Below are 72089 nucleotides of genomic sequence, written 5' to 3' on the forward strand. Positions count from 1 at the left end.
AAATACACTGCTGAGGGGAGCAGCGGGCAAGACAGGAGAGGTCTGCCGCGCCATGTGGGACCCTCGCCGCCGGCAGGGATCGAACCAGCACTGCAGAGACTGTGGACAGCTTCACAGCGCTGCGCTCAACCACTGCACCACCAGGGGAGACCCTCTCAGTAGCTTTTTTGAGGCGAGGACTCAACTTTAAGGTCTAAATTCTTATGGCCTATTTAATGAAAGAGGAAATATTCTTATATTGTGTGTGTTCATGCGTGTGTATATCTAGGCTCCTCCAGATAGTGTAAAACAAGCAGCAACTTAATCCAGAAAGTTTCTAAGTTAACATTAATTATAACATTAAATAGGTCAGAAATGATATACTGAATCAAAATAAACAAAAAATGTATTTTTTAAATTTATTTATTTATTTAGTAAATAAATTTTATTTTTATATTCCCCATACAATTGCAATCCCCTTATTTTGACCCCAATCCCTCCCCTCCCCACCCCCCATAGAGTGTCTCTTGTTCATAGTTGTTGATTTTGATATTTTCTTTCTTATGTATTTTTAATTACTATAGGGTAAGGAAAAAGTATCAGGCTTTTGTGCCTCCCGCCATTAGGATAGATGAGGGAACCCTGTGGTCCTGGATGCATGCCTGATGGCGGCACCTGAAGTGGGTACACCTGGGCTGAGAGACTGAGTTTATAAGGGCGGCGTCATGGAGACGCCAGCAGAAGCCAAGAACAAACGGAAGCGGAGAGAAGAGAAGCAGAGAGAATGCTAGAGAGCCCAGATAGAGCGAGGATTTGCTGGGGGCTGGGCAGACTGCCAGCCTCCTGGCCCCCCAGCCCCTCTGCCTGCCATATGCCTGGTAAATCTAAATAAAAGACCTGCAAAAGCCGTTGAGGGCTCCAGGACTCCTCCTTTACCCGGTCTGCCGGATCAGAAAACCTACTCCGTGGCCTGTCCTGCCCCTACAATTACCTCATTCCATAGGTAAGTAGAATATGGGATCAGCTATGGAGGGTGTAAGGATGTTTAGGAGGAGAGTTCAAAATTTTTTATATACAATTGAGAAACTTTACCCAAATAATAGATTCGTGTGAATTAGACCAGGGCACTGGCTCATGGGTCTCTCCCGCGTGGTTCCTTCCTTCATAGCTAATGTGTCAGGCACTGAGGGCACAAAATCAAATGAACCCTCACCACCCTCAAGGTGTTCACAATTCCCACATTCTCTATCTTGAGCTGGTCCTTCTCACTTTCTAGCCCCAATTTCTTTATAGGAGTTTCAGCTAGAAGTAGCACAACCACCACAGGGGTTGACAAGTCAAGACTATCACTTATTTAAGTGAATTGAAACTATGGCCACACCTGCAACAGCACCATGCCAGGTTTTGGTTTTGCTTTAATTTGTGTTTTGTTTGAGGAGAGCAAACAAAATCAAGAAACATGAAACCACCTTGAGTGTTTACACTCGAATGAGAGAATTAGACAATAAGAAGAGGTCAGGAGACTACAAGTTACATATAAAGCACAGTGGGAACAAAAAGCAAGTAACTGCTTAGGGAAGCTGAGGAGGATTACAGGTAAGTCTGGGTCTTAAAGAAACGAGAATTTAACAGTAGCATTATGTAAGATCAGTGCAGAGCATCACACAAATACGCAATACTCATCTGTGATCAAAGCATAAAGGGGAACAGTGCAGTAAAAACTAGAAAAAGGATTTTGGTTCTGAAGAACATGCTTACAATTCACCTAGGGAGTCTGCAATACACAAAGGTTCCTTAGAACATTCTTTGCTTTGGGGTTATAAAACTCAAACAGCAAAGCACATGATAAAAAAAAAAAAAGACAAAGGAGTCAATCAGAATTTGCCTAGTTGTAACAAATTATCTGGCCTTTTTCCTACTCAATAATTCAAATAATGTGAGATTTGCAAAATTCCCCACACTATAAAATTTGCACTAAAACTATAGCAGTGTCACCCACTGTGTGTGTGAAGGCGTGCGCACATGTGCTGTCTGTGCAACAGATCGTTTATTAAGTGTCCTTTCTATGCCAAACACTAGGAACATAATGATAAGCAAAACCAGATATGACCCTACCTTCAAGTTCATAGACTGGCATGGGAAACAGAATTTCAAGGGGGTGGTGTATGAGTGGAGAGTCTGATGGGTGTTAGGCTATCAGGCCTTGAAGAAGGAACACTTGAGTATCAAAAATATGGAGAAACCAGAAGAGCATTCACATATTTCTTTCAGCTACCAAAGAAAGAGGGCTCATAGATGGTAAAAGCGGCAAGGACTGGGTGCAGCAAACAATTCCTGTCTTGCTCACTGCTCCCCTCAGCAGTGTATTTCAGTACATCTGCCTGTTCTGCTCCCCACTCTCTCCGGTGAACCCCCTCACGCCTCCCCCGCCACCTCTGGCCCATACCCCAGCTCTTGTATGCATACATAAATCTTTTTAAAAAAAAGAGGCAAGGACTTAAAGAGCCAATGTTCTAATTGCATTTACAACTTCTTTAAACTGAGTGATCTTGGGGAATTAATTTAATCCCCCTTGATAGGATCCCTTTTCCTCACATGGTTGCTGAGAACGGAGGGAGGACGGATGTGAAAGTCCCTGGAGCATAGTGCTTCCTGAGAGCAGGTATTAAAAATGTTCCTTTAACTTTCTTCACCCTTCAAAATCAGACTAAGAAGTACTCATTTTCATAAAAATGAATGATTTTTTCCCAGTTTTCCTAAATCAAATGCCAGGGATCTAGTAAAAGTTTTTGGCAGCTGAAAATTTGGCCTATTCTCACACAATTCTGGAATAAAAACTTAAAAATCTAATTTATGAGGCAGATTTTTTTGAAGATACTTTTTAATCTTCTCCAAGTGCTTCTAACATCCATCAGTTTTGCTACCACAGAAAAAAAGGTATATATTTTTTTAACTAGGGAAAATACATAAAGCAGAAAACCTAGATTTTAAAAATTAAATAATACAGAACTACAGAAGTGGGTAGTGTTTTCTTCTAATGCCCATGAGTAACACAAACTAAGCCACACATAAAGACCCCTGGAGGAAAAAGAAAGGAAAATTAAATGGAATATAAGTTTCAAACTTGAGGCGAGGACCCCCCCGTTGGTGCATGGGGTTGAGCGCAGCGCTGTGAAGTTGTCTGCAGCCTCTGCAGTGCCGGTTCCATCCCGGCCAGCCAGGGAGAAACCCACATGGCACAGCAGACCTCTCCTGTCTCGCCTGCTGCTCCCTTCAGCAGTGTCTTTGGTCAGTCTGCCTGTTCTGCTCCCCACTCTGTCTCTGGTGAATTCTCTCACCCTCCAGCGCCTCTGACCTCTACCCCAGTTCTTACATAAATAAATCTTAAAAAAAAAAAAAAGAGGCGACACCTACTATCCAGTAAATTCAGCAATTTTTGAAAAAGATGTCTTAAAATAGTATTAAAATAGAATATAGTTTCTGTGGATAGAAGAAACTAGGCTGAGACAAATTAACCATTTATGGATAGAATTTAATAGGATTTTAATTCTGTATTCATATTTTAATTGTTCATAACAAATGTACTTTTCTATATTTAGTTATCTAAATTCAGAGCCTGAATTTAATACTATTAATTGGTGGTTAATATATTTCAATCTTTAATTTTTAAAACAAGCCAAATTACAAACTCTGAGATTTAGCAGATCATTTTAACAACCATCTTGGCTCAGGTTTACATAAGTATCTGAAACTTTTTTAATATAGCTCTTAGGTAAGAGCTATTTATTATTCTATAATTTTTATGATGAATTGAAGTAATACCAGATAACTTTACTGCATCATTTTCTCCCAATTCCTAAAGCAGTTCTTATTCCCCATGATTGTTTCAAAATAGCTATAACGCATCAATTCTTTGACATTTCAACTGATTTGCACACAAATCCAACAGGAAATATTATAAAGGAATATAAATAATAGTGTAAAGTAATGTAAGAAAAAGTATAAAAAGTTTTTAAAATACTTAAGTAGTTGCTCTCAGTTGGAAATAGAAATAAACATATCACATTTTTAAAGTAATCTTAAGCTCGAACACCAATATTGATAGGCAGTCAGCTACTTTCTTATCCAACCTTGTATAAATCATTCAGCTTTTCTGATATTCAGAATTTAGTGAAAGTCGTTGTATGAGTATCTCCCTCACACGCACATGAAGCTACTGCCCTCCTGACTCATTGTTCTCCATTACAATACTATTGTGTGTGATGCATAAAATAAGGAAGACCAATTTCAAGAATAAAAGGTATAGCTTAATAACTATCAAAATTCCCAAACTTGGGTTCTAACTGGCATTATTTCAATTCAGTTCAAGAACAATATATTGTGTCCCCTTATGTCTATGTGAGTGAGAAGATACCACAGGCAGAGAATCACAGGACCTTCTCCCCAAAACAGTAAGGAATCATTAAAAGGCTTAAGCAATGTTATGGCGTGATTAAGTTTTGAATTTTAAAACTCAGTAAGCTACAGTGCAGCACAGATAGCAAGTAGGCAAGACTGAGGAAAGGAGACCTCTTAAGAAGGCATTTTGAGACGAAGAAGACCTGAATTAAAAGGCAGCACAACAGTAATTAAAAGCAAGACCTCTGAAGAAATTTGCTTGCATTCAAGTCCTAAATTTCCCATGAACCAAATTGTTCATTCTCTCTACACTTGTTTTTGTTCCCATAATCCCACTGGATCGTTGCCAAAGAATATATACAATAATAGCTATCCAACAGCTAATATACTGACACACAGAGTAAGAATGCAGATGTTTATATCACTATTAATGTAATGTTAATGGAATAGAAAAATGAGAGCTTAACTGAGGAAATTTAGGAGATACTGATAGATAAGATATAGGCTAAAATAGGAAGGGATGAGTTTCTGTTCCACACAGTGGTGCTATTAGATGAGAAACACAGAAGGCTTGATAAGTTTGAAAGGTTTGAAGAAGGAAAGAGTTTTACTTAAAAATATATATTTTGTGAGAGAGACATTCCAGCAGGCAGGTGGATACATAGCTCTAAAGTGAGGGAAACAGATCGAGGCTGGCGGTCTGAGGATCCACGAGATAGATGGTAATTAAGCCGATGGAGGTTGAAGAGAAGAAATGCAATGGTTAAGTAGAACCTATGCAATACAAAGGATGGGCAGGGAAGGAAAGCCCACAAAGGACACTGAGAAAGGCAGCCAAGAAGTAAGAAGTAAACTGTGAACAACTTAGAAATATTTGGCACACATACACCATGTGTGATAACACAAAAGCAAAAAAAATATTTCAAACAAAAGAGAGTACTCAACAATGTAAATTCTGCAAGTGAAATAACTTGAGAGTTTTCACTGGATTTAGCAACAAAGTTAATCATCCACATAATAAATGTATCAAGCATTGTGTGAAGCTTTGGAGACAAAAAAAAAAATAACAAGACAAGTAAGAGTGCTACACACAGACATTGTTGTGAAGATACAGTAACTAGTGAATAAGATACTTATAAATTGTGATAAGGCCAATACTAGAGATAGTGATGTGATTGAGTATAAAAGGTAGAAGCCAGGCCTCCTCGTGGCACAGCGGGTTGAGAGCCACGCTGTGAAGCTGTCTGCAGCCTCTGCAGTGCCGGTTCGATTCCCGGCCAGCCAGGGAGCAACCCCCATGGCATGGCAGACCTCTCCTGTCTCACTCCACTTCTCCCCTCAGCAGTGTCTTCAGTCCGTCTGCCTGTTCTGCTCCCTGCTCTGTCTCTGGTGAATTCTCTCACCCTCCCATGCCTCTGACTGCACCCCAGTTCTTGCATAAATAAATCTTTTAAAAAAAAAAAAAAAAGGCAGAAGCCACCATGCAATAGGGAATCTGGGAGGTCCTCTAAGGAGGAAAAATTTAAACTGAAACTTAAGGCAAGAAAGGACTCAGCATGGTGAGAGAACCAGAGGCCCAGGAAGCTATAGCTCAACAATGGGGAGAAAGGAGAGACAAAAGCCAGATCATGCTTGTGGATCATGCTGAGGACATACTAAGAACAGTTTAGATGATGACCTGTTGAGCATTAATAGTAGGGAAGTTAAGATCACACTGGGCATGGTCTTAATAGCTTGCTTTTCTTCATTTATACTAGTCTTAATAATTAGAAATGGGGCATTTTACACTCTTTCAACCATTAACTTTATTACAGTATCAGAATAAATATTTCTATTTTACAGTTACAGCAAATTACCAGTTGCATTAATTTCACTTTAACCTTCTTATTTTTTCCAAAGATATTTTTCTTTTCTTTTTCTTTTTTTTAAAGATTGGGTACAGTCAGAAGCGTAGGAGGGTGAGAGGATTCACCAGAGCCAGAGCGGGGAACAGAACAGGCAGACCGACGAAATACACTGCTGAAGGGAGCAGCGGGAGGCAGGAGAGGTCTGCAGGCCATGTGGGACCCTCACAGGCGGCCGGGTATCAAACCGGCGCTGCAGAGGCTGCAGGCAGCTTTGTAGCCCAGCGCTCAACCGCTGCGCCACCCGGGAGGCCCCCAAAGATATTTTTCATAATATCTACGTGATATTATCATTAAATTCTATTTCTTGAGATAGTTCTCATTTTCAAGCAACATATATCATAAAGTGAAAGTTTTAGAGAAGACTTTGCAAGGTATTAATAGAAAGTTAATGGGTCAATAACACAAAAAAACATAGTGGAACTCATCAAAAATAAAACATATTCCATAGTTTCAGTTTCCTACTTTATCTCAAAATGATTTAATCTACATATTTATACACACATACATGATAGAGAAAAGTGGATACAAAAAGCTTTGACTTGATTCTGAGCAGCTGAATACATGTTCATATATATTTTTAAAATTTCCTTATTTGCAAAAGGAAAGATTCATGGCCCTTCCATACTTCAGAAGGATATATTATATACAGATATATAAAATGCTATTATTTACTTAATATCCACATCACATAAAATCTCGATCATCTCCATATGCCCCAGAAAATATTCTTCCCACATTATGGATAGAAAAACAGTCTCAGGTGAGAAAGGTGACTTGGCCAATATAGCAGTGCTTGAACTTAAACCCAATTCCAAAATCGTGAACACTGTGGTCCCATATCATGACACCTCAGACTATTAACAGATTGAATTCCTTAAAAATATCTATCAGACTATAAGATATTAAATGATAAAGATGGCTTTTTAAATGATAACAAATATTATTTTATTAATTTTTTAGTAAACTGTGTACAACTTAGAAGTATTTGTCACATACACCATTCCTACATATTCCTCCCTTTGGCATAATTTATTTTTTAATAGAGGAGTAGAGTGATCAAAGGAAGCTAGAAAACATAGCCACACTGTAATTAAGTCTAATTACCATTACGGGTAATTTTTTTCCTCAGTTAATCCTTTATACACATATTAAATCCAAGAAACAACCAGTAAGTAACTCATTGCCTCTTTTCACAAAATTTGTCCTCACAATCCCTGAATTTGAAAAGCAACAAGTCTGAATAAAAGCATTATAACACACGAATCTATAGATTTATTTACTGTATTATCAGTTCTTCCTACTTGGATTTTTCAGGTAGCCAAGTCATCCACCAAAATACTGTTTTGAAGAAGTCTAGATAGTTAACAGAAATAAACTGCCAGATCATCTGTATTTTCCTTAACAAAAAAAACATACAAGAGCACAAAATTCACGTATGTATCATTATTTTACAAGTATAAATAATGTTCAGAATTCAAGTACAGTCAAGTGCAGAGATGTTTCCTATATGTAAATATGTAAACATAAGCTAATTATATACATCATGTGCCTTTGGCCCAGCTGCAAAATAATAGACATCAAAAAGAAACACTGCACTTGACTGTTGAATAGCATTCTTACTGAAAATTCGTACCAACTATGTAGTTACGGTTAAAACTTCTACACCACTAAATGTAAATGCTTAAATAGATATCCCCCCAGAAAATGTCCAAAAAGTTAAAATTCTATCCATTTTTAATGTTGACATTAAAAATCTCAGTTGTGTTTCATTCCTCAAAACAAACACTATTAGAACTTAACCAAAGTTCTTCCTATGTTAAAATGGATATTATTTACAGGTCACACATAGGAAACAAGGATGCTATCATGTTTGTTTACTTTTAGAATGAAAAAAATCTAAAAGCTATCTCAACAGTATGGGTCTTTGTACATCCTTTGTACAAAAGGATCTTACTTTACTGACATCACTTGCTTTTAATTTTAACTCCCAGTAGATATATAACTTTGACATATTGAAATAGGTAGCAAATCTGAAGTCAAATGATTTCAAGCATTTCCTCAGAGGTGGAAAAATATAGAAAGAACCACCTAAAAAGCAACAAACTGACATCAACAAGACTACAAATATCCAGTTGAAGGCACGTGGAAGCATTTACTACATTGTCATTAAAGATTCTTCACTTAGTTCAGGGTTAGGACTAGAATCAGCTATGGAAACTGTTGACTTGTCTTCATTCACTGAAGTTTCCTCACTCTTGTTCTCTTCTTGTTTCTCCTCTGATTCTTCTGTGACAGATGCTTTTTCAATCACTTGGTCCATCTGCTCTGTATCTGATATTTTGTCATCTGTCTGCTCTTCACTGTTATCAAGAACATCTGGTTCTTCTAAAGATTCTGAAAAGATAAAGAATCAAGACTTTAGGAATACCCAAATGTCAAAACCACTACATAAGGTAAGCAAAAGATAAATACACACATATATGAACTAAGCGAATAATAGCCTATTATCCTTAAAATATTTTAAAAGATGTATTTAATTCCTAATAACATACCACATATGAACTGGAATAAATGAAGAAAGGAACACAATTTGGGGTAAACAAACCTTTTATACAAAGTCCTATATTTTCATAAAATTAAGCTCCTAAAATGTATTTGAAAGTTGAATGTCCAAATATAACAAAGTCCCAACAGAATTGGGTGCTATAAGACAACCACCCAGCAAACAAAGCAAGTGCACTATTACCTCCCTTTTACCCAGTCTCCCTTTTCCTCTGTGTGCAAGGGTCAGGGTGTAGGGGGGGTGCTATTTCCCATACTAATTTGTACCTCTATTATTCAAACACTGAGGAAGTCAAGATCTACCTTTTCCAAAGACACAATATTTTATTTGATAAAATGTTGAATTATATATTAAAGGATTTGAATTTAATGAAACTCTGAAGAGAGTATAAAGGAAGTAAATTTTAAGGGAGAGATCAAGACCTCTGCTTAGCTTCTGGTGCGTGATGGGAAAAGGCCCTCCTTTTTCTCGCCCAAGCATTGTGGTTCTAGGTATGTAGCATTTTCAGACCTAGAGGTTTAAATCTTGAGGGATGAGAGACCAGTTAGGGATATCCAAGTTAACAAGGTTTTACTGTATAAAAATTTCACATGATCACAAAAAGTAGTGGGGAATACTCACAATGATATTTGTGACCTAATTTCTTAAAGGGAACTTAAAAATGGCATTACTTGCAATCTTAGAAAAAAATCCAAAATGGAGAAGGAGTAGGCAATATGAGTTTTGTCATTTGAATGTCGCAGTGCACAAAGGAGAAGCAGAAAGTGCAAATGAAACCTTGTGAGCATGTACAGATCCTACAGGGCAGGCAAGTTCTGCAGTGGAAAACTTTAGGAGCTGCCAACTATTTGTAATTCTACCCTCAAAGAATTTATCCAGAGTTGAATTTTAAGAGTCACGGTTTTCCACAATTCTCTGGCCTTAGAGCAATATTTACTTGCCAAGAACTTTAAAATGTTGTAATTTAGTAAGTCTCTGAAACAAACCAGAAAAGCCATATGACATGAAAAAATCAAAAACTCAAAATCCAGAACTCACACACAAAAAAGTCTCAATACTGAACTTATACATGAGGTATCAAAGTTCAAGATTTATCATATTAAAGCTGTGTGATATCACTATTTCCAGAAACAGGTTACTAGTCACATCCAATTTATTTTTTAAATTCTGGAGTCTTACATAAGAAGTTAGTATAAAAAGAAAAACTATAATCCTGAAAATTTTAAATGTTTATAAACATGAATTCAAAGAAATGCCATGTAACTGTCATAAGAAGACAATAACATCAGTTACAAAGCATGTGGTCAATGCTGTATTGTATTTCAGAGAATATATGAAGACTAAAATATGGTGAAATGGTGAACAGGGCTTGAAAATAATTAGATTACAGATTAATGACTATATTTCTTCCCCAGGTTAATTTTAATAGCAGTAACGAAATAAAAAATTGATGTGTCGTGATGCCTACAATGCAGGCATCAGCTAGTTACTAAATGAAATAGATATTCAATGTTTGGATGCCTGTGCTATTTTGTGAGAAGTGATTGAAATGAGATTTAAGTGAACTAGGTGTGTAAGATTAAGAGGGTATTACATATTAGTTTAATAATGAATTAACAATCACTTAATTACTTTATAATAAGATGATTAAATATTCCAAAAGTATTTTATTTCTATGGGAGAGAATCATTTGTCTATTCTAAAAAAAAAAAGTACATTTTTTTCTGTGAGGTTATACTTTAAGTAGCTTAGTGGTATAAAACATAGAAGATGTTAACATTTTAGACATAAAGTACTCAAAGAGAAACCAGTCTTTGCATTCATACTAATTCAGCAGGCCTACTCTCCCCCCATTTAGTACCAGTTTAATATTAAATTTGAAAGTTATCTGAATGACCTGATTCCAGAGTTAGGAAATTTTTGACAATCAACTATGGCATCAGTAGTGCCAGGAAAACAATATACCACAATGTGATAAAATACAAATGACCCTTTGCCCATTCCAGCCCCTGCCCCACTCCTATTCCAATATTCTTGAGAGAAAAGCTTTTCCTACCACAGTGTAACAATTGCTTCCAGTTGTTTGGGCAAATTCAAACTAGACAAAGCTAGACAACTCAAACTTATAAAACTGAGCATAAATGTATAATGAATACCACTACTCCCCAATAAATACACGCATGCAAAAACATGAGTATCACCTTACCTTTAGATATTTATTCTAGCTCTTAAAAGAAAATATCTCTAAGAAAACTAAAGAATCATCTAGTAAAACAATTTTACTTCCAAAGGAAATATTTAATTTCCACAGGAAAATATATGATTCTATTTAAGTTATACTTTCAAAAAAGCCCATTTATTTTGGTGAATTAATTTAGATTTTTTCCTTTTAATTCCTTTTTAACAATGAAAGGTTTTTTCTTTTGCCTTGCTAACATCAGTACCCATTATATTTGTATATTATAAAACATATCCAAAAGAAATGTTAAAATGTACAAGTTGTCTTTGAACTCAATGGTTTTAAACAAAATGATTTTTACAAGATTTTTCTGCCTTAAAGAAAATGGCCAGCTTCTATTTAAGGAACAGACATGAATTTCTTCCCAACTCAACCCAATGACTCAATGAATAAAATCCAATTACATAACCAACAACTTTGAGAAAAATCTTGTATTCAAATGCACAGAACACCATTTATTTACTATTAGTAAACCAATACATTGGTAAGTAAGAATTTCATTATTAAGTAATGCTATAAAACTACTAGTAAAGATAATTTAGAAAAGGGAATCACAAGGCCAAAACATCTCTATGTCAATACTAAAATGAAACACCATACTACAGGCAAATTACATCCTGAGTAAGCTATACATAATTAAATATATATAAAGGTAAAGCTTTTTGAATCTGGTAATACACAGAATTCAATAAAACAAAAATTACATTATCAAATAATTCAAGTTAAGCATCATAACAACACTAAAAAGAGAATTTTTCCTAGTTCAACTTAATAGTAACAGTATATTACTTAAAATAAAGAGCAGAGGGCCTCCCTGGTGGTGCAAGGGGTTAAGCACCGCACTATGAAGCAATCCACAGCCTCTGCAGCAGGAGTTCAATCCCCAGCCGGCCAGAGAGAAATCCACATGGTGAGGCAGACCTCTCCTGTCTCACCCGCTGCTCCCTCAGTAGTGTATTTCAGTCAATCTGCCTGTTCTGTTTCCCACTCTGTCTCTGGTGGATCCTCTTTCACCCCCCACATCTCTGGCCTGTGCCCCTGCTCTTGTATGCATAAATAAATCTTTTAAAATAAAGAAAGCAGAAATCAGATTATCAGGGCAAATTTTACTTGCTCTTTTAGTTTTGTTTAGAAGCCATTATTTTTAATATTTCCAAATGAATAAAAGCTATTTTCTAATAAAATAGTGACGTGAGATCTACACAAATACAACTGAGCAATGAAAGCAACATTAAAGTTTTCAAACATGGTAGGCCAAAATCACTCTGTAAGTATATAAACAATGTAGGAACCATGTACTCTATCCACAATTTATCCATAAAGTACTCCAGTTATCTAAACAGAAAGCTCTTTATCAGGTATTTTTGGAAATACACTTTTTTTAAAAAAGTAAAATTTATAGACCACTTCAGTGTGGCTTCTCAGAGATTCAAGAATTATTGTCCTGTTCTTTTAACCATAAGAGAAACTGAGAAACCTAAAAGCAGTTCATTAGTTTGATATATCTAGTATCTGTTAGATAAAAAGATAACCCATAATCCTAATTTCTTATTTCTCTAATACTCTATTTCCAAAGCATCTGTATTCACAGTTCTAGAAAAAAATTCTAGGAACTCAAATGAACAATCATTGGGAGAAATTTCTTCTAGGTCTCCTTCTTTGTTGAAAACTTTCCAAGATTCCATATTAGTGCAGAAGATATGTTCTAAAGAGTGGTTGAAAAATTATAAGGGTCTTGTGCCTCATCCTAAATGTAAAGTCTTCCAGGAGCAGAACCAAGACAAAATTTAATTTCAAAGTCTTGCATCATAGAATAGAAAAATAAAAAAGGCTTCCTCTATTAATTCTAGGTTATTCTTCTATTAATTCTAGGTTACAAATGGTTCCATCTATAACTTCAATAACCTATAGTACATTAGTGCAGAAGATATGCTGCATATCTTCTTCTGTTGCTTCAATTTCTAGTACTAAGCATGTACATATACTATATGTACATATATATTAAAGCAGGAAAGATTTTTTCCAGATCTAAATTTCTTCAAGAATGTAGAAATCAGAAATCTAATCTTTCAATTACATGGGCTGTCAGCATGGAGAGGAGATGAGTAAGATGATACAGTCTTAATAGTTCAATTTAATCATAAAGGTATGCCACTGGTGTTCAAAACCATCGCAGCTTCATCTGTTCATCAGAAATACTTCCAGTCAGGGCCTCCCCCGTGGTGCAGCGGTTGAGCGCTGGGTTGTGAAGCTGCCCGCAGCCTCTACAGTGCCGGTTCGATCCCCGGCTGCTCCCTGGCCACAGGAGGAGGGTCCCACATGGCCTGCAGAGGGAGGGTCCCACGTGGCGCGCAGACCTCTTCTGCCACCTGCTGCTCCCCTCAGCAGTGTACTTCGGTCCTTCTGCCTGTTCTGCTCCCCACTCTCACCCTCCCGTGCTTCTGACTGTACCCAGTGCTTAAATAAATAAATAAATCTTAAAAAAAAAAAAAAAGGAAATACTTCCAGTCATTTACTAAAGAAATCCAGCTTGAAATTTATAACTGTTTATCATAATGTTGAGACCATAGTCTTGGAGAAAAGTTTCAATCTTCTGGAAAGCCAAAGAAGTAAAAGGTGCTTTATTGCCATTTTGATGAATCCAAAGAGAAGTATGAACAGTTTACTATTCTAAAGACTACCTTAACTACATGGAATTGTTACTTCAATTTCTAGTACTAAGGAGTATCAGAATCTGATAGAAATTTTGTCTTCACCTATTAACATTACCTTATCAGGACTGAGTTTGAGGCAGTTAGACTTCATTCCAGGGGTTTCATACAGAAAATAAGACATCTGGGGTATTGCTCCTCCTAGATTAGATGAGAAGGAAAGGTATAGCCGGTGTTGTTTGCTAACTATCCATCTAGACCTTAGAGGAAGACATAAAGAATGGGATTCTTGTCAAGATTTTTGTTTTGTTGGCTGATTTTTCCATTATTTTCCCCAACTATTGGCTTGCAAATATCCACAGTAGCTTTCACAAGCTAAGTTATTCATGGAAATGACTTCAATTATTCCTCTAGGCATCTTCAGCATGAAGTCCTTTAATTTTCAGTTCCAAGAGGTTGCATGGCAAGACAGATGATTTGTATGTGACAGCATGCAGCTCGGAGCATGACTTAAGCATAAGAAAAAAATTTTATATTGGATTTGGAGTTGATGTTGCAGACTTGGAGAAGACAATTGTATTGATTCAGTATTGGAAGTAGGATACAAGCCTCCTGTAATGGCTATCTGTATTCAAATTCATTTTGACATTTGTTAGCCAAAAGCCAACCCCAAGTTAGCATATGCATTTTAAGTTCACTCTGCAAAATTTTTTTAAAAAGGTACTTAAATCTTCACACTAAACTTCTGATATCTGAAAATTCACTGCTTCAATATTGTTCTGTTAAAGCAATTTTTTCAATTCTCAAAGCTTTGATAAATAAATATATGCAAATAATAAATCTTAGAATTAAAAGAATACTGACTGCTAAATAAATTATATGAATTATACAAAATCATACATATTTTACTTTAATATAAAAATATGTACATTAAATTATATGAATTTCAAATAAGGCTTTTTTCCTATACCAGTCATAACACCAGTATCATTGTCTGTGTCATAATTTTAGCAATCTTCATAACTCAGAGTTGCTAAACAAATAGCTCCTAACAAAAAAAATAGTTGCAATAGTCAAATTTTCCATCTTATGTTTTCCATTATTTTTCATGAAACCACGCAAGAATTCTTAAAACAGAACTTGAAGTTGAGTTTTAAAATGCAGTGAAGGGCCTCCCCGGTGGTGCCACGGTTGAGTGCTGGGTTGCGAAGCTGCCCGCAGCCTCTGCAGCGCCAGTTCGATCCCCAGCTACAGGAGGAGGGTCCCACATGGCGCGCAGACCTCTCCTGCCGCCCGCTGCTCCCCTCAGCAGTGTACTTTGGTCTTTCTGCCTGCTCTGCTCCCCGCTCTGGCTCTGGTGAATTCACTCACCCTCCCGTGCTTCTGACTGTACCCAGTGCTTGTATAAATAAATAAATAAATCTTAAAAAAAAAAAAAAAAAAAAAACCTGGAAACTTTCCCTTTAAGAAAAAAAATAAAAAAATAAAATGCAGTGAAGTCTGATAAATTCTGTTTCTCTATTATAAGGTTGTTCTATATCAAGGACATGCATCAACGATGTTAACCTCTACAAACCATTTCAAAGGTATGCCAGTCCTATCAACACTGTCATGCAAGAATGCAAAGAAGGGCCTCCCTGGTGGCATAAGGGGTTAAGCACAGCACTGTGAAGCTGTCCGCAGCCTCTGCAGCATGAGTTCCATCCCCCAGCCAGCCAAGGAGCTACCCACATGGTTCAGCAGACCTCTCCTGTTTTGCCTGCTGCTCCCCTCAGCAGTGTATTTCAGTCAGTCTGCCTGTTCTGTTCCCCACTCTATCTCTGGTGAATCCTCTCACCCTCTGCACCTCTTGCCTGTACCTCAATTCTTGTATGCATAAATAAATAAATCTTAACAAAAAAAAAAAATGCAAAGAAACTTTCAAAGTTTCCTGCTTTCTAGTAATGTCTACCAATTCAAGTGGTAGGGACAAACTTATTTCATTAATATTAACTAAAATTTTATAAGAATTTAACCCTTATTAAGTAGTTTCATAATTCATTCAAATAAAGAAAAATAAAATGATTCAACAAGAACATATCAATCAGATCTCACAAGTTATTGGACAAGGTCACGCCATGTTTACCTAGCTGTTGCTAGATGCTGCTTAACACAATACTACTTGCATTTTAAAAATGAAACACATCGAGGGCCTCCCCTGGTGGCGCAGCGGTTGGGCGCTGGGCTGCAAGGCTGCCCGCAGCCTCTGCAGCGCCAGTTCATTCCTCAGCCGCCGGCAAGGGTCCCACCAAAAAAAAAAAAAAAAAAAGGAACACATCATACCAATCATACAGAAAGCTATGATCAGGGCAATAGCTGATATATGCATACAGCAAAATATGATCTATTAATGCATTATTATCTAAAAGCATTATGCCTTTATTGTTAAACAGCAAAATTTTTATTTTTCAAATAAAAATTTAAACATATTCATACCTTCACTAAATTGGTTCTCTGATGAAATCACACTTCCTGAGGGCAACGGACCAACTAAAGTTGAGCCTTCCATTGCCTGCCGCTTCTCAAAACTAAACTCTGGAAGTCTTGGCGCCTGGGGTCTGGTTTTTCTTGCAGGATTCAAGAAAAAACAGTAGGCACATCGAAAAGCTGCAGAGAATTTAAAAAATAAAATCACAAACCAAAGAAAATTCAAGGACACTCAAGATTACTTTTACAAAAAGGCAAAGAACCCTTCAAAAGTTATTTATCATTTCTGAAATTTATCTGTGATTTTAATATTATGATGGTAGGTGTTCTAATCAAAGTTAATTTTAAAGCATGCTTTCTACTTTATAGAATTACAACATTAACTTTAAAGCAGAAAACAGTAAGTTATACATCAAGTTAACTAATGGCAAAGCAGTACTAATAATAATCTAAATATATTACAGTAAAAAAAATCACATTTCTAATAATCAGAATCATGTTATTTTAAAATACAAAATCTCACTGATCTGCCCAAGAAAATGTTGTCTGTCCTAGCTGAAAAGCATAATTAACTGAGTTCGGTGGTTTTAAAATAATGGCTACATATGAGAATTATCTGAGTAGCTTAAAATAAAAAGGTACTGATCCATGGACCCCAGGCCAAATCAATTAAGGTCTTTATAGCTGGGTGCTGGGCATCATAATTTTTAAAAGCTTGTCAGGTGATTGTGATAGTGAAATTTGAGAACAACTAGCTGAGAGGTTGCACATTGTTTAAGTAAGAAACCTGCATTCTCTATCTGCCTTGTGTTCTAAAGTAAGAACAATGTGCCTGAGCAATATATACAAAGACAGTACCTAAAATAAATGCCATTGCATAGGAATTGGCATAAAATATTTAAATCTAATTGCTAATAATTCTTACCAATGTATTCAAATTCTTCTTTCAAAGCCATGCCATTATGAGAAAAACACTGCTGACATATAAGGGCATACCTACACCCCAAAAAAGAGCAGACAAGTTATTTTTCTGTTCTTTTTCTCCTTAATAATTTTTTTCTTTCTCTAAGCAAAAAAAAAAAAAAAAGAAGAAAGAAAAAAGAAAAAGTAGACAAGTTATAAATGGAGACAAAACTCATGAGAGGATATTTTAGTTATTACAGCTAACTTATATTTTAACATAGTTACTTATGTTTTAACAGATTAGATGCAACTTAGTTAACAATAAACAACATTCTTTAAAAGCAAGAGCCAAATTTCAAACATTCCAAAGTATAATTTATACATCAAACTAAAAATAAACTAAGCAGCAGTCAAATTACTGTATCATTACTAAGTTAGCAGAAAGTCTTGATAACAACATTAACGTTTCAGTGTCTTTCAACATATATTCTTGGGATCCCAAATTTGTGGTCTGACAGGATTGGAAAAGATGGAATCACTTAGAGATTCACAGTGAATATTATTATCAAAAAGTCTTGTAGTAAGGAAATGGATTTAATTTTCTCTAGCCCAAAGGTTATTTTTGTACATCATTATTCCTGTATCTATCCCAGTTATACTTAAATATCTTCCTTATTTTCTATTTAAATATTTTCTTTCTCTGTTCTCTGTGTATGCATTTATCAAAACCTGACCATATCTAACAATAATCTATTTTGAGTAATACATAATTATATTAACATTAAATTCTATTCTTCTATAATAATTAGAAGACATTTTGAGAATTATAAGTTCCAAATACATGCAAATTGTCTTTATTTTTATTAAAATTATCACCCTCAGGCCTCCCCAGTGGTGCAGCGGTTGAGCGCTGGGTTGCGAAGCTGCCCGTAGCTTCTGCAGCGCTAGTTCGATCCCCAGCAACTGGTGAGGGTCCCACATGGCGCACAGACCTCTCCTGCCGCCCGCTGCTCCCCTCAGCAGTGTACTTCATCTGTCTGCCTGCTCTGCTCTCCCCTTCGGCTCTGATGAATTCTCTCACCCTCCCACACTTCTGACTGTACCCAGTGCTTGTATAAATAAATAATATTTAAAAAAAATAAATAAAATTATCACCCTCACCAAGTATAGTACTGACACATATAAACTCCATTTCTGATAACCTACCAAGCTTTCATTATTTTTGTGCTCTTCAAGTGTAAATTTCAATGCAATGATTTAATTTCTCTAAAAACAATCATTTGGTAGGGTTATAATAGTTATATTTTTCTATTATATGTTATACATTTTTCTACAGTTTATCTTGACTACTTTATCCAAACTCCTACTGAAAAACTATTGAACATGTATTTTTTGCTGGGCTACAAAGTATTCCATTATGATCTATAATCACTAGAATATCTAGTACATGGATACACACAGCCTAGCCAATAACTTTTTCTTCTTTTTTATTTATCTACTACTCTAGCGAACATTACCTGTTTTGTGGTCCATCACCAACTAAATATTCAACAATTCTATCCAGAGCACCTCGTTCTCGGGGAAGAATGGGCCTTGCCAAAGGTGGACCCGGAGGATGAAGACCTAGTAAATAAATACATGTAAAATTTATAGGTATAAAGTACATTTAAATTTTAATTCACTTACCAAGAACTATCTAGGCTTATCAGAACCTGTATAAGACTTTAACAAAACAAAAATATTATTGGTTCTTAAAAATCTCCATAGAACATTCAAATTTTCATTAAAAATACTGCACTACAAGAAGTAGTGCTATATCAGAACTACCAACATAATATATTAGGTAATGACAGCATGTTTCTGTACAGACTAATTTTTAAAAATACCCAAACTTTTAAAGTTCACATACTAATAAATGAGGGGACTTCTACTTTGGACCATAATAAAGTTATGGGTCAGATTTACCTTCCCAACTGAAATAATAACACACCATGCAAAATTTGTGATGCAGCAGTTTTAAAGACACTGATGACCAACTAGGCAATGTAGAATAAAAAGCAAATAAGATGAAGATTACAAATGCTTTGACTTGTTGGTTGGGAGTTTCAAGGCTGCAGCTCAGAGAGAAAAAACCCAGGTAAAATGCCTCAGTCTCCCTGAGTTGAAGAGAGAAAGCTGGAACTCTGGGAAGGTCAAGGTAGCTTGAGTTCACAAGAAGGAGTGCCAGATAGGAGAGAATAAGCAAAGCAAGAATACCAACGATCTGTAGAGGTCTCCCAAGGGTATTTAGCAGAGTACTGAATTGGCTCATGCATGTGAGGATACTACCCACAAGCAGAGAAAGAGCCACCCAAAAATATTCAAGGAAACAGTGCTCATGGGGAGCTAAACTTGTGCATGTCCCCACTAGCCAGAGTGAAACTTCATAATTCACAGGTCACTGGGTAAGTATTCAGAGTTTTGTACAGGAATATAAAAATATACAGCATCCAGTAAGGTAAAATTCACAACGTCTGGCATCAAACCAAAAATCATGAGACATACAAATAAAATAAAATCCATAATGAGAAAAATCAATCAAAAGTGAGCCAGGAATGACAGATAATAAAATTAGTAAACAAAAACATCTAAACATTTATTATAACTAAATTAAACATGCTTGAGAATCTAGAGGAAAGATTCAACATAGAAAAAGTTGAACTTCTATAGATGAAAACCACATCTAGAATGAAATATCTACAGACAGATGAATAGCAGTTTGGACATCAGAGAAAAAATTATTAGTAAACATGAAAGTGTAGCAGTAGGAACCATATAAAACAAAACACAGAGCAAAGACTAGAACATTTATAAGATATACAAATTATCAGGAAGGTATGGTGCAACCTCATCCTGCCTAATACACATATAATTGGAGTCCATAAAGAAAGGAGGAAAAGTGGGCCTCCCCTGGTGGCGCGGCGGTTGAGCGCTGGGTTGCAAGGCAGCAACCCAGTTCGATCCCCGGCCACCGGCGAGGGTCCCACAAAAAAAAAAAAGAAAGGAGGAAAAGAAAGAATATTGAAGAAATAATGCATAAAAATTTTCCTCATCTGATGAAAACTAGAAATTCCCAGTTTCAAAATTATCAACAAATCTCAAACACAAAAAACATAACTTTGTACCAAGACATGAATAAAACTGCTTAAAACAAGAGATACAGAGAAAACCTTAAAACAGAAAAAGATGCATTATGTACAGAGAAACAAAGGTAGAATAACAACAGATTCCCCATTAGAAAACAAGCAAGCCAGAAAACAACATTAAGGAGGGGGGTCTCATATAAGAAGGAGGAGATGCCTTCATGTGACAAAACATTGCTCATAGATGTTTGCCCTGCCTTAAGGTAGCTTTCTGTGATAAAAAGGTTATTTATTTCCTCCTACTTTTTCTTTCATACTTCTCTAGGGATGACCCTAAATCTGGGTAATCTGGATTCTTTAAGTAATATAACAATTATTTCTGAGAGCCAAGGTGAAACACTGGAAAAAGTTTATTCTTGATATCTTGGAACATTTTTTATTTTATATTTTTAATGACATATCACTATTTTATATCCTGATTTGTTTTTTCACAATTAGGATTTCTCCCCTCAAGTGTTGTCAGCATAGTTTTCCAACCACCAAAGCACTCATAGTCCCCCACCATTGTCCACTGTGTGCTCCTTCCTCTCTGGTTTCTCCCCTCCCCCACTTCTTCCACCTTCCCTTAACCTCCTGGGTGCCTCAGATCTATGGTCAGTTTTCAAGGGTTAGTTTTAAAATTTGTAAATAATCACAAACCTAAAGGCTGTTACCATCTAAAAAAGGGCAATTAGGGCCTCCCTGGTGGCACAGGGGTTAAAGTCTTAGTGCTACCGAGCTAACTAGCCACTGCAACATGAGTTTGATTCCTGGTTAGGAAGCTAACCCACAAGGTGCAACAGACCTCTCTTGTCTCACCCACTGCTCCCCTCAGCAGTGTATTTCAGTCAATGTGCCTGTTCTGCTCCCCACTCTGTCTCTGGTGAATCCTCTCACACATATCCTGCAGAACCTCCCTTCCCTTGCACCTCTGGCCTGGACCCCAGTTCTTATATGCATAAATTTAAAAAAAATATTTTTTTTAAATAAAATAAAACAGTGTAGTTGATGTCAAAATTACAACTACTAGTAAATAAACTTCAGATTCCAGAGTAACTTAACATTAAATATAATTCTTAATATAAGAATATAAGATAAATATATATTTATGTAAGAATATATTTTATATTATTTTTAATATAAATAAAATACATTTCTCAGATTTCATCAGAGAAGTTATTGGCTTACTTGCCTAACAACATTTACTCACTATCACAAAAAAATAAACAAGTGCAAATCTTAAATATCATCCATCAGGATTATGTTCAGTGAAATAAGCCAGAAGGAAAAAGACAAATACAGGATAATTTCAATCACATGTGGAATACAAAGAGAGAAAACAGAGCAATAGACAAAACTAAACCAAAACAAACTCTAGAAACCTGACTATAGAAATGAAGGTAGCAGTGGGGTGCAGACTGGGGAACAAAAGAGAGAGGAGGCCCAATGGACTGTGGTGGAGGATGCTATGCTATGACTGTGGTGGGTATGGTGTGTTAACACATATCTGAAGAGTTGTAAACCTATACCTCTGAATTGTTATAAACCACTTTACCTCAATAAAGAAGTCATCCCTCATTATAAATTTTCAGCTTGAATAAGCATGCCAAATTGAATTTTGAAAGCATATAAGCCAACTTAACCTTTACTGGAATATTTTCCTTCCACAAATTTAAAATGAAAAGTTCCATAAAAGAATATAAATACATGAAACAACAGGTTTTATATTTTAAGCTCCTTGCATAGTAAACAACTTTAAAAATAATGCATCTTCATATTCATGCTGTTATGGATAACAGTAATTAATACAAACAACAAGGGTAATCATTATAGGAATACTGGTCATTCTCACACAGCTTGGCAAATTATCAAGTACCTGCTGGTTATTAATTTTCAAACATATGGAAGCCCTGTTGTAATACACATTAAACTGAATCACTTCCATAAATATGGCATAATGAAAAAATGAATTATTAATCTTCTCTATAAGAAATCACTTAACTCACATTTTTGGCAATGTACAAGTGTCTTTTACACTTTTAAAATCTTCAATAAACTTATATTTTCATGATCACAAAATTTAGGCCACTGTGCCTCCTATAACCTTAACCCTGTATGTACAATATCATTTTTATTACTATCTGTAAGTTGCTAATTAGGTACACAAATATATGTATTGTATGCATATTCCCTCCAAAAAGTTCTTTCATTAGACAACTAAGAACTTTACTTTAAAAATCCTGGGTATCTCAAATCAACCAGATTACTGAAAAATGTCTCATTTTCAAACAATTTAATTTTCCTAAATTTCAAAAACATGTCAGATTTAAAAGTATTTTTTCAGTAACTATTTCAAAAGTTATGATTTGTATATATTTGTAGCCAGCTTTCTTTATAAATTATTTTCTAAAATCTATACTGTTTTTTTAAGAAAAGCAAGACAAAAATCTACTGTAATAACATTTAGAATGCTGGCTGATTTTATTACATAAATGTCCTGAATACCTGGTATCACCTACTTCATAGTCTCAAAATCATTAAAAGTTACATATTAGTAATTAGTAATGAAATACCAAAGTAATCTAAATTATAATTAAATGTCCCTACATAAGATAATTTACTATCATATTCAAGAATTGACATGGAAATTTACATGAAATATTGTTATCTGCTGAAGCTACAGTTTCCATGTCTAAATCACACTCCAAAAGAGGTTAATATAATCTATTGTAAACCAAAATGGTATCTTTCCCTAGAACTCTACCATTCAAATTCTCAAAGGGGTGAGATAGTAGTAAAGGCAGCTATGCTAAAATATGTCAGGATATATTATGATTCCATGACTTAAAAGAAAAATCTACCATCCCTTGTTAACAAAAGTAGAATTGCATATCACTATGCAGGAATATTCTTCCTGAAATAATTGTCATGTTTAAAAATATATGTAGAGGATTCAGCAAAAAACATAAACATATTCCAAAAGGGTCCTCTTCCTCCTCCATTTTATATAAATCTGGAGCAATTCTAAAGCTGAATATAAAGACATACTATATTGTTGACTACAGAATACTACAAAGTTTTATTGCCATTTAAACAAAGAAGCCATAACAGTTAAATGAGCTCAAGAAATAGGTTTCTGTATCACAAGGTGCCAGCTGTAAAGAGTTATGGCTAATTGAATATGGAACTCCCGCTTAATCAGATAACTGCTCTGCTATTTCCAAATGAAATGCCATTTCCATACCGTCTGAAAATGGCCCGTTTTATTGGTAACCAGAGGAAACAATATAAACTGTAAATAACATTAAGTGCTCTGTTTACCCATTCCAGGCACTGAAGTAGCAGGGGATCCAAGACGTCTTGGTAACACATTTGACGATAAGGCTGGAGCAACAGTTCTTTCTGGGGGTCCACCAGGGGCTGAAGAGTCCTTTGGTGATCCAGGAGACACTGGACCTTTCGGAGGAGGTCCCTGACTAGGGCTTGCTGGTGTTGGAGAAAGGTTTCTTTGAGCTGCAGTTCGCTGACGAATCTCTGGAAGTAATAAAAAGCCTGTATTAGATTTAATATACAACATACCATATTAACCAATACCAAAAATAACTTACATTTAATAAAGCTTTGTGGCACCACAGGCATTTGTAGGGTTAAACCTGCTTGTAATAAGGAATCTATAAAATATTGAAAACTCACTATACCATAGTACTAATTCTGAATCTACAAAATTCAACAGTATACACAATAAATCTTGATCTAAGTCAATCTATGACTTTTCAAAATAAATTCAAATAAAATAATCACCCAATTATATGTCATCTTTTATAGTAATTCTTCCTAATTTATGATAAAGCTTGTCAGAATTTGCAGTGAAAACCTCTAAACTGAATTTTTTTCAAGATAAAAAACTGGTATCTAAGAAATGAGTAAGTAAAGTATATCCTGGTCCTTTTAACACGAGCCACCATCTTCCAGTAAATCACCAAAATGACCAACACAAAGGGAAAGTAGAGGCACTAGCTACATGTTCTCTAGCTCTTTTAGAAAATATGGAGTTCTGGGGCCTTCCTGGTGGCATAAGGGGTTAAGTCTCAGCACTAAACCTATCTATAGCCATTGCAGCACCAGTTCAATCCCCTGCCAGGGAGGTGACCCACATGGTGCAGCAGACCTCTCCTGTCTCTCCTGCTGCTCCCCTCAGCAGTGTGTTTCTGTTCTGCTCCCAACTCAGTCTCTGGTGAATTCTCTCACCCACCCGACCCCCCATCTCTGGCCTGCACCCCAGCTCTTATATGCATAAATAAATAAATCTTTGAAAAAAGAAAAATATGAAGTTGTTCCGTTGACCACATATGTGAATCTACAAGTAGACATCAAGAGAATAGGCACTATTCAAAAAGATATGCCCCACAAAGGTTACCACAGCAAAACTGGAAGTGTCTATAATGTGGACCAGCATTCACTTGGCATTGTTGTAAACAAACAAAGGCAAGATTATTGCTAAGAGAATTACAGTTCATATTGAGCATAGCAAGCACTATAAGAGCCAGGATAGTTTCCTGAAACCTATGAAAAAAAAAAAAATCATCAGAAAAATAAGGAAGTCAAAAAGGTAAACTTGGGTTCCAGTGAAACACCAGCCTACTCCAACCAAAGAAGGACACTTTGTGAGAACCAATGGAAAGGATTACGAGCTGCTACAATCCATCCTCTATGAATTCAAGCCATGATAGGTAATGGGGGAAAAAAACAAAAGACCTCTGGACTATAAAAACGTTTCTCTTAATTGAGTAGAAATGTTGTGTCCCCTCCTCCAACTAACAAACATTTAAAGCAAACTTTAAAAAATAAAAGTATATCTAGAATTATCAAATAATTTATTAGGTAATTAATCTAGGCAGCCAGAGACATGCTGAAAAGAAGTGTTCTTTATGCCAATAAATTTCAGTAAGGGAAAATATCCACTCTGCAAAAACAACGTATCATCAAAAATAAATCTTATCTATCATTTGTATAAATTAAAAGATTCTCTGTAACCAGGTTGGCAAATGTTCCATATTCTGGCTACCTGCTTTTGCAGCTTAACTGAAAGACAGTAACACACTTTTGTTTATATATATATCTATGGCTACTTTAGAAAAGTAAGTAGTTCCAACAGAGACCAAATGGCTTTCAAAGCCATTTGCTATATTTACTGTCTGGCCCTTTAACAGAAAGTTTCATGCTCTCCTACATGATAACATAAAATTAGATTCTATCATTTCCCCATTTCCACCAATATCGTCCTCAAATGTCAGTGTTAAGATCTGATGCAAAGAAGCATTATAGCTTTTTAATTCTATACATTGTATTAAATTGTCACAACTCCTGAAATAGTAAAGAAGCTATATTTTTATTGGCCTGATTGGTAAAAATGCATACTTCCAGAAGCAAAATACTATGGAGATGAATTCTATTTGACAGTTAAAGATTTTTATTAAAGTTCACTGCAATCAAAAGTACAGCTCTGGTATCAGATCTCAGTTAAGAACGGGTCTAGTTAAGAATCAGGTCCTATAGTCAGAAAGGTTTGGTTAGAATCCTAGTTGTAGCTACATGACCTCAGATGGGTTAAACCTAGTTCTTTAATCTGTAAAATTAAGGTAATAATAATCTTAACTCATGGGCCTCCCCAGTGGCGCAGCGGTTGAGCACTAGGTTGCGAAGCTGCCCGCGGCCTCTGCGGTGCCGGTTCGATCCCCGGATGCTCCCCGGCCACCGGAGGAGGGTCCCGCATGGCGCGCAGACCTCTCCTGCCGCCCGCTGCTCCCCTCAGCAGTGTGCTTCAGTCCTTCTGCCTGCTCTGCTCCCTGCTCTGGCTCTGGTGAATTCTCTCACCCTCCCGCGCTTCTGACTGTACCCAGTGCATGTATAAACAAACAAATAAAATAAATAAATAAAAGCATGCCTCTATTAAAAAAAAAAATCAGTGTTTAAAAAAAAAATCTTAACTCAGAGAATTGTTATGAGGATTAAATAAGCTAATGTCTATAAAGTGAGAGTTGACATTTGCAAAGTATAAGTTTCAGATGACAGTGTTTTCACACAATTAAGTATTTTCAAATGGCCACTTAACTATAATTACTGGGGCCAACTAAATTTTCCACTGGTTCTTAATTTAGTATCTAAGTTACTGAAATAATAAATTAGAAGCATGTCACCATTATATAAATGGAGTTGTCTTTATATTTTGCTACTTTCCAAACAATTTATACACAAAATTTCAGATTTTGCCTGGACTAATCATATCCTAACTAGTCCTAAGGAGATCCTGCAAATTAGTTGGTCAACTAATTTTTACTCACAACTAATTTTTACTCACAAAGAACAGGTGGCTGGCTACACATTAGAAAAATCATTAAATGCTACAAAAGGTACTAACATCAATGAAATCACATTAAGACTTGATCATTTAGGGCCTCCCCAGTGGCGCAGCAGTTGAGCGCTAGGTTGTGAAGCTGCCTGCAGTCCGCAGCACCGGTTCAATCCCCAGCTGCTCCCCAGCCACCAGAGGAGGGTCCCACATGGCGCGCAGACCTCCCCTGCCACCCGCTGCTCCCCTCAGCAGTGTGCTTCGGTCCTGCCTGCTCTGCTCCCCACTCTGGTGAATTCTCTTACCCTCCCGCGCTTCTGACTGTACCCAGTGCTTTTATAAATAAATAAAAATAAATCTTTAAAAAAAAAAGACTCGATCTTTTAAATTGTTAATGAGATAAAAACAAGGCATCAAATATTGTAAATTATTTTTGATCCAACTTTGGGGTAAACCGTAACTCAACAGTATGACAGTTTTCTCCCAGATAAATAAAGGTTTAACACGTGTAAGACTGTATTAGAAGGTTTGAGACTGCTTCCTTTGAATGTGCTTTTCCACATGAAAATTAACTGATGCATTCTTTTAACATCACTTGTGAGCTAATAAAAGGTGAGATCTATAATTAACTATAAAGGGCACCATAATAACATTCTATGAAAGAAACTTAGCTTGCTAATTTCTAAATCTAACTTTAGGCAGATAAAAGGGGGAAATTATAGAGAAGTCACAAAAGAGAAATATCAGTTTCATCATTTTCAAAGGAAAAGCAGATAACAGAGAATTACAGTATCATCAGTAACTTAAAATAGCTAATAATACAACACAAAACTGTATTTGCCAAAGTAGTATGAAATATTCTGGTAGTCTCAATTTAAAACATCTAAGATGGAAAAAAATTAAACATCTAAGATGTATCAACTTTCAGCCTCTTCCCATTCACAAATGTCTTCTATTATAATTGCTCTAAAAAGTTTCTAGTACTCAATGAAGTGTTTTTATTAATTATTTTCAACCTTTCCTGCATTTAAATGTAAAATACCATCATCAAAAAAGAGCTATCAAATATTCCAGATCAATCTGGTAAAGTTATCATAAAAAGTGTTCCATACAGTCAGCTCTTGACTGGAAGATTTTTTTTTTTTTTTTTAAAAGAGGCATGTATTTTTATTTATTTATTTATTTGTTTGTTTGTACATGCGCTGGGGACAGTCAGAAGCACGGGAGAGTGAGAGAATTCACCAGAGCCAGAGCGGGGAGCAGAGCAGGCAGAGCAGGAGAGGTCTGCGCGGCATGTGGGACCCTCCTCTGGTGGCCGGGGAGGAGCCGGGGATCGAACCGGCGCCGCAGAGGCCGCGGGCAGCTTTGCAACCCAGCGCTCAACCGCTGCGCCACTGGGGAGGCCCTTGACTGGAAGATTTTTTAACATCCTTATCAATAATTCAATAAAAATCATGTTCACCAAGGATATGCCTATATTTTAAAATTTGAAAGCAAATAGAATGAAAATGAGATTAAAAACTATGTATGTAAAAGAAACAAAACAAAGTTTAAAATAATGATAAAACAGTAGAGTTGTTAAAATCATAGACTATGGTATAAAACTGTCTCCATTTAAGTTTTAGCTCCATTCTATTTATTAAATGCACATACAGCCTTTTCCCAGTTGATGACATCTCTCAGTTAAACTTCCTCCTGAGAATACTCTTACGGCATTGTAAATATTAAATGAGATAATCAACACAAAGAGCTTAGTCAGAGCACAGGGAAAGTAATAAGCGATACTATTAGTAGAAGCAGTATACATCTACTTGTTCCAGACATTACAATAAATAACAAACTAATCGATCTCAAATTTCTAAAGCAATTATTAAAATAAAATGCACTTTAAATGTTTTCCTATTTGGAAATGCAAATCAAAACTACCATGAGATACCATCTTACACCAGTGAGAATGGCACATATTAAAAAAACTAGCAACAACAAATGTTGGCGAGGGTGTGGAGAAAAAGGAACTCTTCTGCACTGTTGGTGGGAGTGCAAACTGGTCCAACCACTGTGGAAAGCTGTGTGGAGATTTCTGGACCTACTAAACATAGAGCTTCCATATGACCCAGCAATTCCACTCCTAGGTATTTACCCAAAGGACACAGAAACATCAATTCCTAAGAACACCTGCACCCCTATGTTTATAGCAGCACTGTTTACAATAGCTAAGCTTTGGAAACAACCCAAATGCCCAAAAATAGATGACTGGATCAAGAAGATGTGGTACATATATACCATGGAATATTACTCAGCATTCAAAAAAGATAAACACATGCAATTTGCTGCAACATGGATGGCGCTGGAAGGGATCATGTTCAGCGAAATAAGCCAAAAAGAAAAAGAAAAATACCGGATGGTCTCACTCATAGCAGGAATCTAGAAAACTTAAATAAGGGTCCAGGAAAATGAATAACTATAAGAAAGTGAAAATCAAAATCAACAAAAAACTATGAACCAGAGACACTTTTAGGGGGGCGGGGGCGGGAGGGGAGGGATTGGGGTCAGAATGGGGGGCTGCAATTGTATGGGGAATATAACAATAAAATTTATAAAAAAAAAAATAAAATAAAATAAATGTTTTCCTATTTATGTGTAAAATTGTTTAAATGTGTAAATTCAAATTTTATATAAAAACTTAAATCTATAGTACTATCTTGCTATTAAATAAGTCCTGAGATGAACATTCTCTACTGCAAATAAACATTCCCCATTTTAAATTAAGAATAGATTTTGCTATACAGTTCCTTAGCTCAACATTTTACTTTTTTATGACCTTGATGACTTATTTTTACATCAGTTTGTTTTCTACCTCTCTCAATTTTAAACAACCTGCACAACTTGCAATTTGCCAAGATACAATTTAGTAAATCACTGTTATATGACATTTAAACAAAACTCATGAATAGTAAAAAAAGTTTCCTTTTATTTTCTTTAAGTTAACACACTAAGTAACCACCATAAGTAAAGCAAAACTAAGGGTGATTCAGAATTACATATAGAAGTGGCAAGTAAAGATTAACACAGGATTATGCAATATATTAATGCAGGGCAAGTGCCATAAAAAAGGAACCAACAAAGTTTTAGGGGGAGATTAAATTCAATGATGGGACGGAAGAAAGGGCTTATGGTAATGAATATATTTAAGTTGAACAATAGATATGTCTTTATTACTTTTTTGAAGTACATAGTGGCAGTTTTAAAGTAGTAGTCCAAACTTCTTTGATTTGCCTCTCATAAAATAGAGAAAGGGTCATGTCTGTGTTCCCTCCCTATATTTTGTTACTGCTTGACCAAAAGAATATAGCTGTGCAAAACATACTTTCTATCTCTTGGGCTGTTTGCTTAGACCCCAGCTACCACCCAAGTGACCCCATTATTGAGGTTGATATGGAGAGGATCCACAGCCAGCATCAACTTGCCAACTATGTGATAAACCATCTTGTTTGTAGATCTTCTAGCCCCAGTCAGGTGTCTTCAACTGACATTGTGAGGCAGAGATAGCTGTTCCTGCCAAACTACAAATTCATGAGCTAAATAAATGAATGTTGTTTTAAATCCCATAATTTGGGGGGTAGGAAAGTGGAGGTTGTTACAAGTGTAACAGTGACTCTTAAAACCCCCGCAAAGTGAATGTACTATTTCATTTGCTATCAAGATAAAAATGATTATTGACTTCTATTTTAATCTTGCACATACACCATGAAACAGAAGTGAGTAAACTCTTAAAACCTACTTAAATAAGTTGTTCTGATCCATTTGCTACAACCATTAAAGTTTTCTACAATACTTATTGATTTCAAATTTAGTTGTGGCAGGATACAATTGACTTGTAGGAACAAAGATAAAAGTGAATGTATAGGCTGCTTCCTTTTAAAACTAATACAGGACAGGTAAAGATTTATTGTTAGCTATCAGACAGCATCCTCCAAAAATCTTATCAGTCTCCGACTACTCTAGTCATTCATTCACTCCTTTGTCATTCTCCAGTCCTAAACCTTGCCATAAAGGTGCTCCCCTCTCAAGTTCAAGATTCTCACTCTCAAACCAGTTATTTTTCCACCTGACTTCCTCCTCTATTATTCTTTCAACTCCAAGGATATATGCAATCCATTAATTATTAATTATTAAAGGGATCAGCAAATTTTTTATAAAGCATTGAGGCTAAATATTTAAGGCTTTGTGGAGCACATACAATTTTCTGCTGCATATTCTTCTTCGTTATTTTTTAGAACACTTAAAAAGTATAAAACTGAACCTAACTAATAGGGTCAAGATAATAGCAGCTCTTGCATTACTTGCACACTGCAGTTTGCAGCCCCTTATATACTACCAACACCTTTTGACTGTCCCATCCTCCTCTCATATCCTTATTTTCCTCATGAACAACTCAGATTCTATAATACATTGTTATAATTTCTCCCTTGCATACAAACTTCATCTCCCTGACGTGTTACCATTTTATCTAATCTACTAGGCAAAACCCTAACCCTGGTTAAGACCAACCCTCTGCCCACCCCAGGCCTGTACCCATGCAACCAAACATACCTGGAAAACAAACATACAACCATGCTTTAAATTCATGACCATCAAGTGGACTTTAGTGTCCTATGTAATTCCTACATTTTCCTAGCCCATTTACTCTCTCACTCTCCTAGAGAATTATTTTATACCTTTTTCTTCAGGCCTGAATAGCTTTCCTATCTTCATATTAAGAAAACACATATAACCAGAAGACAATCCCCATCACTTGCTTATATCTGCCCATGTTTTCTTTCTTCTCTTTTGCTATTATAGACAAACAGTGCACATTCCTATGAGCATAATGTAGTATATACAGATATTTATTCATAAGCCTATACACATGAAACAAGCATACTGTTTTAAACCAGTTACTGCAATTTTTTAAAAAAAGGCCAATTCCACCTACACACTACATCCAAGCCCTTCTTGCAGCCTCATGCAGTTTTCCATAAATTTCCCCCTTTATTTCATCCTTTATTCCATGTATTCTGGGTCATTCCCAGAAGCACAAGAAAATGCTATCATTACTTTCATATTGTATATTCACCCCCACACAAAATGCTTTCCCCTCTAGATGCCTGTTTTTCTACTTCCTTTTACTGAAAAAAATTGTCTCTTCATCATTGTCACTAACTTCTCTTTCTTGAATCATACTTTCTTAAACCCACCTAATCAGGCTTTTGCCTCAGTACTCCTTCAGAACTGTTCAATATCACCAAGGACCTCAAATTTCTAAGATCAATGATTAATTATCAACGTTCAACTTACTTGGCAGCAGTATTTGTCTGAGATAATCACTACCTAGAAATACTCTTTTTACCACGTAAGGACTCTACAATCTCCTGGGTTTCCTATCTCACTGTCCACATCTCAGTTTCTTTCTCTGGTTCCTCTTCACTAATCTTAACACCTTTATGTTAGAGTACCCAGAAAAAGAAACTGAGCTATGGTTAGTGAGCTAGGAAACCCAGGAGAAGAGGGAGTCTGAAGCAAGTAACTGGAAAGATGGATTACCATTTACGAAGATAGTAGGAACTATAAGAGGAACAATTTTTTAGAGTGAGGTCAAGGTGAGGTAGTGAACAGGCTTTGATTCTGAACATGTATGCTTCCAATATTAAACAGATCCAGTAGATACCTTTAGTTCTCTTCTTTCTCCATATTTATGTCCTTTGTAATCTCATCCAGTCTCAGTTTTAATACCATCCATATACTGATGACACCCAAATTTATATCTCTAACCCAGAGAGTTCTGTTTTCCAGACTCATATTCTTAAAATACGATTCTTAAAATATCCACTGGATGTCTAATATCACAAACATACATATCCAAAATCAAAGCCTGTTCTTCACCACCTCACCTCAAACTCCTTCCAAAAATTGATCCTCTTACAGTTTTTATCCTCTCAGTAAATGCCAATTTCATCTTTCCAGCTACTCAAGCCAAAACAGTTAAGTCGTATCTAACTCCTCCCTCCCTGAAGCCACATCCAATCTATCAGGAAATTTTTTGGGTTATCTTCAAAACATATTCAGAATCTGACTGCTTCTTAAACTTCCTCCAATCTTACTAAACCTAGATCCCAGCCACCATCAATGTTTTCCTAGAATTACGGCAACAGCTTCCAAAGTGTTCTCCCTACCTCTACTTCTGCTCCCTTTGCAGCCTCTTCTCAACACAGTCACCTTCTTTTTAAAGCATAATTTAGATCATGTTACTCCTCTGCTCAACACAAAATAAATTTTTTTAAAAAATAACTGAAAATGGGGCCTCCCTGTGGTGCAAGGGGTTAAGCACCACACTACGAAGCAATCCACAGCCTCTGCAGCATGAATTCAATTCCCGGCCAGACAGGGAGAAACCCACATGGTGCAGCAGACCTCTCCTGTCTCGCCCACTGCTCCCCTCAACAGTGTATTTCCGTCTGTCTGCCTGTTCTGTTCCCCACTCTGTCTCTGGTGTTCCTCTCGCCCTGTGCATCTCTGGTCTGTACCCCAGCTCTTGTATCCATAAAGAAATCTTAAAAAAAAAATAACTGAAAATGGAAGGTCTTAACAATGGTCTACACTCTACAAAGTCCTACATGAGATGATTCCTTGCTATCTCTCTTATTGTAGCTCTTACTACTCGTCCCCCTATCCAGCCTTACTGGTCTCCTTACTATTTTTTCTAGAGTAATAAGGGCACGCTTTCCACTCAGTCTTTACATTTACTGATTCTTCTGTCATGAATGTCCTTCCCTCAGATATCTGCATGGCTCATGCCCTCACTTCTTTCATGTCTTTGATCAAATACCACCTTGTTGATGTGGCCTTCCCTGACAACCCTATTTAAAACTTCAACCCACCCTCATAAAGCACTCCCTATTCACTAGCCTTTATTTTCCTCCACCTAATATAGTATAGAGAAAGGGTTTATTGTCTATAACCACTCCCCTTAACAAAGGAAGACAGATTATTGTTTTATGTTTGTTTTGCTCACTACTATATCCCAAGACCTAAAACAACACCTGATAGCACATACGGTAAACATCTATTGGGGGGAAAAATGAATAGATCAGATTTAGATTTAGTACATAAAATTCAAGTTTATTCCTATATACCAGTTAAAGCCATGAAAAATAAATTTACTTTTTCACCATCCCCTAACATCTAGATATCTTTATCCTATAGAATTGATCCAGGACAAGAAGATGTGGTACATATACACCATGGAATATTACTTTGCATTCAAAAAAGATACACACATGCAATTTGCAGCAACATGGATGGAGCTGGAAGGGATCATGCTCAGCAAAATAAGCCAGAAAGAGAAAGAAAAAGAAAAATACAGGATGGTCTCACTCATATCAGGAATCTAGAAAACTTAAATAAGGGACCAGGAAAAAGAATAACTATAAGAAAGAAAATATCAAAATCAACAAACAACTATGAACCAGAGACACTCTATGGGGGGTGGGGGGTGGGGAAAGGAGGGCTTGGGGTCAAAATAAGGGGGCTGTAATTATATAGAGAATAAAAAAATAAAATTTAAATAAAATAAATTTAAAAAAAGAAACATGTAAAAAAAAAAAAAGAACTGATCTAGGAATTTATTCTAGGAAAATTCCATTTTTCATTAAATTAAAACTTTATAATTTTTAATTTAGTAGAAATATAGTCTTTTTATCTCTAAGTCCATGATTTCCACTAGAACTAGAATACTAACCAACAGAACAAACTAGAATTGAATAAATGTATCTCAGTACCATACATTATTGAATGCATATATGTACACAAATACACGCACACCCCTAATTCACTTGCTCCTTTATTCCTTTATAGCAAATGGTGATGCCAATTTTCTAAGATTAAGTATTCCACTCACAAGAATTGCTTACAAGTATGGGCCAGGGATAAATTGTAAGGTTATCCCCAAAATGGAAAGTCTGAGAAGGTGTCACAACCAGAAGAAGCCTAAGAAGACTAAATATAATGTCTATGTATAGGATCTTGGAATAGAAAGAAATAAAATAAAAGGAAACTTGAATAAATTAATAGTCTTTAAGTTAATAATAGAGTCAATACTGGTTCAATAATTTGAACCAAAAAGTACTGCCTTAAGATGCTAATAATGGGGGAAACTTGGCACAAGTATATATGGGAACCCTTTGTAATGACTTTGCAGTTTTTCTGTAAATCTAAAACATTTTCAGAAGGCAAAGATAAACAGCTGGGACTACATCAAATTAAAGAGCTTCTGCACAGCAGAAGAGACAATAACAAACACAAAGAGAAACCCCACAGACTGGGAGAACATTTTTGCACACAACACTAATGATAAAGGATTGATCACAAAAATCTACAAAGAGCTGATGAGACTCAAGAAAAACAAAGAAAATAATCCAGTCAAAAAATGGGCAGAAGAGCTAAAAAGAAACTTCTCTGAAGAGGAAATGCAAATGGCCAACAGGCATATGAAAAAATGTTCAACATCACTTGTAATCAGGGAAATGCAAATCAAAACTACCATGAGATACCATCTTACACCAGTGAGAATGGCACATATTAAAAAAACTAGCAACAACAAATGTTGGCGAGGGTGTGGAGAAAAAGGAACTCTCCTGCACTGTCGGTGGGAGTGCAAACTGGTCCAACCACTATGGAGAGCTGTGTGGAGATTTCTGGACCTACTAAACATAGAGCTTCCATATGATCCAGCAATTCCACTCCTAGGTATTTACCCAAAGGACACAAAAACATCAATTCCAAAGAGCACCTGCACCCCTATGTTTATAGCAGCACTGTTTACAATAGCTAAGCTTTGGAAACAACCCAAATGCCCAAAAATAGATGACTGGATCAAGAAGATGTGGTACATATACACCATGGAATATTACTCAGCATTCAAAAAAGATAAACATATGCAATTTGCAGCAACATGGATGGAGCTGGAAGGGATCATGCTCAGCAAAATAAGCCAGAAAGAAAAAGAAAAATACCGATGGTCTCACTCATAGCAGGAATCTAGAAAACTTAAATAAGGGACCAAGAAAAAGAATAACTATAAGAAAGTAAAAATCAAAATCAACAAACAACTATGAACCAGAGGCACTCTATAGGGAGTTGGGAGTGGGGAGGGGAGGGATTTGGGTCAAAATAAGGGGGTCACAATTGTATGGGGAATGTAAAAATAAAATTTATAATTAAAAAAAAATTTTTCAAAAGATAGTCATTACAAAAGGGAGTGGCTATCAGGTTAGATGGGTTAATTGTCCTCAAAAATAAATTATAAAGATGTAATCATTTCCATAATAACAGAAGAGGGGAAAGCCTTATAAAATGTTAGTAAAGTTAATTTTCAAAAATAATTATTTATTGAATCTCAGATATTCTACATCTTATCAACGTATTCCTGTCAAAATCAAAACGAAATAAACTTATTATATAAGTCATATCTCAAATTGCCAAATATAAATTAACATAAAAGCATTCTACATAAGTTTTTACACACCTCTATCACACTTTTGAACTCACTTGGATAAATATGGATCTTTCCAACAGCAGCAGCAGTTTCTACAAATTTATTTACCTTGTCCAGGTCTTGCAGTTACAGCTGCTCCAGCAGATGGCGGCTCAATCTCCTGTCAATTACAATAATGTTATTACAGTGACCTATTAAATGTGTAATTTATAATAAAATAATAGTGATATCACAGCCTTACCTTTGCTTTCTTTGAATCTGGATCAAACCTTTCCAGAATTAATTTAGCTGTCTTATAAGTTTCTTTTTCCATGACTTCTTCAAGCTGAAAAAAAAATTCCATAAATTGTCACATTTTAAAACACACACTACTTATTTTTATACGTCCTACACAAAAGTGCTCATGTACAAGGCTTAAAATAAACAGTATATAATATATCCAGATAGCATGAAAGACTTCCTACATTCAAATAATTAAAATCCAGATTTTAAAATGGCTTCTAACCTCTAATATGTTACTTGTATTTAACAGCTTTACTGCTAGGAAATACCAAATATTGCTAATTGTTTACATATAATGAGGAGAATAATTACATGCACCAACTTCAATAATGGAATGTGCAAAAATCTATCAGCCGTCATTATTGGAAGTTATTAGACATGACAAGCAAATGACAGGCAATTCCTTAGATTTATTTCCTCATAGCATTTAGTGCTATTAATTTAAAGAAGGTCGTTAGCCAAGAGCTTTACAAAATAAAATCTCTGTGCCAATTAACTGCTGTCAGCATTGATTTTAGATTATTTATTAGCAGAAGCAATTAGCTTACTGCAAATGCAGTGAAAATTCACTAACTGGGAGAACAGCCATGGAATTTGTTCAAGTGATTTTTAAAAGCTAAAGCTTCCCCCTTTTTACTTAGGTTCAAGCAACTTTAAAGTGAAAAATACTAAACAGAGTAAGAATTTAAGTAAAAATTTTACTGAGTTCTATGATCACATTAGGGACTGTTAATTAAAATACTTCATTATTATAGCATTTTATTTACAATGTACTCAAATCACTTTATGGCTTAATACATTGGTTTAATTTAAAAAGTAATCACTAGTAAAGTATCAGTTTAGAAGTTACAGGCCAATATCAGAAAAAGTTTAACTTTAGTACAAGACAGTCATATTTATGACAAATAGCTAGAGTGTAGAACAAAATGCTTTTGTAACAATTGGAAAGGGAACTTTTCCTTCTCAATAACTACTGATAGCCATGTAAGATTCATTAAATATTATATTTATTTCAAAGGACATCTATTTTTAAATGTAATACAGAGCACATTACCAATAGTTTAAAATACGCTGCCACTATAGTTATTAGATTCCTCATAAAATACTTAACATATAAGAACTAAAGTGCTTAAATGAATGATTTACTTGGTTTAGTGAAACTAAAATATTCTAATTATTTCAGAAGTATGATAAATTCTCCAAACAAGTAAATTTTCTGATGTAAAGGTAATGTATCTCTTTAGATACTGGGAGTGGGGTGTAGAAAGAGGTCATGATAAAATATATGCCAAAATAATCTATACAAAATATCAAAAATTGGTAGATCTCTACAAATTAATTTGTTTATGTTTTAGACAAGTGTAGCAAAAAAACTTTGGTAATTAAGGAAATGGTTTATATCTGCACAATACAGTAGCTACTAAGCTACGTTGCTGGTACCACTGAAGAACTAAACTAGTTTATTTCATTTTTAATAATGTCAGTTTAAAAGCTACATGGAGCTACAGTGACTACTGTTTTGGATAGCGCACTTCTAGACTAAAACTATTACTAGGTTTAAAAAGAAGATTAGATACAACTGTAATCTTTAAAATCACACAAAACTCAAAACTAAAATGTCACTTGGTTGAATGACCCCAATTCCTAGCATGTCATTCAACAGGTAGTAATGTTTGTGTTTAAAATCACTTTTAAAACTCCATTCTCCTTTTGAATTTACTTCTAACAAAAAGTTACTTAAAACAAACAGCTTCATGAACACGCTTACCATCACAACATTTTAAATGGATAACTTGTTTGAAATAGAAATTTTGATCAGTGGAAAGAACATAAACTTGAAACTTTGAAGTCAGAAAAGATTTGAGTTTCAAAGTGCATCTCCATTCTTATTTAGCAAAAAAAGACCTTGAACAAGTCTGTTATCCTCAGTTTCTACTTTTCTAAAACAGATACATCAAAACTTTCTTCATAGTATTATTGTACAATTTAAATATGTATAGTATGTAGGACAGTCCACAACAGTACCTAATACAACAATCTTCAATTATTCAGAATGGGTCTGAAACAATGTTTCCAAATATCCAACATTGTCATCCCAGATTTAGAAATGAGAAACTGGATTATCAGAATTCTCTAAATTATAAATTACTCTGCATTAGGGAGGAGAAGGGAGAGGGATCAGAGGAAAGGAGGGAGGAGCACAGGGGACTGAGGTGATGGTGCACCGGTGCATTGGTGAAGGAAACTCTTGGGGACTACACCTGAGGGGGGGGGGAGCAAATATTGTTTAATAATGAACAATGATGTAAAAAATAAAAAAATTGGGCCTCCCGTGGTGGCGCAGCGGTTGAGCGCTGGGCTGTGAGGCTGCCCGCAGCTTCTGCAGGGCCGGTTCGTTCCCCGGCTGCTGGTGGGGGTCCCACAAAAATAAATAAATAAATAAACTTTATAATGTTGCTAATTTAAGAACTTCATCGGAACTATAAAAAAATTAAAATAAATTTAAAAAATTAAAAAATTAATATAAAAATTATTAAAAATAATTAACTCTGCATGTTTCATAAATGTTTATATATTTTAAGTAATAATGAATGCTATAGCAAAGAGTACATCATTTTTCTATGATATAGTCATACTAAAAGTTTCAGGGTATTTCTTAATTGAAAAAAGAAAAGAAACAAATAGTTGTTGCTATAAATCAAAATTATTTTGACAAAATTATGTTTTGATAAAATATATAATTTTATTATTATTAAAAATTACTTCTACCTTTTATAGACATTTCATCATAGACAACATTAAAAAAACATGAACACAACATAAATGTCAATTTTTTTAATTTTGAAAGATACTTCTATAAACAGTTAATATTTAAATTATCATTTTAGAAATAAAATCTTAAAACATTAATTGCCCTATGCAATATTTTTGATCTTTGTTTCATGATAACTTTTTTAGATATAGAAAAATGCTTTCATTTTGCATTGACTTTGGTCAAATTTTTAAGAGTACTCAAAAGCATCTTCAACTTTAAATTTTATAGTACTCAGAACCCAGAAAATAAAAAATTTCCTGAGAAATTCAAGAAAAGAACTACTACCTAGAAAAACTATTCCAAAAAAATCAAGAAATCTTCATGAAGTCACTTAAAGAGGTCATTTTAACTCATGTATCTTGATGGATCTCTGTTTTGCTGTTTTGATGGGATGTTCACAAATGCAGAGAAATTATCTACGGAACAGTGACTTTTTGAAAAACCAAATTTTTTTAAAAAGACCAACTACATAATTGGGAGTTTTTTTAGATCAGTAAGGACTAATTCCTAACTTTAATAAATTAATACTTACATTAAGTTCTTAGATTGAAAACATTAAAATCTTAAAATTTAAAACAAGACGTTATTTATTTTTCTTTCTAGATAATTAATTTTTAATCTATTGTTAATTCATGCACATTGTTACAAACCACACTTCTACTCAGATTAAAGAGCTGTATCTCTATGGAAACCACCTTTAGTAAAACAAAGTAGCAAGTATATCTTATCTTGTATTAACTTTTGTTAATGAAAGAGAATTAAGAGTTGGGCAGTTTTATACTAATGAATTTATTTTTCCTGCAGGATTTCAACAATAAAAAACAATTTTTTAAAGCTATAAATGTAGGGCGTCCCTGGTAGTGCAAGGGGTTAAGTCTCAGCACTGTGAGGCAATCTGCAGCTGCTGCAGCACAAGTTCAATGCCTGATGCCCAAGTTTGATACCAGAGGCCATGTTACTAACCCACAAGGTGCAGCAGACCTCCTGTTTCACCTGTTGCTCCCCTCAGCAGTGTATGTCAATCTGCCTGTTTTGCTCCTCAGTCTGTCTCTGGTGAATCCTCTCACCCTCCACACCCCCCTATCTCCCCCCGCCCACCCCACCCCCCGCACCTCTGGCCTACACCCCAGCTCTTGTATGCATAAATAATTAAAAATAAATCTAAAAAAAAAGACTATAAATGTAAACTTTGAACTTAAATGCGAATGAACAAAATTGGTTTTGATTACAGCTAGCTTTTGCTCAAAGCTATGTTCTTCATTTTTCCTTTCACTACCAGGTGACTCACTATGTCACCCTTAGCACTTATTGTTCTAAACAAACTGTAAAGCTACTCAAACAAGGCAGTTTTGTTAAGGACTTGAGCAATAAAGTCCCAGGGACTAGTTCCCAGAAGCAATACTATTAAGCCAACATCAATCAAATCAATGCAAATTGTGTTCCCTATTAATAAAATGGGTTAGAGCAGCCAACTTACTTTCTTTACTCATACTGTTAGAGAAACGCCATACTAACTTATTTTGTAATATTGATACCTCATGAACCATTTAGATACACACAACTATTGAACCCTGAAGTGACTTTCCCAACTATCAAGGCTTTTATGTTGTGACTCCTACAAAGGGTATTAAAGAGAGAAGTAAATAGCTTGGCTTGCCCTAAAACAAAATTTTCCAAGACTGCCCTGTTCTCTATTGAGTTTTTCCTCAATCCTGTGTTCTCCAAAATTCTGTTTTCTGATGATTTGATGCCACTGACATTGGGTTGGTTTCTCATCACTTAACATTCTTCAGTTTTTTTCTGTTTTTTGTTTTCCTATTTTCTTCCTCCTTATCTTTTCTACTTTACTCTTTCTCCAGGTATGGATGGCTTGGCTATGATCACCACTACCAGCTCTTCTTTTTATCACATCAACAAACCAAACCAACCATATCACAATTTCTGTATTAATGAGAACAATCAGTATTTCCTCACCTTGAATTTCTGGCTGCTCCATAATGTACATAATGCCAGAAATATAATAAGATACAATGGGAATATTCTGTTTCAATTTAGGACTATCAAGAATGTCAATGCAATTTTGATAAATAGCTCACAGAATATTGAAGCAGCATCCTACAAACAAACAAAAAAAATAAGGAATTCTTTCTAATTAAATTTCCTTTGCTTTTCAAGTCCTTTGAAAACCTCAAGACTTTTCTTTCAAAACAGTATCTTTTATTACCAATTCACAGAATAATTAACATTAATCTTACCCTTCATAATTTTTAATAGCTTCACACTTAATTGTTACATGTGAGACTAAAATACATTGATCATTTGACTGATTGAATTCTATTTAAAAAGTTTTCACATAATATGATGTTGCTATCAATTAATAAAAATTTTCACACTTCAAAAATAATTATATGAAAGAAGATATGTAAATTCAAGTCAAATACCAAGTTCAATTCACTTATTAGAGCTATTTTATATCAACTTCTAAATATCTAGGGTCCTTTATGTCTCACTCTTAGTCCTTTTTCCAACACAGCTAAAGGATGCATTTAATTGGCCCCATAATACAGACCCATGTGATGAATGTTACTGACAGAAAATTAAAGAAATCAAATGAAAATCTTCTCCCCCCCCTTCTTTCAGCCTTTTCACATAAAATTTTCCTTTTATAACCAATCTTTTCTTCACCCTCTCTTTTCCGGACTTTTGGTGTCAAAAATCTGAGAGCAGACATATGCAAATTTTTTATTCTTTCATGGGCCTAATAATAAACCTGAACAACCAGCTTTTTATCCCCTCTACCTCACTTAGTTCTCCAGTATAATTCATTTACTTCAGCTTCCAACTGACACAGATTCTCAGAACTGCATATGTCCATCTAGTTACTCTTTCCTGTCAATCATTATTAACCATCAAAATATTCGTAATTTAGCTTCATCATTAAAATGCCATCTAAAAGCATGTTTGTTCCTTTGAGAGTGATTACTTATAACATATAAACATTAATTATTCAGTTTTTAATGTATTCATTTTATACAAATTAACTTTAAATAAAAGTTAACTTACTATTTTTTTCTTCTGGGATTTTAAATCATCCAAGGCTTCATCTAAAAAACAAGATTTAAATCAAAGCCAAATCAGTTATTAAGATGCTTAGACATAAGGAAAAATCATGCCAAATTATATACATTAATAAACTGCAAGAAAACTTTCTCATTTTAGGATTTCTCTAAATTTTACTGATGGACACAAAAATTTCCTTTACCATATATACTTCATATTAGCCTTAATTATACAATGCAAGTATGAAAAAAATGGACTCTACATAAAACACTTTTCCAAATTTAAAACTATATTTTCAGAAACATGGCTATTACTTTTCCTTCCTTTCAACATCCCACACATTTAATTTATAAAATGAATACCAAATTTCTCTTCATGCTTGGAAATAAAGATGTTCTCCCTACTTATAAGGAAAGAGGCTTATAATTTATTTTGTTAAATAATTAAAACTTCAAGATAATGAGCACTAAGAAAGAAGAATTTTTGAAAATCTATATATATCTGAGGAAGATCTTGAAAAGGAAAGAAATACTAATTACTTTTCAAAATTAAGCATTTCTAAGATTTGTCTGCTTATTTAGCTTAGCATAGTGGAATACTTCAAAGGACATCATTTATGGGCCTCCCTGGTAGCACAAGGGGTTAAAGCACCGCACTATGAAGCAATCCACAGCCTCAGCAGCATGAGTTCAATCCCCAGCCAGCCAGGGAGCAACCCACATAGTGAGGCAGACATCTCCTGTCTCATCTACTGCTCCCCTAAGCAGTGTATTTCAGTCAGTCTGCCTGTTCTGTTCCCCACTCTGTCTCTGGTGAATCCTCTCACCCCTGCAACTCTGGCCTGCAACCCAGCTCTTATATGCATAAATAAATAAATCTTAAAAAAAAAAAAGGACATCATTTACGATGAGGGGAGCAGCCAGGGAAACAGGAGAGGTTTGCTGTGCTATGTCGGTTAGCTCCCTGGCTGGGGATTGAACTCATGCTGCAGTGGCTGCTGATAATTTCATAGTTCTGAGACTTAACTCCTTGCACCACCAGGGAGGTCCCCTGTGTTTATATATTTTTTAAAGTCTCTTATGGGAAGACATATCTGGGATATATTTAAAAATAATACAGAAGGAGGAGTGAGTGTTGGTAAAAACTAAGCAATATTAACCATGAGTTGATAATTGTTAGGTTTTTGATAAGTACACTAAGGTTCATTATATTATTCACTTTACTTTTGTATTTGTCTAAATTTTTCTGTAGTGAAAGTTAAAACAAGAAAAGAAAAAAGTCACAAAGTTCATTTAAAATGAAAATGTATACATCTTTGGTTAATTATAACTCATAGTTTTAAGACCTCAAAATATTTAAAATCTGTACATATACAGAAGATAGACAGGAGATTTTTCCATAATTTGCATATTTCAATAAAAACAAGTCAAGGGGTTTTGAAGTTTAAAAAGATAGTGCAAATAAGAAAACTAATTAATGCAAATAATAAAACTAATCAAAAGATGTATAACTATATTGTATTCTGTAGAAACATAGTTTTAAAAGATTAAAAATAATTTCTCTTGGTTAAAAAAATGCATTATTGTTTTATATTTAAAATATCTAAATAAACATGGTGAAAAGAACACAAAAACAGAACTTGATCATTCAACCTTTAAGTTTTACGTGTTGTAAACAACTCTTCACTATTTGCCACATCATTTCAGTAGACCATTTCATGACATGCCATTCTATCACAAACCAGTATACTGTAAGATGGGCTTTTTAAATGTATTTATAAAAACTTAGAAATTAAACTTACTATTTCTTTCTGTTCTCTTGGAAAAGAAGAAAATAAGCACTGTTCTTATGCTCCAGATGCTATAGAAGAAGCAAATTTCAGAAACAAAAAAACATAAGTAGGATAGTTGGCTTCAAAATCATATTAAAATGAAAACAAATACACATTTTCAACATTGTTTCCCTCATATTTTGAAAATCAAAAATCTTTCAGAAAACATCAGAAGTCTACCTGTGCTTTGAAAGGAAGCATTCTCAATCTAAAACCCATGGATAGTCTCAGAGTCTCCCTGAACTGCAAAATTGTCATTGTATGTATCAGTGCACTTCTCTGGAGAGACCATAGCCATTCATCATAATCAAAAGGGTCTAGGAACCACCACAGCACTCGCAGAAGATTAAGAACAATATTATAGAATCCCTCTTACAAAGAAAGCATCAACTCCAAAAGCTTGCCGGAATATTCCTATGCATTAAGAGAAAAGCATGTTTTACAAATCCTGAAACTGAATAAATATAAGTAGCTACTCCTTCCCTGTTAAACATTGGAGGGATCTTCTCTACCTAATAGGAACTATCTGGAGAGAAAAATAAATCTTATCTTCAAATAAACACTTGGTAAGTAAACTCAGCTAAACACTTCCTTCTAAGATTTTATGAGGAAAATTCTACAAGACTTACATTAGTAATGCATCAAATGATATTAAAGGAATTAAGAGAAAATGACCCCAATCACAAACTTGTCAAGGACAGCTCTTAAATTTAATGCAAATACAGAAAAATACCTGTCTTCATAGAACACAACAAAAATACATATGCAAAAATTATTCATCATTTTTTAAAAAATAAATACATTGTATTGACTATAAGTATGAAAATCAGTTCTTCTCTCTGAAATATATCATTGCTATTCTTGGGAGTAAGCCAGCAAGTTAGCCACCAGTGAACCCTGTCTCCTTGTATTCACATCTTTGTGTAGTCCTCTCCCACTAATGTTGGTAGGTGTGACCATTATTGTGTGGCAGAAGTGATAGTATGTCACTTCAGGATTAGGTTGTAAGAGATTGCAGCTTCCACTGTGTGTGGATCTCCTCTTTCACTGCTATCTTTCTCTCTTGGATAATTTGCCCTGAAGGAAGTCATTTGCTATGCCGTGAGGACATTTTGGGAACTTTATAGAAAAGCCCATGTGGTGAGGAACAGAGGTCTCTGGCAAACAGCCAGAGAGGACCCGAGGTTTACCAACTACTACAAGTGGAGCTTAGAAGTACATTCTCCAACCTTGAGATGACAGTAACCTCAACCAACAGTTTATTTGCAATTCATATAATATATGAATAAAAGCTCCTAAGCCAGATCACCCAACTAAGATGCTCCTATTTTTCTGACCCTCAGGAATTGTGAGAAAGAATAAACATTTGCTTTAAAGCCACTAAATTCTAGCACAATTTGTTACACAGTAATAAATAATACTTTTTATAGTATGAGAATTTATTTTTATGATATGAAAACACAAAATAACTAGCACTGGATTTCTATAAGTAAACTTCTATATGGTACTTGGACAACTACCTAAACACTAAAAAGACACTGAAAACTGTCTTAAGGGAAGGGAGATAAGAAAAAAGAAAAGGGAAAAAGGAAGAGGAAAAAAGAAAAGAAAAATTCAGTGCTTCAGTGTACTAAAAGGAAAAATGCTTAAATACAGCAGAAGACCTTAAACTCAATATTAATCTAATCTTCCTCATTTTTACTAAAGTATTAACATTGCATAAATTTTGATGGTTTTTTATCAATCAGGCTTCATGTATGAAGAACTTCTAACCCATTTCATTATTCCTGCCATAAGCACTCTTTCCAGCAACCACATAAATCCTATCCAATTTATTGAAAAAACATCTAATGATATTTATCAACACATAAAACCAAAATGAAGAGCTATACAGTTCTCAATATTTATAATCAATTAGACTATTTTGTCAGTTTACTTTACCATCAAAGGTATTAGCAAGAATTATCTTCACATTCAGACAAACTACTAATAAAGATTCATTTTGTTATTGGGAATAAGATAAAAATGTCTTATATTTTTTGATATGATGCAATGCCACCTCCCCCACTGATTTGAACTGTCATCTTATCATGTATAAAAACCATATATTCAAAAATCTTTGGGCAATTTATTTCTGGATGCTTGTGTCTTTCTTTGGTCTGTATGTCTGCACACTATGTCAAAATTTCAATTAATGAAGTTTTCTAATGCACTTGATGCCAGGTAGAACCTTTGCTTCTCATTTCTCTCCTTATTATAGAATTTTCAAGACTATTTTTCCATTAAAAATTGTGGAATAGGGCCTCCCTGGTGGTGCAAGGGGTTAGGACGCAACCTATGAGGCCATCCGCAACCACTGCAACATGAGTTTGATCCCCAGCCAGGGAGCTACCCACATGACGCAGCAGACCTCTCCTGGCTCCTGGGCTGCCCCCCCTCAGCAGTGTATTTAAGTAGATCCACTTGTTCTGCTCCCCACTCTGTCTCTGGTGAATCCTCTCACCCTCCACACCTCTGGCCTGTACCCCATTTCTTGTATGCATTAATAAATAAATATTAAAAAAAATAAAAACTGTGGAATAAGTGTGCCTAAATTCTTTAAATTTTTTTTATTGCAATCATACTTTAGAGTAATTCAACAACAAATCTCATTACAATACTGAGTCTTCCCATCTAAGAACAAGATCTGTCTATTATATTTCAGCACATAATTCTTATATTTAAAGTACAAAATCAAATGGCAATCTATCAAAATTCAAATATCTATCAATAAAAAGTGATGCCTGCAAAATGATTTTTTACCTACTAAAACTGAAAACATCTATTTCCTGGAGTAAATATCAAAAGATGCTCATGGATACTTCTTCTCCTTTAAGAGCCTATAGTTGACAAGAGATATTTTGTATTCTTATTAAGTGCTATGAAACAATTGTTTCACTTTCTTCCAAATGCTAAAAATTACATTTATCAGCAACCTCCTATCTGGATTGAGGAACTGTCTATTGTGTTCTTCTTGATAGAAGGGGGTGTGGGAAAGAAGCATAAAGTTGCATAAAACCAAACCCTTATCCTTAATGACTTTCAATATATGTAGAAAAGCAGAAAAGCATAAGAAACAGGGACAAGATCATTTCCCTCAGTTCCTTTATTAAAATTTCTTCCCTATAACTCCATTTTAAAAGGCAAAAAAATGTAACAGTGAAAAAATCCTCTGAGAAGACCAGCATTTTATGATAATTGGTCTCTGAAATGATCTTATAGAGAATGAAATTTCTAGAAAATTATAATCTGTAAGAATAAGAAATCCAGGAATAAAAGTCTGTAAACAGGCTTGCAGGCTTAGTTATAGGTAGAAACAAAGTTTAAGGGTTGTTCACTCCTAGAAAATGAACCAAACTTGCCAAAATAATGTGGAAATTCAAAATTTAATTATAACCTAAACTGTCCCCCATTACGGAGCATGACTCCCACAAAGTTCAGCATCAAGATTATAATTTAAATTTCAATAATAGTAGAGATGAGAGATGTACTACTGAATCTGAAGGCAGAAAAACAATAGGTTGGAATCATCAAGTTCTTCTATATTGAATCCTGAAAAGAAGATGTAATAAAAAAATTTTTGTTTTATTAAAGATTTTATTTATTTATTTTTGCATAGGCCAGAGGTGTAGGGGGGTGAGAGGATTCAACAGAGATAGAGTGGAGAGCAGAGCACAGGGATTTAATGAAATGCACTGATAAGGGGAGCAGAGGGTGAGACAGGAGAGGTCTGTTGTGCATATGTGGGTTAGCTCCCTGGCCGGGGGATGGAACTCGGGCCTTCGCTGTGGGCCAGCTCAGTGACAGCACTGAGACTTAACCCTGGGCCACCAGGAAGGCCCTGTAATAAAATTTTTTACTGATATTCTACTACACAAGATGATTTTGAAACAGTTGTGATTATACAAGATATTCTCAGTGCCGCACCCACAATCTCTCTGTTCGGTAAAAGTATTTGGGAAACACAGACCTCACAGACAGGAGTCACTTTTTATAGTTATAAGGTTTATAGCTATAAGCTGATGAGTAAAGCAGTATATTTTATTGCTCCTTCTGCCTCCTGGTCCAGCTCTCAAAACTTTTGTTTTCAAAGGAAAAAAGTCCAGGGATAAAAGCTTAGACAATGTAGTTCAAATTACAAAGAAAAAATGCTCTGTGCTAAGTTTTCTCTTACCACAACACCCACCTTCCACCTTCACATTGTTGTATTTTATTTCATGCTTTTTTGATTGCCATCAATCAGGACAATTCTATTCTTTGTTGATAACTGATCTATGCTTCCAAAAGTGAGGAGCTCACTGAAATAGGAGCTGCAACTGTTAAGAACCAGGCCACAAATATGAATGAGACCAGGTGAGAAATGGTTTTAAAGCTTAACAAGTCTAGAAATACTAGATACAACTGATACAGGACAGGCAGAGTGATACACAATAAGAACAATAAAGCTACTTCAGCAATCAAAAAAGAGAAACTAAAGCCATTCGCAGCAACATGGATGGAGCTAGAAGAGACCATGCTCAGTGAAATAAGTCAGAAGAAAAAAGAAAAATATAGGATGGTTTCACTTACAGGAGTAATATAGGAGAACCAAATAAGGCATTAGGGAAAAAATAATAACAATTAAAAAATAACAAACAAAAATAAACAGACAACTATAAATCAGAGACATTCTGCAGGGGAGAGGGAGGGAAAGAGATCAACAAGAGGGAGGGAAGAGCACAAGGGACTATGGTGATGGTGCACAGGTGAACTGGTGGTGGAAATTCTATGGGAACTACTATACCTGAGAAAAGAAAGCAAACATTGGAAAGAAAATTAAAAAAACAGATGTAAAATATAAATAAATAAATTTAAAAACAAAAAAAGGGGGAAAAAATGGAGCTCCAACTATTTTGGACTATGTCACAATGTCTGACTATAGTAACTGCACTGTTGTATCCAACCCACAGACAATCCAATACCTGATATTAAAAGGTCTATGTAGAAAAAATAAATAAATAAAGCTACATATTAGGACAGTAGAAAAACCAAACAAGAAATTATGAAAATCCTTTAAGAAGTTAAGTTTTCTGCTTTTAAAAACAAATCATATATGATTTAGTCCCCAAAACAGGTCAGTCTGAGTCATAGCAAATCCAGTAGATCACAAGTTGTGCATAGCTATTAGAATTAACAGCTCCCTCTCTTTCTTTTGCAGTTAGATATAAATTTTTTTATAATCATAAAATCAATTATTACATGGAAATGGGTTACAAGAGGACTTTTTTATGTTTTTAAAGATGTTTGAATCAACTAAATATCTCTGACCTATTGCATTTGTTTTCTTTCCTCTCTTGATGAAAAAAAAAAAATAGAAAGAAAACATTATAAAATCTACTACTCAAACCAGGATAGGAAGCATTCCAAAAGATTTCATAATAGAAGGGAAAGAAAGAAAAGGGCAGAGACAATTATTTTGCAGTACTACATATGCACTCAATTTTCAGTTCTTCCATCTCATACAAAGCTAAAATTTTATGAGCCTTAGGAGTTCCAATTTGAAAATATGCCCTTGACTGTATACTAAATAAACAAAATATTTTCTACTATAAGTCCCAAAGAAAAAGATCCTATCCTCCCAAATGTCAACAACAACAATAATAATAACAACAATAACAACAAGAAGCATTGGCCTTTTCCCTACCTCCATTTCCTCCCATCAGGTTGTCTCAGTTTTACTTCCAAAATTTCCCACTAGGCATTCCACCACATCTACATCTTTAAACTTCTGTAGCAGCTTCCTAGCTGATTTCCCTATTTCTACTCTTGTCCTACTCTTACCCAATATCCAGTAGGCAACATACATGATCCTCTCAACTTGTATCTCATCATGCCATTCTTCCACCAAAATCTTTACAAACTTCCCATTTCACCCACAATGAAATGCAAACTCACCATCACCCTCCCTGATCTAGATTCCACCTGATTCTTCATCACTCTTCATGTCCATTATACATTCCAGATACACCTATCTTCTTGACCTTCAAGTGAGGCATGCTCTCTCTTAATTCACAATTTTGCAACTCATTTTCAGCGTTATTTCATAAATTTGTTGTTACATTTTGCACAGCATGTTACTTTGATGCAGTTATATATTCTAATGAATGTCAGTCTTCACATTTTCTGTTCTTTCCTCTTAGAAAAATATTCCCTCGACTCTTAAGATTTCTGCTTTTGATTTTGGAACTGAACAACACATTGATGTAAAAAATTCAAACAATATCAAAAGTCTATGTAAAAAAATAACTATTTAAAATTCCAACACCTGGAGAGAATTACCATTAGTGTTTTGGAGATAATCCTTTTATACATTTCTCTATAATATACATTTCTCTGTATGTTCAAATAATGTCTCATAAATTCCAACTTATTCCACACTGCCTCTTCTCATCCTTTAGTTCTCAACTCAAAAAACCACCTCCTCAAAAAATGTATAACAAAATCACCCCAAAGTAATATATTTCTAGATCATCACCCTGTTCATTTTCTTCATAACATCTCTCTCACTAAATTAACTGATTATTTGTCTCTCACTTTTTGTCTGTCCAACCCCAAAAGAATATAAACTCCATAGGCAGAGATTTTGCCACTACTTGCTTAATCAGTAGGGCCTAGCCCTATACCTAACCAATGCAGGTGCCCAATATTTACTGAAGGAACAGAGGGTGGCTTTGACTAACATTCATAAGCTGCCAAATCCTAAGTTTATATCTCTTACTCAAATTTCTCTCCTGAGCTTCATACTCATACTTACCCATCTCAAATTGGCAGCTCTATCTGGATAGAACATAGGTCTACCAAAACTGTTCCTCTTCATGCTGCTTCCTACTTAGATGAATGACACTACAATCAACCACTTTTCCCACATCAACACTTGAATTTTATACTTGATACAACTCTTCCCTCACCTACATGTACCAATCCCCAAGTGTTCCTCAATTCTAGCTCCTAAATGTCTTCATCCATCTACTTCATTCGGTCCATCTTCTTCTTTTCAACCCTCCTCAACCCCACACAAGTGCATTTCTCTCCAAGACAACTATAATAACCTTCTAACCTGCCACTCTAGGTCCAATCTTATTTCCCTCTAATTTATTCTCCATGCTGTAGCCTCAGTGGTATTTTCAAAATAACAACATGACCATGTCATATTCCATTTTTAAAACCTTGAAGGTGGGCCTCCTGGTGGTGCAGGGGTTAAAGTCTCAGCACTATCAAGCTCTCGCCAGCCACTGCGGCCTGAGTTTGATGGCCTGAGTTTGATCTCCCACCTGGGAGCTAACCCACATGGCACAGCTAACCCTCTCCTGTCTTGCCAGCTGCTCCCGTCAGCAGTGTATTTCATTAGATCCACCTGCTCTGCTCCCCAAAGTCTCTGGTGAATCCTCTCACCCCTACACCTCTGGCCTATACCCTAGTTCTTATATGAATAAATAAAAATCTTTTTTAAAAAAAAAAAAATCTTGATTGTTTCCCTCTACTCTTAAAAGCTAAAATCCTTATCATAGACTATATGGCCCACAAGAAATATCCCTTGCCTAGCTAGTCAGCCTTTTTTATATAATGCAATTTTTTGCCTTTTTCAGTTATTTAAACCCATTATGCTCCATCCTCTCGCAAGACCTCAATATGCTCTTCTGCCTAAAACACTACCTACTCACCATGTGGCACCACTCTTTATACACATTCTCATCCTTCAGGTCTCAGACCCAAATATCACTTCCTCAGGGAGGTTATGGTAGGCAAAATTCTAAAGCTTCTCCCCTCTAAGATTTCCCTCCTCTAACTATACAATGAAACAGCAATATAGGTATTGAGACTTTGCAGATATAATTATTACTCAGTTGATTTTAAGAAAGGAGATCATCCTATGGGTCTAATATAATCACTTAATCCCCTAAAAGCAAAGCTTTCTCCTACCCAAGGGAAGAATAGGAAGTCAGGAGATGCAGATGCATGAGAAATCTAAGAACTTGGTTGAGCCTGGAAGCAGATTCTCTCCCCAGAAACTCCTAATAAGAACCCAGGCAGCAAATACCTTAATTTAGGCCTTTAAGACACCAGTAAAGAATCAAGTCAAGCCACCTGAACCTCTGACACACAACTGTGATATAATAAGTGGGTGTTGTTTTAAGCCACTAAATTTGTGGCAGCAATAGAAAATGAATACAAAGGCCCTTCCCTGACCCCCATCTCTACCCCAATCTGAATTAGGGACACTGTTAAAACATTTAGCACTTCTCTTTCATAATATTCATCACATTTGTTAGCTCATTTAATATATGCAGCCTAAGATCTACAGTCAAAAATAACATATTTTTGTGTGCTACAGACTCTATAATCCAACATCTAGACAACTGGTATATATACATGTTTGTTGACTTAATGAACAAACTTTTTATTCAATTATCTAACAAAATTCTCAATCAAGATATGCCTTTTGTTAAGTGCTATACTATAAAATATTTCTATAAGTACCAACCGCTTTATAGGAGTAACTAAAAGAGGGGGAGAGAAGTGGGATGAATCAGAATCATTGAAGTAGTTGTTCATTTTGGTCTACAAATCCTCCCCCGACTTGGCCCTACTGAAATGTCCACTCTGTTCCCAATAGCCCTAGGGGAATATAAGCATCAGCGGCGATTACAAAAGATTGCCATAAGAACCATTATTACTAATATCACTGGTCATATTCCTTAGGTTATATTCCTTAGATTATAAAGGCTTAAAATAGTTGTCCCAAAGTTTTAAAGAAATATTTTCAAACTGCAAAACCATGCAAAATTTATTCAATCTAAGATGTTACTATTTCATAAGAAAAAGGAGGCTGAATATATTAATATATTGGAAAGAGAAAAGGTTAAAGAAAAGAACAAATTTACTTACATCAATGGGAAAGCAAAAAATGGGAGTGTCATGGTAAGTCTTGCTGTAAATTCATCAGGAAGATACCACAAGTATACAATTAAACAAGTAAGCAGATAGAGAACTGAGGAGTAGAGAATTAATCTTCCAACCAATAGTTTTTGTAGTCTCTGATTTTTTTCCCTAAATTCTTCCAATGCTTGAATTTCCTGTAAAGAGAAAATTATTCTGTTTTTAAATCTCAAACTTCAGTAACATATAATACTTTAATATTTTAAAACAGGAGGTAATACAAAAAAGAAAACTAAAAATAAAGTAAAAAATAAGTGAAAATACCTGTTCTGTCAAATCACTTTTTAAATGTGAAATTAAGCTACTAATTTACCCTAGCAAATCATAGATCAAATTGTGAAACTGGAATCAGTAAACAATATTTGTTTAATCAAACAAGCATTCATTCTCCCTATAAAAGATCTTAAAAAGATGTGGCTATAAAAAGAAAGAAATAATAAAACTTAAGAGAACCACACTAGAGTCTTTCAGTTTATTCATCACTCTCAATATTCCCAAGGAATAACAATTTTTGATAGTGACAAAAATATGAAAAGCTGTAAAGTCTATCGCCTAGTAAAAATTGTTACGGACTATCTTGTAACTGATTTAATCCTATTTGGAACACTGATTTACACCATGCTGTAGATCTAATTTCATTCTAACATACTCTGTAACTTAACACATATTTTTATATCACTGGTAGACTTTGGATTACTTTGAAATCATACAATATCAAAGTTCTCAGGTGTAGCTTATAATTTTTAAATTCTCATACCAGAGCTGATCTTCAAAATAATACATACGAAATTAATATTTACTTAACACCTAAATTAATTAAAATACCCACAGCCAAAGAACATACCTTATCTATATTTTCCAGAACTTCTACAGTTGAAGGTTTTGTCTGTTAGAAATGAGACAGCATTAAAACTTGTTACTGCAAACTTGGAAATTCTTTGATTTATGATAGGAAAAGAATATTTTAACTCAAAATTTAGTTTTTTTCAAATTTTAAGCGACATGGACTCCTATATATTTATCTATAAGATTTAGATTTAAATGAAAATTTTAATTACAAACAGAATTAAGCATTTTCCTACTTAACTACTTTCTGTCCTAGAAGCACTTTCAACTGTGAGCTCAATGTTTACCATTTTTTAGCTCTAACAGAACACATTTGTATAGAGAGAAACAAATTTTCCTCCCAGAAATTTTCATAGATATGATTATTTAAAAGAATTCATGTATTAAAAAATTCACAAACCAAAGATGGTCTGATTTGCTACGGCTAAAGGTTCACTTAGGACTCTGTAGGTTAAAATCAACAAGGTACCATCATTCTGAATTCCTAAAATACTCCTCTGAAGATCAGATTTTAAAAGGACATCTAAGAATACTTTAAAATAGAAGAGCTTGTTCATCAAAGTTATTTTTATACCACCTAGATTAAAAGTCAACCAAAATGGTTCATACAACACTTGAGAAAATAGTTACCAATTATACACTCAACATCAATGAATATCAATTCATTTTAGTTCCCACAAGAGTTGTTAACATTAGGTTGAACCATATGAAACTGCTGTTATCTAAGTCAACGCTGTTAAGTACTGGCAATTTCACATGGTTCAATCTAACAAGAAAGACAAAGGAAGAACAGATAAATTTGATACTTGGGCAGAATTGTAATAAGGTTTTAAGGGGCCGGGGAAAGGGGATCAATAAAATGCCAATCCAAAAAACAGCTGTTTCAACAATAGTAAAAAACTAAAGTATGTACCCTGCAAGTATTGCTAGACTCCATAATTATGGTAATTAGGAGTAAAATAAGTAAGCAAAGTACAATAGTTTGTCCTAGACTACATTACCTTAGATTAGAGAAGAGCCATTTATCAAATTATTTTATAGCTCTAAATTTGAGATATTTTTTTCTAAATGCTTAACCAATAAAATCAAACATGGTTTTAGTTTTATTTAACCTATAATTCCTGAAAGCACGTTTAGTGTAACTTGAGTAAAAATTTGAACAAACCTATTTAAGCAAAAGGTATAGCCTATAAAACATAAGTATTGTATAGAATATTTTATTTCAACTATCTTTCAAATAGAGTGAAATTTAAGCAGCATAAGAAGATAATCATTTGAATAAGAATAGAAAAAATAATTCCAAAGTAATCTATTAAACAGAGAGACATTAGCACCTATATAACAAGTATAACAATTAAAGCCCAAATGAAAAACAAATATGTTATAAGAAAGGGAAAACATTAAACAGAATTAGGAATAACATCATACTACAACTCAAATCTATATCACAAAGGAAATTTTTACAAATAGCTTTATGTGACACTTTAATGTTAGACTAAGATAAGGTTATAAAGAAAAGTAACTTACCCTCCATCGAGAAAATAATCCACCCATCTTTTATTTGTAGAAACTGGGCACAGTAATAAATATCATCAATTGTTCAAAGGGATTCGCAGCTAGAAATAAAGTATTTTTAAAATTTTAATTAAAAAATTAATTATAGCACATCCATTGTAAAATTTAAATGTTGCCCACTGCCTAAAAATATAAAATATTTTTATTTGGACTCCATTTAGATGAAATTTAATTCAGTCCTTAAGATAGGGTCCATTTTTTAATATTCCTTTTTTCTGAGCCAGGACATATTTTTTAAAAAGTGAAAACAAAGCTGGAAACGTTTTTTAAATGGTAAGGCATTTAAAAATTCATACCACTTCATATCACTTCACTATTTTCTGACCTTTAAAATGGGTATCCTATGTTATTATGCTAAGAAAAATATTCTATACATTTAATTCTACATGTTCAAATACAACCATTAGCTGTGTCCCAACTAAACTAGTTAATTTGGAATTAGGGTTGTTTTATCTTGTTTAGAATAACATCACCTTACAAGTAATAATATAAAGTTAACTGAATTGTGAATAAGGAGATTACAAGGCTGCCTGTGATCTTGAGCAAATGTTTCAGTCTTGATTTTCTTTTCTGAAAATTAGAGTTAATACTGTTATAGAGCAACCCCGATATTAACCGGGTTCCTGGCTGTGGGTCCTCACCCCTGGCTGTGGGTCCTCACCCGCGCGCTTTAAAGGGACTTATGAATACTCTACTACAGACACACACAAAAGGTTAATAAAAGGTTTATTTACAAGAGAAAAGGAAATAAGGAAAATGTACAACTCAGGGAGAAAATAGGGAAATAAAGTCTTTAATGCGTCCTACCCGATCCGATGACCTGGAAACCCAAAGTCACTCTCAGAGCTGGCGGGACGCTGCGAGCTGGGAGAGCCAAAATGGGGATCCCCAAAGCCCACGTGTCTGCCTTTTGTATCCACCTGGCTGCTTAACCCCACCCTCAGGTCCCAGCCACCTTCCCTTGGGTGGTGATGGGATTTGGAGTTCCCAGTGTCTGGCTTTGACCTGGGGTGGGGGTGGAGTCCACAAAGCCTATATGGAATTAGCTTTGGGACATCCTTTTCCCCCTAACAATACTACCATTTTTGTTATTACCATTTTACAGATGGAATTAAGTGCAAAGAGGTTTATTGATTTCCCCAATAACTTAGAAGAACCATGGCCCAACGCCATTCATTCTATTTCAGACTTCTAGTCCACCACTACTGTTCAATACCCAAATAAACATTTCTCTCTGAAACTGCATACATGTCCCTCAGGTTAGCTGATCTCTTATGTCACCTCACTTTATATCCCCTTCATTAAGCTTTTTCCCTAAGATTGGAAAATGTATTATCATATTACCATATGTATGGAAATATGTTCAGCAATATTATAGTGCAAATCAATTTACCAGTCAATAATTACATAAATTTTTTTAAGTTGAAATTCTTTTAAGTTGAGATAGTTAAAGTACACTTTCAAACATATATTTTATGAGGTTTCAGTTATGCCAATGTATAAAACTACTTCATTTTCACCTAAAAAAGTTAGATAAGCCATAATTCTTATTTTTAAAACCATAAATGTAATCACAAAGTAATGCCAGTATCATGTAAGCACATTCACTCTCCAACACTATTTATGGTTGGAATTAGTTTAAAACTTACCTATCTTGCACTTTCTTGTTAGGGAATTAACAGTCTAATTATAAAATACTCTCACAAAGTGATTTTTGAGGACAGAAATACCTATAATCTATCCTAAAAAATCCCGAAGTTCATAAATATAATAAATAAGCCACACTGAAGTTGAAATCTAAATATCATTAATCCTTCAACATTATTTCAATATTCAAATTTCCTAAATGAAGTTTTCTAAAATACAGAAATTTTAATAAATAAAAACATAAGTTGCTGAGTTTAGAGAACAGGTAGCTCTAAAACTTAAAGATGTGGGCCTCCCCTGGTGGCGCAGCGGTTGAGCACTGGGCTGCAAAGCTGCCCGCAGCCTCTGCAGCGCCAGTTCAATTCCCGGCCACCGACGATGGTCCCAGAAAAAAAAATTTTTTTAAATAAAATCAAACTTAAAGATGCTAAAAATAATCACCAAGAAAGGTGACTGCAGCAGGAAGATTCAAATGAACCTAATTTGGTATCCCAAAGCACACAACATCCCACTCTTTGGGAATTAATATATGGTATCTAGCGCAATGTTTTGTACAAATGAACACAGCTGTAGCCTTCAAGTTAAGTTTGAAGGCATCACAAAGCAGAATTTTTAGTATTTGAAAGTAATGACAATAATGATAACATCAGTTAAACACTTGTTAGGCACTTAGTCTCTAACAGGCCCTAAAAAACTTTTTTTTCAAAATTTTCAAGTAACCACAGAAAAAGTAAAAAGAAACCAAAACAGTCAATCTTAATGCATTTATTTTAACAGAATATGTCCAACATATATCAGTGTATTATTTTTGAGAACATTATCAATATAAAAGTATTAATGAAACACATTACTCCTTGTTGTGGACTATGCCATCAACATTCCATGTGTAACTTTTACTTGCAGCACATGAATTCACATGCTTAATTTTTATTTCTCTTAATTTCTATCTCTTTATTTTTGAAATAATTTTTTGACTTATGGAAAAAAATGCAAAAATAGCATAGAGATTCCCATGTAATCTTCATCCAGCTTCCCCAATGTGAACATTTTACTTAATTGTAGTCTAAGGGTCAAAGCCAGGAAACTAACATTGGTACAATGAAGATTTTAATTGACTTTTATCAGTTTTCCACTTATATCATTTTTCTTTTTTTATTTTTTAAACATCGTTGTTTATTTTTTTTTTTCACACTACAGTATTTCTCCTCTCAGGTGCAGTTACCATAGTTTTTCCACCACCAAAAAGCCCAAAAGGCCTGAACCATGCGCCACCACACTCCCCTCCCCCACCTTCCCCACACTCTGGATCTCCCTTCCTCCTCCCCTTCTCCACCCTTCCTTGAGTCTCAGATGTAAGTCTGCTTTTAAGGATCACTTTTATAGTTTGTCTGATCCTTTGGTTTCTCTAAATTCCATATTTAAGTGAAATCACTCAATATTTATATTTCACCTTCTGGCTTACTTCATTTAGGATAATTCCTTCAAGTTCCATCCATGTTGCTGCCCTAAAACACTTTACATGAATTTTATCATTTACTATTGCCCCATTTTACAAATGAGGAAACTGAGGATAGGGAAGAGATTTGCTAATTTTCCAAAGATACTAAGTAGCAGAGCCAGAGAGCATTTTAGTTGTAATTTTAAAAAGCAAGCAGTTATTTCCAGTAACACAAACTAAAAAAAAAGTCTGCTTTATATTCTATTAGGTTATATTGGAATATTTATAATATATATGAAAGCAGCTCTAACATTCTCAAGGTGTTGGTAAACAGACTTACTGAAGCAGAAAGTGAGTTATAAACACAAAAGACAGTGTTATTACAGTGTATCACATAACCCAAATTCTTCATTTGATTAAATTTGAATGCTTAAATATGTATGAAAGAGAAGCTAAATGACTTACCAAAATCAGGTAGCTCCAGGTAGGAACAGAACTGATACTCTATGTCTGCAGGCACTACCTTTGTTTATTCCATACACCAAATGTCACTTTTAAAATAAGTGTAATATGAAATGAATGCATAATATTGCAATTAAAACCAACTTTGACGTCAATTATTTGCTTGGATAACTGTTTTGGTATGAAAGAAACAAACTAAAAGTTTAGCCTTTGAGATCCCTAAAGCAGAGGATTGTGCTTTTAAATTTGTCCTGTAATGTTAGGATAATAGTTAAATGACACATCCATGATTTCAGGTTCATAATCAAAGAATCTAGCCAACCCTCATCATTCCAATGATTTTCCTATCAAATTCTGGTATTTGTTAAAGTAACTGATTTACTATAATGCACATGCAATGGTGATACATTCCAATAGCTCTAAAGGCACAACAACATTTCTCACCTCTTCTATTTTCAAACACTTTCCACACAAACCTTTTAACTGTAATTTCTGATACCCATCACTTGCTATGAAACCTTGGGCAAAAAAATCACTTCACCTCTCAATTTTCTCACATGCAAAAGAGGGATAGATAAGGACCCTCTTAAATGTTGAACGGCCTCAATGACATAATGCATTCTAAAGTATTTACAGCAGTATTTACTAATTTCTCAATACAAATTATGTTTTCACTGCTGTGGTTGGTGGTATTCCCTAGTCCATTTCTACTTCTTTCAAAATAGGAAAACACATGAGAACCAAATAGCTAGCATTTCTTTCTGAAGCATAAGTCAATTTGTTTGCCCTTGAGTGAACAAATGGCTCAGTCTCAAGTGGCTTCTCCCCAAGAACTCTTCCATGGACAGCTTTTTTTTTCTGATATCACAATGGGACCTAACATGGTCTTAAGAGCTAGGCACATTTACTGTCTTTTACAGTAAATATATGTCTCCCACATTAATTGAGTGGTATCAATTAACTTTTAAACAAGTTGTGGCTTGGGTGTCAGAATTTTAAACCTTAAAGTAGCTATTCTTAAATTTTTTCAATTCACTTGAACTGTCATTAAAATAATGGGAAAAATAGGTCTGAATTCAAAATATGACTCAACCACATATTAGTTATGTAATCTTGGGTAAACAACTCCCTAGGCCTCAGTTTGTAAAGTGGTGAAAATATCTACATTTCACAGAATTGTACAGATTAAATTAAATTATATATCACTTGGATATCACTTGGCACAGACTAACAAATAGTAAATGCATAATAAGTTACTGCCATTATTATTACTAGTTCCAGAAAACACATGCAGTACAAACAAAACTTCTTATATTGTACATATTTCTTTCTAATTTCTTATAAAGGGCCTATTTTGTAATTTTATTTATTTTTTATTTCATAATTTAAAATTGAAAAATAAAATTAGTGTTATAGCTGAGATTGTATTGCTCTTTCTCTAGTATAAAAAATAAACAAAATAACTACAAACTCTTCCATTAAAATAACCTTGTAGTTAAAATAGCAAAAGAAATAGCAAAGAAGTTTAGTTTTTTGTTTATCAAGTTCCAATCTGAAATAAAAACTGTGCAATCACTAACAACAGCACCTCTAATACAAAGTACTATTTAATATTGAAAGTGATTTCAAATTACGATTCAAATATCCTAATTGAAAAGGCAATTATAAAACATCCCAAGCCACATTTATAGCCCAGAAATAAAATTATTGGGGGAAAAAAGTACACCTCTAAAACACTTTTATGATGTGATGATTAAATTCTGGTTTTCATGGTAGGCCAACTTTTATTCTGAACTAAATACTATCCCCAAAATGACTATTTGAATAGAAAGATTTCTATATGAAACCATACCTGTTTTATAATTACTTAAATTCTTCCTCTTATATTCTCCTTCTGCTTAATAATATATAAACACTGTATAAGTTTACTAACAGCATTGGTCTGCTCTCAATAGATGACAGAGAACCTTAAAATTATAATTTTAAATGCACCACTCCTGTTACCAAAAAAAAAAAAGTGTTCGAAATCAACTTGCTCCTCCTAATATGGAATTATGGTGGCTACTAACCACAACAGTTGCATTCCTTGCCAGTTTCACATTTGCCCGAAACCAAGTTCACTCACATCCATACAAACTACTATCGAACAGGGTTGGGTTTTGTCAATGACACCCAGGCCACAGGGAAAAGAGAAAACAGCCTACACGAGCACCGCAACAGTCAGTCACAGGCTTTACTTAGCACTATGAGGACACCAGCAGCAAAACTGAGTTCACCAATCCTCTCCCCTGCCCCTCCTCCTCCGTCTCCGAATTAAAACTGATGTACTTTAGATCAGCTCCTCTTCTGCCTCACCTAGGACACCTACACAGCCTCGCCCTTTCCTCGACACCGCCCACCCTCCCTCCCTCAAAGGACTACGGGTGTTTGCACAGAAGCTTCTCCAGATTGCACATAATCCACGCCCACACTCCAGGGCCGAGCAGCATGACACTGACAGTTTTCAGCCTCCTTATCTTTACAACTCGTGCCCCTTCGCAAGACTCAGGGAAGGAACAGAGGGAGGAACAGCAAGGCGGCAGCTCAGCGGAGGGCGCCGGACCCTCCCTCCCGACAGAGGTGGACCAAACTGGGGCCGCCGCCCAGCTCCACCCAGGGACTCCCGGAATCCCCGAGAACAGGGCTGGGAACCCGCTGTGCCGTCGGGGAGAAAGGGATCTCAGCACACCAAGACCGCCCCAGTCGCTGTGCTGCACAATCCAGGGGCGCAGGAGGCGCGGTCGGGGCGGCGAGCACCGGGGCGCGAGTTTCAGCAGCCGCGCCGCAGAGCGCTTAGGCCACTCGGCGCCGGGCGGGGAGAGCCGGGCGGGGGCATCCAGAGCGCATCAGCCGGGGAACGGCTCAGCGCGCCTCCCCTCCGCGGAACACCCCCCAATTTCCCTCCTCTCGAGCACCCTACCTTCCAGAAGAGGGCAAAGCCCGGCGCTGGAGCCCACCCCGGCCAGCCTCGGCCGCCACCGCGCAGCGGGCTCCCGAGCAGGCAGCAGCCGCCACTGACAGAGCGGAGGGCCCGGCCCACGCCTTCCCATCAAACCCCGCGCTCCCGCCCCGGCCAATCGGCGCCGCGGCCGGCGCGCCCCGCTCCCCCGTCACGTGACAGGGACCCGGGCGGACAGTTGGGGCGAGCGGGGCGAGCGGGGCGAGCGGGGCGAGCGGGGCGAGCGGGGCGAGCGGGGCGAGCGGGGCGAGCGGGGCGGTTGGCTGGAGGACGCCTGTCCCGGGGGCGTCGCGGCCAAGTGGGCTGTGTCGCGCCGACAAGTGCACCGCGGCTTAGACGCTCACCCATGCAGTACTTCCTAGTCGTCCGCTACCGCCTTTTCCCTTAAAGCCCGTCCTGCCGAGAAGGGTTGGAGAAAGAAAACCCCAAAGTTGGTCCCGGGGTAGTTCTGGAAGGGGAGAGACGTGGGGGGTCGAGCGTGGAGATGGGCGGGATCCGCTGTCATCCAGCTGGCTGCAGAGCGAGTTGGAACTACATAGCTTAGAGGAGCCCAGTTCTCACACCAGCCCGTGGAGAAAATTCAGCCTAGACCCCAAGAGGGCTTGAGGCTTTTATCACGCGTGGACGTCAACAAGGGTCATTTGATGAGTGGACGCTTACCTCACGGGGTGTGGTGAGCTTCACACGTCGAAAGCTGTTGCTGTCAAACCTGTAGATAAACACATAGCTGAGTTTTCTGTCTTAAAACTCTGACCTCAAGAGCACTCCCTTCACAAGTCTTGCATGATACATGTGCCCACGAATAAACCGCCCAAACTATATTTGACTCAGCTTTGAAACTTTGCCTAGAAAGTGTTAAGTTTCCAAGTCAACTGGGAAAGGCCAGTCTAAACAACAAATGATACTCGAATGAGAACAATACCAGAGATAGGCAAAAGGTAACCTAGGGACCGGTAGGAAAACGTTTTACTTCTGAGTGCAAATATGTTTCATGTGATTTTCCTGTTTTGTTTAGTTACACATATTAGAAGTTTTCATGATTTCTAAGGAGTGTAATTGTTTTAAAGGGCTATGTTTAAAATTTGACAGTGCAAACAGGTTTAGTAAGACAATACACTGAATGGTCGTATGCCGTTGGAAGAATAATTATACTGAAACTACCAGAAAATTCACTGTGAAGATGCTCATCTTTAACTGCTAAAAATCTTCAGTTACAGCTTTTAAAACTTGAAGGGATGAAGGAAAGGAAGCTAACCTTTACCGTTTATATTCTGTGCTTTAGCCACTTTGCAAATGGAGAAGAAAATGAAAAAGTTTTCTCCTGATACGTGAAAATTTAACCATTTGTTTTTTCAGCTTTTGCTATCTTGCAGTGTTTATTTAAGAGGAAATTACTGTGCAGTTATGCAAATACATCTCACCTCAGATCTCCTTCTATAAGAGAAAGAATGTTTTTCCTTTTAGTAATTTGTTCTCTAGTTTTAATTGAGCCATCAAGACCTATTGTAAAGGGAGGATATAGAGACCCTAACTGTGCAAAAGATTCCAAAAAACTAATTCTGGAACAAAACTCCCTAGGGACTTGTTCTAGGAAGAGGGGAGAATTTGGCCTGGTACAATGGAAGAGAAGCAGGTATCATTAACTCTTTTAATCCTCCCAACAGTCTTTTAAGGTAAGTATCATTTTCAAAAAAGACACAGAAAAGATGATGCACATTGTTAAGTAACACCATCTCACTGCCTCCTTTATATCAAGTAGTAAGAGTGTATCAGGCACATTAAAGTAAGGGAAGACATTACAAGCAGAAAAATCAACATGTGCTAACTGGCAGGACTACAGGCTACCGAGGTCATTTCAAATATTTATTGAGGACAAGGCCCTGGCTAAGGGCTGAGGATACAAAGTTATATAAAACAAGTGCTCTAAAGCAACTGAAACTAGCAAAACAAACCATCAAGAAAATAAAAAAAAATACATTTTTGTGTCAGTGCTGTAATAGAGGCAAGTTCAAAAGATTGCAAAATGGTAATGCAACAGCAGCCAAAGGGGTTATGGGAAAGCCAATGAAGATGGCACTTTAGCTGAGTTCAAATACTGAGTTATTCACTACTAATCCTAAAATTGTTCTAGCATAGAGTCTCAGGAAGTAAAATCTAAAATTACCAGAGAGGGTGAGAAAGGAAACAAACTGCTGTAGGCACAGGACTTCTAATAGGTCTAATTCAAGAAATAGATGAGTCACATTAATCACAGAAATAAATAAAAATTGCAAAAGATAGGTTATGACAACTTACAGTAGAGTTATTCATTGATCTGACCGGAAAGGTATTGGACGGTTTCCTTGAGAAAGTCACACTAAAGAATAAGAAACCAAAAAAAAAGGAGAAAACAAAACAGGAAACAAAACAGATAAAGACCTTTTGTAAGGAGGAAGCTTTGGCAAGTCTAAGGAACAAAATGGAGGTGACTGAGGCTAGAGTGCTGACTGCAGAGAGTGCTACAGTATGAAGCTGGAGACCAGACTAAGCAGGGCCTCGCTGGCCATGTTCCTTCTCTATCAATCCCCTGATGATAAAGCCAGTGTGGAGTGGGGAGGTGGGAAGGGGTTGGTAATGCTATCACTGAGATAATGAGAACACTGGAAGAGAGCTGGTTTGGGGGGACGATGGTGATTTTAGTTTGGAAAATGTTGAGTTAAAGATGTTTTTGTGACTGCAAGGAAAATTGTCTTATAAACAGCTATGCATCAGCAACTGAGAAGTCTGGGCCAGAGAATAAAAATAGTTTATCGTTTGTAATCTTCCTTTTTCCACAAGGTATTATTTTTTTCAAAATGCAAATATTATAAATAAAATTATTGTTTTTAACTCCATTGTGGAAAAAAATAAAAGTGAATATCCTTAATGAAAATACGAATTCTCAGATAGACAAGCAGGAGAGTCCAATGCTAAATAAGGCCTAAAAATTTGGGTTTGTAACAAGTGCCAGTGATTCTTACCAAGTTTCTCAGGGAAGTGATATAATCCAGTGCCACAACCTGCATGCATGAGAGTTACCTGAGGTGCTTATTAAAATAGGAACTTTTGGGCCTCCCTGGTGGCACAAGGGGTTAAGATGCAACCTATGAAGCTATCTGCAGCCACTGCAGCAGGAGTTCAATCCCTGGCCAGGGAACTACCCACATGGCACAGCAGACCTCTCCTGACTCACCTGCTGCTCCCCTCAGCAGTGTATTTCAGTCAGTCTGCCTGTTCTGTTCCCCACTCTGTCTCTGGTGAATCCTCTCACCCCCCATAATTTTGGCCTGTACCCCAGTTCTCGTATGCATAAATAAATATTTTTAAAAAATAAAATGGGAAATTTTTTGCCCTACAGAGGTAAATGGTACAGCTACAAGTGGCCCAATACTTTACCCTCCATCCTCTTTGACAAAGACCTCCAAGGCTCTCCACCAGGAAATTCAGAGGAAAGCTGGTGTCCTTTGCTGGCTGGTGCATATACTGATAACTGGATGCCTTTGAGGCTATTGTGATAACAGCTTTTAGGCTCCTAACCCAGGCCTCCTGCCCTGGCCACTGAAATGTCACTCAGCCTACTCAGATGCTCTTCTCCAAGCTCATCCTTCTCTTCCTGCCCCCTAATTTTCTTCAGTGTTAGCTCCAGTGAAGTATCTTTCTATTCCACCAAATTCAGGGTGTTTGTTTTTATTTTTTAAAGATTTATTTATTTATGCATACAATATTTATTGTTTTGACTTTCAAATTTATTTCTAAGAACTGAAATTGTTTCATATGGAGAAAGTCCCCTTACTCCTCACACCCACCCCCCAAGCGTGGGAAATTAAACCCCTTGTGCATGCACCATTTATTGACAGATGGTCTTCTCTATCCTACCCAACACTGCTATTTTGGTCATAAACCAAATCATTGCTTTTGTTCAGCATTGTTTTTGCCCTTGCTAATCTGTGCTATTGGTCTGTTAACCCTTTTCTATATTGCCGGACTCAATATGCTAATGTTTTGTATAAGATCTGGGGGATGCTCATAAATGAGACTGACCTGTCTCATTACCTTTCAGGTAATGCCTTTTCTTTGTTTGATATCAAAGCTCTACTAGCTAACCTTATAAAATAAGTTGAAAAATGTACTTTTTCCTACTTTTTTATTATTATTATTAATTTATTCTTCTTGTATTTGAATCAAGTTGTCAGGAACCCTCCCAGAAACTCATATAGATTTTTATTAATATTTCCTTAATTGCATATATTAATTTCAGAGACAGTAATATCATTCCACATGAACCTTCCTTTCTGGGAATATGAGATGACTCTAAATTTATGTACCTGTCTTCACACAGCCTCCAAAAGAGTTATTGTTTTTATCACATAGGTCTTATTCCTTATGTAGAAAGAATGCAGAAGAGTTCCTTCCCTTGGTTTTGTCATTAAAACACTAATCTAGATACTGCTATAATCGAAATTTATATATTTAATTAAAGTTACGGATGGGCCTCCCCGGTGGCGCAGCGGTTGAGCGCTGGGTTGCGAAGCTGCCCGCGGCCTCTGCGGTGCTGGTTCGATCCCCAGCTGCTCCCCGGCCACCAGAGGAGGGTCCCACATGGCGCGCAGACCTCTCCTGCCGCCCGCTGCTCCCCTCAGCAGTGTATTTCGGTCCTTCTGCCTGCTCTGCTCCCTGCTCTGGCTCTGGTGAATTCTCTCACCCTCCCGCACTTCTGACTGTACCCAGTGCATGTATAAAAACAAAAACAAACAAACAAACAAACAAATAAATAAAACATGCCTTTATTAAAAAAAAAGAAAAATAATAAAGTTACGGATTACTCTATATAGCTTAGATGAGCCCAATTCAACTGCTTGATCCCTTCTAAAAAAAAGAGAGAGAGAGAGAGAGAGAGAGAGGATGAGCAAGGACTACACCCTTTGTTACTGACTTTGAAAATAGAGGAAAAGAACCATAAGCCCAGGAGTGCAGAAGATGAGGATGCCTTCTGGAAGATAGCTACCAAGTACATGGAAAACTCAGTCCTACAACTGCTTGGAATTGAATTCTATCAACTGCCTGAATGAACCTGGAAATAGATTCTCCCTTGGAGGAAAGTACACGGCCTGCTGATACCTTGATTTCAGCCTGGTGAGAGCCAGAATAGAGAAACAGCTGAGCAATGACGTGAATGACTTCTGACCTACAGAACTGTCAGATAATATATGGGGAGCATTTTAAGAGTCTAAATTTGTGGCAATGTGTTATGGCAGCAAAATAAAACCAATATGTTTTTCTTACTAAAAAGTATTTTGGGTGTCTCATCAAGAAGCCCTTTAAGCAAATGAATCAAGGAAATTCACAATAAAGTCCTGTGCTGAGATTGTTTCATATTTTAGAAGTCAGACTAAAAAGCACATATCTAAGGGAGGCAGCACTTTAAAATATTCTCAGCTACTTCCTGAAGTTGGGTTTGATAGACATGATACCTCCTTAGGAGAAAAGGGGCAACAAGTAGGGAAACACAAAACCTAAAAACTCAGAGAGCAGTGGAAGTGCTCAGGGCTCTCCAGCTGCTGTTTGCTCACTTCAGATTTAGGATTTGTCCACACTCCTGAGTAAATGTGTGCTAAATGTGGTTCTCGTGGCCCACTAAAAAAGGTGAGATGAGTAGACTACTGTGAAGTGATTCTGAAAATGTCCAAAGTACTTTGATAATGACATTTATCAGCTCTCATACTAAAGATTCCCATAATCATAAGTAGTACGTAATTCCAAAGACCATGTGTGTCTGAAAAACATGATTTAAAATTAGAACACAAGTTATTCTAGTATGTAGACATTTCCTTCTTACAATCAAAAAAAAAAAAACTTTGCTTGTTCTGGAAAATATATATGCTAAGCAGATTAAAATAAATTCCTGGCTTGGTACCCAGTAGTTCCAAAAGGTGGCATTCTAAAGCTACCTAAAAATAATGATACACATGAAAAATCAGATTGCTGGTGAACCTTGAGTTTTTTCTTGTATGTATGTAAAGCTTACATACAAAGCAAGGAAAATGTATCTTTAGCTAATTCATACTAAGATGTATTGTTAGTAGGAGTCATAAGAGTATGCACTATTTTACAAAGCATAAGATACGGGAGACAAATTTTCTGCCCTGAGTGTGCATGCAGTAGATAATAGGAAAAATATAAAATCATGGTGACTGAGTATAAAAAAGATCCTTACAAAGTCTTACAATGCCTCATAAAGAGAGAAGTGGAAAATGCTAGGGATATGAGAAAATAGTTTTATTGCAAAGCCTTAAGAAAGAGTAGGGGGGAAAAAAGGATGAGAGAAACAAAAGACAAAGTTCTAAGAAATGAGAAAAGAGAAAAAAATTGAAGATAAAAATAAAGGAAAGGCACTTGGCTGTTGTGAAACATGAACCAATATATCAGTTACAGAATGAAAGATTTGCTTCATTCACAAACCTCTGAAATCAGACAACTGGAAATCCTAACTGTACAACTCATTTCTTATAAAGTTAAGTGCTACTTTTCCCAAACAAAACCAAAACCTCTTGTAAGCCATATTCCACCTGTCACAGATGTATATATGAATAAAGTTCCATGTAGATTTGTATGTAACTGAAGTGTAATAAACAATTTTAAGGGTATTTTCAAACTATAGTGTAGAGGGGACTTCACTTTAGAAGATATGTTCAAAGGCATTCGTTTTCTTTACATATACATACACTATAGAAAGTTTCCAAAGTTAGCAATACTGTAATCAGACCCAATATTTCCCTATAAAGTAAAGACCAATCCTGTACAGTGTGTATTCAGGGCCTGAACCATCTCAGGTGTTACCTTTGTGGACACAGCAGTGGCACAGATTTCTTTATTCCCCAAATAGGTTACAATCAGGAAACTCTCTAAAAAAATTTGCCCATTTTTAAGTGGGATTGTTTGTCATTTTATGGATGAGTTTTTTGTGGTTTTTTTTTTTAAAGGCATGTTTTATTTATTTATTTGTTTGTTTGTTTGTTTGTTTTGTTTATACATGCACTGGGTACAGTCAGAATCGCGGGAGGGTGAGAGAATTCACCAGAGCCAGAGCAGGGAGCAGAGAGCAGGCAGAAGGACCGAAGTACACTGCTGAGGGGAGCAGCGGGCGGCAGGAGAGGTCTGCGCGCCATGTGGGACCCTCCTCCGATGGCCGGGGAGCAGCCGGGGATCGAACCAGCACCGCAGAGGCTGAGGGCAGCTTCACAACCCAGCGCTCAACCGCTGCGCCACTGGGGAGGCCCTTAGGGATGAGTTTTGAGCATTCTTTGTATATTCTGGATATAAGTTCCATTTATAATATGGAATTTTCAAGTATTTCTCCAATTCTGTGACTTATCTATTCATCCTCTCAACTGTCCATTAAGGAGTGAAAGTTCTTGGGCCTCCCTGATGGCCCAGGGTTTAAAGTCTCACCACTATTAAGCTATTGCCAGCCTAACCCACAAGGCGCAGCAGACCTCCCCTGTCTCCCGTGCTTCTCTCCTCAGCAGTGTATTTCAGTTGATCTGCCTGTTCTGCTCTCCGTTCTGTCGCTGGTGAATCCTCTCACCCCTCCACACACACCCTGCTCCACACCTCTGGCCTACACCCCAATTCTTGTATGCATAAATTTAAAACCAAAAAAAAAAAGTAAACTTTCTTAATTTTGATGAAGGGAATTTATCATTTTTTTTCTAACTTGTATTTTTGGTGTCATATCTAAAAAACCTCTAACCCAAGAGCACAAAGATTTTCTCCTATGTCTTCATCCATAAATAAAATTCAAGTTTCAACTCCTATAATAAACTGTATCCGTGTGCATAATAGCTCTCAGTGAGTTCCATGAGTTCTTATATTACAGGGTAAATCCAGGGGAAAGGGGAGTGACGTGGTTTGTGAGTCCCCACCTGCTTTAATACAACAGCCTGTCTGTGTTCAATCTTTTTAAGGTTAACCTGTGGACTCCACTCTGCCCCTAATTCCCAGCAGCCCCTGTTCAGGAAGTCACAAGGTGGAATTCAGAAAGCTCCAGCTGGCTATGAGCACCACCCACTGGCTGGGTGGTTGCTCCTCACTGTTCCTCTCACTTAAGAGGGAATTATCAAACTGGAGTGTGGTTTTGAGACCAATCCTGCATTTGCAGTTGACATCAGAAATCTTGGGTGGATTGGCAATCTGGGGAACTGTACCCTCAAACTTCACAGTTTGGCTAACTCTAGGTAGTATGCATCAATCTATTTAAGTTCAGAAAACAAATTTCATTTCTCCTTCTGTAGGCGATGGCTCCAATATCTATTATTTTGGTTTGAATTTTAGGTTTTCAGGGTCTTTTGGTTTGTTTTGATTTATTGATTTTTGCTAGGCTATTTTGTATTTGTCTATTTACAGTATTGTGACATAAGAAAAATACAACTGAACAAGATTTTTCTCATATGTTTTTGATCATTACCCACAGTTCCTGGCTCAAAACTCCCCAAACCTTTGGAATATCTTAAATGTTGAGAGTTATAAAGTTGATGCTTATATGTTAATATGGTAACTTTTGGAGAAGCAGGGAAGGATGGGGGCTGGGTGCCAGGAGAACCAATTATGTAATTAAAGGGTTGGAACTTCCAATCCCACTTCTAGACCAGGGAGGTGGTAAGGGGAGAAAGGCTAAAAATTGAGTTCCATTGCCAATAGCCGATGAGTTTTTCATGCCAAAGTAGTGAAATATCCCTAAGTACCCCAAAGGAGAAACTTGCTGACTTATTTGTAATAAATTGTTGGTCTGGTGAGTAAATGGGTTTCCTGAGTTCTGTGAGTCATTCTAGCAAATTTATCGAATCTGAGGGAGGGGGTTGTGGGAACCTCCGATTTGTAGCTGGCTAGTCAGAAGCACAGATAATAACCTGGACTTGTAATCAGCACCTGAACTGTGAGGAGGGGATTGTTGGCCTTCCAAATCTATAGCCAGCTGGTCAGAAGATAATAGTGTGCACTCACAACCAGTGTCTGAAGCAAAGGTCAGTCCCGAGAGACCCAGCCCTTAACTGTGGATGTTGTTTCTGAGAAGATAGTGTAAGGATTGAATTGCATTCTTGGATACCTTGCTGGTGTCTGAGAATTGCTTGCTGGTGTGGGGAAAACACAAACTGAGGTTGGAATTGAATCCAGGAACCCTACACACTCATGTACACTTGCAGGTTAGTCTGACATTTGAGATTTGTACTTCCGTTCTCAAAACTTTAACTTATGTAACTTTAGGTCAGTGTTCTGGGATAAAACACAAAATATATATTTATTTTTTAATCCCTCATTCCTGACACAGAAGTGCTAAACCTTGGGATCTCCTGACTGATGTGTCTTCATCGTGCTAATGAGGGAGTTCTTGATTGACAGACTCCTAGATAGTTTTAGGATAGGGGCTGGTTGCCAGAAAGACCAAATGTTCAGATTAAAGACCAATGCAGGGATTAAAGACAGTGCTATCAAGTTATCGCCAGCCACTGCAGCACCAGTTCTCCTTCCTCAGGGAGATAACCCACGCAGCAGACCTCTCCTGTTTCCCCTGCTGCTCCCCTCAGCAGTGTATTTCAGTAGATCTGCCTGTTCTACTCCCCACTCTTTCTGGTGAACCCTCTCACCCCCTGACCAGCACCTCAGCTTACATCGCAGTTCTTGTTTGCATAAATAAATATATCTTAAAAAAAAGAAACTTTAAACTGCAGCCCCCAAATTCTACGGGAATGGGGCTAGAGATTGAGTTAATCACAAATGGCCAATGATTTACTAAATCATGCTTACATAATGAAATCTCCATTTAAAATAAACCCCTAAAACCTTTGCCCTCTAGAGACTGTTAAGTGTTCCATTCTTGATGGAATGTGCTCATGGACTGGATGATTCTAGCAGTCACAGTTCCCAAGCCTGACCACTTCCCCTGGTTGCCATGTTGAG

General features: G+C 36.0%; 1 protein-coding gene across 2 annotated transcripts; it reads right to left on the bottom strand.

Moving 5' to 3' along the window:
- Positions 1 to 8439: 8439 nt before the first annotated feature.
- Positions 8440 to 55551, bottom strand: LNPK (lunapark, ER junction formation factor; the record flags this gene model as incomplete). 2 transcript variants are annotated; one of them, XM_084246453.1, is made up of 12 exons in its annotated part: positions 8440 to 8678; positions 16219 to 16383; positions 17129 to 17199; positions 18624 to 18729; positions 23589 to 23801; positions 36257 to 36308; positions 36390 to 36473; positions 42309 to 42349; positions 44107 to 44165; positions 53101 to 53288; positions 53996 to 54037; positions 55525 to 55551. In XM_084246453.1, 12 exons carry the CDS (start codon positions 55549 to 55551, stop codon positions 8440 to 8442), a joined length of 1287 nt encoding a protein of 428 aa, XP_084102579.1. The 2 variants fall into 2 exon arrangements, with proteins under 2 accessions (XP_084102579.1, XP_084102578.1); XM_084246452.1 differs by having other exon boundaries at positions 16213 to 16383.
- Positions 55552 to 72089: the final 16538 nt, after the last annotated feature.

The sequence above is a fragment of the Talpa europaea genome (assembly GCF_964194135.1).
Source record: "Talpa europaea genome assembly, chromosome: 1".
NCBI lineage: Eukaryota > Metazoa > Chordata > Mammalia > Eulipotyphla > Talpidae > Talpa > Talpa europaea.